This window comes from Heterocephalus glaber, unplaced genomic scaffold, assembly GCF_053883595.1.
Source record: "Heterocephalus glaber isolate CG9 unplaced genomic scaffold, H.glaber_assembly_v1.0 deba00001613, whole genome shotgun sequence".
In the NCBI taxonomy this organism is placed as follows: domain Eukaryota; kingdom Metazoa; phylum Chordata; class Mammalia; order Rodentia; family Bathyergidae; genus Heterocephalus; species Heterocephalus glaber.
The window spans coordinates 22,996,430-23,068,518 of NW_028258384.1; positions in this window are offsets into that span (position 1 = coordinate 22,996,430).

Genomic DNA, 72,089 nt, shown 5'->3' on the forward strand with positions numbered 1-72,089 from the left:
GTCTGATAATATACAGGGGATAACTTCAATTCTTTTACATTTACTTAGATATGTTCTATGAGCTAGCCTGTGATCTATTTTGGAGAATGATCCATGTGCAGCTGAAAAGAATGTGCATTCTGATTTTGTGGGGTGGAACACCCTATAAACATCTATTAAGTCCATTTGTTCAATAGCTTGGTTCAGTTCTAGAATTTTATTGTTAATTTTTTTTCTAGTTGATCTGTCTATTTGTGGTAGAGGGGTGTTGAGGTCCCCCACTGCAATTGTTTTAATGCTTATTTGGTTTTTCATGTCCATTAATATTTGTTTTGTAAAGTTGGGGGCATTCATATTTGGTGCATATATCTTTAGGATTGTCATCTCTTCCTCTTGGATTGTTCCTTTCACAAGTATGTAGTGATTGTCTTTGTTTCTCTTAATTAGTTTTGGTTTCAAATCTACGTTTTCTACAAAGAAGATTGCTACACCTGCTTTTTTCTGGGTTCCTGTCACATGGAGAACTGTTTTCTATCCTTTTACTTTCAGTCTATGAATTTCCTTTTGAGTTAGGTGTGTTTCTTGTATACAGCATATTGCTGGGTTTTGCTTCTTAATCCATTCTGCTAGTCTATTTCTTTTGATTGGTGAATTGAGGCCATTAACATTGATAGTTATAATTGACAGATATTGACTCATCCTTGTCATAATGTTTTACTGTTGTTGGCTCTTTTATTTCTTATTTCCCCCCCTTTCCCTTTAGTGTCTTACCTTGCGTGGTGCCTTCTCTCTGTTGGGCCTCATGTAGTTGTGACCTTCATTGTCTTTTTCTAGGATATTGCTTAAAATGTTTGGAGTGCTGGTCTGATGTTCATGAAGTTTCTCAGATGTTCTTTGTTGTGAAAATATCTAATTTCCCCATTGATTTTGAAAGATAATTTTGCCAGATACAACTATCTAGGTTGGAAGTTATTTTCTTTTAGGGCTTAAAATATTTCACTCCAGGCTCTTCTTGATTTGAAGGTTTGTGTTGAGAAATTTGTCATGATTCTGATGGGCTTTCCTTTGTAGGTGATTTGTTTCTTTTCTCTAACTGCCTGTAGAATTTTGTTCTTCTATTGGGTTTCTGGGATGTTGACTATTATATGTCTAGATGTATATTTGTTTTGGTCATGGCTAGTTGGAGTTCTATATGCCTCACTTATCTGTATGCACAATGCTCTACCTCTGTCTGGGAAGTTTTCTACTATTACTTCTGTGAACAGTTTTTTTATGTCAATTGTACTTTCTCCTTTCTTTTGTGGACTCTTATCAGTCTTATGTTATTCTTCTTTGCATTATCTAGCAGCTGTTGGATTGATTTCTTATGGTCCCTTACTATTTTTAAGAAATTTCAGGCCAGGGATTTAGCTCAGTGGTTCCAGCACCTGCCTTGCAAGCACAAGGTCCTGAGTTTGATCCCTGGTACCAAAAAAAGAAAAGAAAAAAGAAATCTCTGTTTTCATGGTCCTTAACTCCAGTCCTGTCTTCTATATCTGATATTCTGTCTTCAGATTCTCTTAGTCTGCTTTGCATGCTTTCAATGGAGTTTTTAATCTCCTGAATATCTGTTTGAATCTGTTTCATGATTTCCATTTCTTTCTTATGTTGGGCAGTGGTGTTTTCCATTTCTTTCTTATACTGGGCATTCATGGCTTCCAGCATGTTTCTGATCTCATCTATTTTCTTATATGTTTCTGCTCTAGATCCTCTAATCATGTCTTTCACTCTGCTCACCATCTCTGTATATATCTAGGAGATTATTTCTCTTTTGAATTTTTCTAGAGCCTCATGTATCTGGTTTGTTACTTCCTGTGCTATCAGTTCAGGGTGTACAAGTGGTTGCTAATCAGAGTTTTCCACCTCATTTCCCCCACAATTTCCTTTTTGTGGCATGGAAGCCTGCTTTTGTGCCTTGCTTAAGTGTCTTCTCATTTTTATTTTTGATACTGTCCTTGGTTTAATTCCTGGGTTGATATTTCAAAATTGCTTAATGTAGGTATCTTTGTTGCTTGTGTTTAAAACCCTTGTGGAATGATTGCTTTTCAGAGGTGTCTTCCAGATATATCTTGTGTTTTGGTTTTGAGACTCTAATGACTCTGAGACTATTTCATTTTCCTTATACCAGGAAGGAAAACTAATTAGATCAATCACAACATGTTAGCCCAAATGACACAATCAGCAATACCATAGCATCAAGCACAGCTTAGAAAATGACAATTTTTGGTAGTTATTAATCTATTATTGTTAACTATGTGAGTTAAATTAAAACCGAGGACCAACCCAACATAAGTTTATAGTGAATAAACTCTTCAATATAGCATGTTTCCCCTTCAGGGTGGGGAGTTAGAAGGATTTGGGGAGGGAGGGACAGATAGAAAGATCAGGAAAGATTAGCGATGAGGCCGGAAGACACAGGAAGATCATACAAACTCTAAGAAGTTGTTAAAGGCAAGAGGAAAAGGCAGAATGAAAGAATAAAGATGTGAATAGAATCATGTAACACCAACAGGGAGGCTAGATACCGTATTTACCTTCCTTTAAACCTAATGATAATCAAGAGAAGGAAAAAGAGAAGAAAAGAAGAATAAAGGAGAAATCCAAATTCAGTGCAGAAAGGAACAAATGAGAAGATGAAGAGCAATGTGGGACAGCGAGAGAACAAGTGAAAGAGATAGAAAGAGAAAGAAAAGATAAAAGAAAAAAGAAAGAAAAGTAAAAATTTGAAGAGTAGAAAAAAAGTAAAAATTGAGAATTAAAAATAAGTGAAAAAAATTTTTTTTCTTTTTTGCAAATAGCAAAAAAAAATTTATGGGCCTCCTTCAAGGTATGTCTCTGCTGTCACAGTAGGCATCATAGGAATCCGTTTGCATATATGAGTCAATGAGTCTCAGCAAGCCAGCAGCAGACCTGTGAGATTCAGGCAGATTTCTGGCTGCTAGTCCCAAGTTGAGCTCCCTGTCCTCCTGCAGGGTTGAATTCTGCAAAGTTCTACTGCAGGTTCCAGTTACCCTTTCCCTGAAGATAGTGCAGGTTTTGATGGGAGGTAATGGTTCCAACTTACCAAGTACAGTGGTCTGATGTGCCTTTTTTGTAAAGATTCTCTTTACTTTTCCTCTGAGCTTCAGTTTTCATTGAGGAGCCTGAGAAGCCCTCTTTCTGTTGCTAACTTCTGCTCTATCTTGTCGCGCTCAGGACAAGGGTCTTTATAATCCCCTGTGCCTCTGCAGTGTGGGACCAGGTAGCAGAAGAGCTAGAAGCTCAGAGGCGGGGGGTGGGGCGGGGAGAGTGAGAGACTGGGCTAAGCTGGCCTCACCGTGGCGTGGGTCTCTCCGGTTTACGCTGGCTGGTCCTGGCTGGGAGAGTGTCCGATGGGAGTGGGGCTCCAAGCCGCGCCTGGGACTTCACCGTGGTATGGGCGGGGCCCAGGACGGCTGGGGCGCTTCACGCTGCTCTTTATTTTGGTTTAGTACATGATGGGAGTTATGGGTCTAGTCTTCTGCATGTGGATATCCAATTTTCCCAGCACCATTTATTAAGAGGCTACACTGTATCTTTTTGATTCTTTTGTCAAAGATCAAATTAATATGCTAGGGGTTTTTTGTGCATCCTCTAATCTGTACAATTGATCCTCATGTGTGTTGCTGTGTCAGTACCATGGTTTTGTTTTATCACTGCAACTTTGTAATATGATTTCAAGTCTGAGATTTTGATGACTCCCACTTTGCTCTTCTTATCCTAGATTGCTTTTGTGATTCTGGATCTCCTCTGGTTCCAAATGAATTTTTGGATTATTTATTTCAGTTCTGTGAAGAATGCTGTTGGTATTTTGATTGTGGTTGCATTGAATATGTATATCAATTTTGGAATCATGGCCATTTTGAATATAAAATGGTACTTTGGTTCACAAATTTAATTCTTCCACTATTCTAGTCACAAAACAAATTGATTGTCAAGCAAATCAAATTTCTCCATAAACATTAAAGCTAACCATAGCCTTTGATTTGGTTTACTGCCAATTTGGTTTGTGACCAGAATTATGGACAGAAGTACAGGAATGGAGGTACCACTGCATTTGTTTTGCCTAAGAACAAGGAAAAGTTTTCCATTTTCTGATGCCTTCTTCAATCTCCTTTTTCTGAGTAGTACTGCAGTTTTCATTGTAAAAGCTTTTTACTTCCTCAGTTAGTTCCTGAGTATTTAATTTTTCATAGTGCTGTTGTGAATGATAGCTTTTCTTTATTTCTTTCTTAGTGGGTTCATTTTTGGTTTACAGGAATACTATCGATTTTTTGGGTTTTGATTTTGTACTCTGCTACATTGCTGCATTCTATGAATCTTTTGGTGGATTTTTTTGAACTCTTCTGTATAGAAGAGCAACAAATTTATCAAGATCTCTGAAGACTACATTCAGACTATTTGAAGGTTTTGTGATTCAGGTGGAACTTAGACTTTGTAGAAAAACTAAACTTTCAGCTAAAAGACTTCTTGTGAGTGTATGTGTAGTTATTTTCTCCTTGATTTGAGGCAAGTGGAAAAAACTTACAAAATTTTTATGAAGAGAAGAAAATGTTTCCATTTTTACTCCTGGACGTATGACTTTTCTGTTTTTCTCTATGCAAAGCAATTGAGCTGGCACTATTGGGTTAATGCACATAGTGAGGGAGGAACTATTAAAGATTTTTATAACTATGTTAAAATTAGAAGTGTTAATGTGGTTAAGTGATTTCTGATCATGTGGTCTTAATGGTTTATAGGTGTGATTTTGAAAAACCATGTACCAGTCACATCACTCTGATAACCTTCTTTGTTTTATAAATATTTTTATTTCTTTACTTTCATTCACTTGTTGGCTGAAGAAATAGTGTGACTAGTTTGAAATTAGCACCAAGAATACAAAATCACTTCTTTGATGTGGTCTGATTTGGATTTAGATAGCCACTGAGAGAGTTATGTAAGGTTTCAGAACAGAAATTTGTTTCTTTTTCAGTTTTTACTTTTTATTAGTATATGTTTGCAGTACATAATGATTACATTCTTCTTGGGAAGTTGAAACAAGTACATAACACATCTTAATTCTTTTTTCATCCCTCTTGTCTCCCTTCCCTTGCCTCTCCATTTCTCAGTCCCCTTCCCATTTGCAAAATATCTATATACTTATTTTCTATTATCTATCTTTCATTTTTATCTTTATTTATAGTTTAGGTTTCTCATATGAGAGAGACCATGCAATATTTAAGCTTGTGTGTCTGATTTATTTCACTTAACATTGTGGTCTCAAAGTACATTCATTTTTCTACAAATGTCTCAACTTTATTTTTTTTTTTCCTTTATGGCAAAGTAGTACTCCATTGTGTATAAATACTCTATTTTTTTTATTCATTCATCTGTTGATGTACATATAGGCCACTTCTGAAGTTTGCCTATTATAAATTGTGCTGCTATAAACATGGCCATGCATGTGTCAGTGTAATATGGTGTTTCAACTCTTTTTATCCTACTTTAAAACAGAAATTTATGCACATCAAGTTTAGCCTATTGATTTCTAAAATTTCTGTAGCAATTTGAATTTTTGAAACTTGTACTCTATCCTAAATGGTATAAGCAACATGTAGTTTAAAACAAAATAAAACAACTGTACATTTGTTTTGAAAACAATTTTAGTATGTTGTTGCAACTATTGAGATAATTAGAAATGACAAAATTAAATGTTATAGGCAATGGCTGAAAGTAACTGGTCTTTATGATAGACAATATGTGTATCAATTGACTTACAGATTAGTTTTTTTGCTCCTCCCAAATTTTTGGATCCCAATTTTAACTGGGTTGCTCTAGCAATTTTTTTTTTTTTTTACTTTTGGGAAACCAATAAATACAATTTACAGAATTCATATGAATTATAGAAAGTTAGTGGTTACTATTAAATCTGTTTATAATTTCAATACTTTCACATTTTCATTAGCAGTCTGAACGTTAATTACTAAATTTCTATATTTTTGTAAAGCTAGTGATTACAGTGTATACAGCCACACAATATCAATTATTATTATAAAAACTAATTAAAAGTTGAAAGCAAAGCTTTAACAAGTATGAATATCATAATTTTCAAATGTAAAACACATGTTAATTATTATTTTGCAAAACCCTACTCTTAGACTCATGTATATAATTCACAAGTACACAAACAATAGCATTATGGGATGAAGATGAGGGTAGGAATCTAAACTTTAAGGAGATAAATACACCTACAGTCAGTAGGCATACTAGGATTTTTTTTTTAAAACCTGCTTTTTGTAAACAATAGTATTTTTATAATGACAAAAGAAAAATAATTAGTGAAAATGTGATTTTTTTCCATCTTCTTTGGTAACTGTAACTACAGTAGGAGAGGGAAGTACAAAGCAGGAGTCAAAAAGACAGCTTGTGAAATGTACAAACTTTGCTATCAAATTACCAGTAGTTGTGAAGAATGAAGGAAAATAGGGAGTGAAGACAGAAAGAAAAGAAGATGGGAGAAAATGAGATGCCTTCAATTTAAGTCGTATTTTGGCATAAATCACACAAAAAAATTGTTCTAACAATGTTCCTTGTTTTATGATATTGGTTTAGTATAAACTGCGTCAAGTGGTGCTGCTTAGCAGTGACAGATCATTGTGAAATCTTTCACTGAGTAGGGCAGGAAATACTGAATTGTTTGGATTGTTAGCTCAAAGTGAAACCAATAAGTGGATGTTCAGTTTTATGTCTAAAGATACAAAATAAACCCAATACAGACAAATTATAGCATATAGAGGCCAATTAATTCATGCAGAAAGTCGATATGAACAAATAGAAACCAGCAAGAAAGGCTGAGTTGAAGACAATTTGTTGACTAATGGCCATTGGTCTGTAGGTGATCAGACTGTTAGTCAGTATTAAGTCCAGGGACGGCCCAAGAGGATAGCACTGATTTCTTATGTGGCTGGTGATACAGCACCAAAAGAGAAGTATGTGTCAATGTTTGTATATTTCTTATTTCTTTGAAGGATACTTTGATGTTTCTTCCTCTAGATACTCCCTTATTATTGTCAATAATAAGCTTCTTGAAAATAAAAAGTTTGCATAATAATTACCTATACTTCTTCAACTCCTAACCCATATCATTCTGATTTCTTCCCACATTGCTGCCCTGAAATGATGACCAAAAGCTTTTAAGTGCCAGATCTATGGATATTTTTCTTAATTGATGTTTGACACTTGACATTGTTGACAACTGTTTCCCTGTTGAAGTTATGTATTCCAGGGTTTTTGTTCAATTGTTTTTCTCACTTTATACCACTGATACTTATGTGTAAAGCACCAGGCAAAATGCTCATCAGTTCAAAAATGAAGGGCAGTGTCTTCTCCTCTTATCCCACTTGCTATTGAAACTTTATTTTCTTGCAAGATTCTGTTGACAGTCCTCTTTTCACTTTACATACTTTCTTTAAGCAGTGTTGTCTCCTACAATTTTAAGTACTATGCAAAATTCCTTGACTTCAAATTCATATAACTTCACATAAATTTCTTGAGCTATGAACCTATAACTCTAACTTCCTGGTAGAAATTTTGACCTGGATTTTCTAGTACCAACTTAAACTCAGCATGTCTGAATGTAAACTCTCTATGTCTTTGTGATAGTTGTAGTGTCAGCTTGCATAAGAAATGCCTGGGTGTGTCTAAATGATTGACTTACTGAAGAGGGAAGACCCACCCTGGATGTGGGAAAACATGCAGACATGTAGCCTGGATGGAAGGGAGAAGGGAAAAGAGAAGGAAGTCTGCCCTTTTGCTTTTTTGGACGAGCTCTAGTCTCTATCATCACCTCTGAATGTTCATTCAGGCTTCCAGTGCAGACTGTTCATTTAGTCTTCCAGATTCTTCTCAGATTCTTCAGCCTTCCAAGGCAGACCTTCCAATGTAGGTTTCAGATAGAAATTCACACCAGACAGTGTAGTGAGCTCTAGGCCTTATACTTTTGACTGGATCTTGTGGCTCTCCAGCATGCAGATGCCCCTTTTGCGTTCTTCCACCCTGACTCTTTGTGCAGCCATTGTAAGCCTACTTTGTAAATCCTTTATATATACATTAATGCTTTGGTTCATGATCACTTCTCTTCATGAGCAATTCAGTTTGCAAACAAAAGTTCAGCAAAATTTCGTTTCAATTTGTGAATTCTCCACTGGGTGATGAATGCAATCACAGCCATCTTCCCCACAAGAACATGAATGTGGCTATCTTTCCCAGAATCATGGAAAATTAAGTTCGTGAACTGAGTTACCAGTTTATATATATATGTGTATATATATATATATACATATATATATATATCTCACATATACACATATACATCACACACACAATATGTTCTTCTAGTGAACCCTAAGTGATTCATTCTCCATACAAAATTGTCTTCCTATTGTTTTATTTGTATATATATATATATATATCACCAATAGTAATTGACATTATAAGCTAAAGAGCATGTATCAACTACATATACTTAATGTAATCATTATGTATCACAAATGTGTACTAGTAAAAAAAAAAGCTGAACGTCTTCATAGATTTCTCTCCCTCTAAACCTAAGCAGTTATCTACATCAATTAATTATACTTTTAAAACATATTTTTAGTATAATCTGTAGTATATTCTTTTTTACTACTGATTCTATCTTAGTTCAGGTCCTTATAACTCTACTGTACTAGAACATGTCTAATATACTTATCAGTCTTTACCCCCCTGCACAATTCATCATACTATCACATTATATTTTTGACATAAATCTCACCATTCTCTTCCCATCTTAAAACTCTTCAGTTACCTGTCATTCTGATGCAAGTGTTCACATATAAAACTTTTGTGATCTGGCCTCTACTTATTTTTCTAGCCTCACTCCTTGCCAGTAGCTTTCTTTTTCTTGCTTCTCTATTTATGCCTTCTCGATATTCCAGTAGCATTAAAATACAAGTTTCAGCCAGTTTTTTAGATGTGTGTTTTAGAGCAAATCATTTAATTTCTCTAGGATTTAATTTTCCAATTTTTAGAAAAGATAAAAGTCAAAAAATTTTTTACATTCTCTTTCAACTTTTTAAATATTAATATTTCTTTTTGCAAATTTCATAGTATTAGATGTTCTCAATTCAGTACTTTGAAACTTATGTAGAGATATAGCTTAATATTTCATAATAATAAATCACAAACTCAGTTTCCCTAGCCTATACTAATGTTTAGTCCTTTTGTCAGTCTTCTTTATATCTTTCATAAAATTTCACCACGGAAAACCCACATCTAAATCCAATCTTACATACAAATCTGACAAAATAGAAATGTAAGAGATGTGTGGCATTTTAATGCTATTCTTGTTGAAGAATTATAAGTTCCTGTCTGTACCACATCTCTTATTTACTTATACTCAACTTGTGAAGCACTAAGATGACTAGATTTGGCTTTGCTGTGTGGAGCCTAGTTGGTCACTGTTTATTACCTGCACTTTTCATTTGGACTCTCTAGGTAAATATATGTGATAATAGAACCACCAGTTAGATTTTTCAGTAGTGTGGAAATCTAGCTAAAGTCAACTTGTCGAAGTCCTCAAGCCAGCAGCTACTTGTAGAGATATGGTTTCTGTATTGCTTTTTAAAAATACTAATGAACTTCATTCTATTTCCTGTGTTAAATGACTATTTCTCATTTTGTGCCTTGTTCCAATTTGGAAGGATGTTACCAATCCCACTGAACTTGTTTCTTCAACCTCCAGAGTTTATTTTTAGTTCTATAAGTCAAGTGAGTGTTTTGGATGCAGCAAATTGTATGGGATTTCAAATAGAGTGAATTTGGGTTGAAACTTCAGTCTCCTCAAAGGAAATAGAGCTAAAAATGCTATATAGGTTGTTTTGAATATTTAATTGGATCATAGTTGTTAGCCTCATGTCTGTCACATGGAACACAAACTTTAAAAGTTAGTGTTCCTGCATTCTTTGCCCTTGTTCATCTCCAGGGCAGGATCCTATAGACTTCTTTTATGTAGTGTAGAGTCCTAGGCTATATCAGGAATGAAATTCCATTAAGTAAAGCAAGAATGGAAGGGGTCTGTGTAAGTTTATATGAGTTTATGTAGGAAAATGTTTCTTTTGGAAATAATAAAAGAGAAGGGGCAGTCATATAATGCTTGGGTTGGAATTTGATGGGGGTGAAAATGAGGAATTTACTAAATAACAATGAACCTCGAGTAAGTCACTATAGCGAGGAAAGATGAGTAGTTCAGTGGCTTGCTGTTGAAAGTAGAGAAATGTACTTGATATTATGTGGTTTCATTACCCAACTTATTACTGTTCAAGGTATAGTCAAGTGGACAAAATTCTATCTATATAGAATAGTAATGAACTGTAAAGTTATAGTCTTTCATTTTCATTTAAAATTTTGTTTCCAATAATTTAGAAATAATTTATCAATTTTATAATCTTTATATATGTGTGTATACTTTTGAGGAAATCCCCATTCCTAAATGCATATAGCTTTAAAAATTAATACAATTTATAAATCAAATCAATAATTGGACACAGGCATTTGACATTTTTGGGTTCTTGAAAATCAATTTAACTTAAGATGAATTGTGGTTTGTATCTTCTTTCCCATCTTTGCTATTTTATTTAGTCACCTTAAATTAAGACAGAAGTGGTATACTAGTGCAAATGTTTCCCAGCAATACTGGACATACCACCAGTAAGTATCTTTGAATCATATATTAACTTTCTGATAGATTCAAATTTTTTATCCTATTATGAATTCAGCACCTAGACCACTTAGGGACATCCAGAGTGCCTTTTATTGTGGCTCTTGCATCATCAACCAAATTGTCAGCTAAGTTCTGGCTGCAGAATCTTTATTACTGGCAGTGATGAAAGAGGCAGAAAGAGCTCAGCTTGAAACTTAGATCTCTGGGTGAAATTTTAGATTAGCCATTGAAAATGTTCTTTTACCTAAAAAATGAAGCAAATGGAGCTATTACTCTGATTAACTGAAAGTAGAAAACCCTGCAACGTCATAGTTTATTTCATTTTCAGTCTGAAATTCAATTGTGGTTACTCTTTACCTATCCTGTCATTAAGTGTCAACATCCTCAATGAAAGGACCAATAGGTCAAACTAGATAGGATGGTTTAAAATAGAAAAAGTCAACACCTTCTCCAGTATTGATAAAATGTGTGATTCTTATGAAAGATAAACAATAACTGATGTGCAGTGAACGTAGGAATCAAAAGACCATTACATATCAAAGTCATTTATTGATAATTAAGATGAAGGAGCCAGGCGTGGAGATGCACGTCTGTGATTCCAGCACTTGGGAGGCTGAGGCAGAAGGATTGCCAGTAGTTCAAAGCTGGCCTGAACTAAAGAGACTTTATTTCAAAAAACAAAAAAGGTTAAGGAGCATGACTTGATTGGGATGTATCATGAAATTGTCAGGGTATCAGATTTGATGTAGACTAATATAATCAACAATAGAGAGATTGCTACTTCTCTCTTATAAGGTAGTGAAATTGAATTCATAAATTGGGCTACGAAATTATATTTGCTTAGATTTTTGCATGTGATTTGATATTTTAAAGTAATCAAAATGATTTTCAATTCCATTAAAAGTGCCTCACAGGAACTCCCTTGTTACTAAAAGATCCACTTTCAGCAGCTTGAGCATTAAATTCTTTAAAAGGTGGAATAAACGTATAGGATGCTGTGGAGATTCTTACCTTTGTTCGATTGTCTTTACTAACTGACATAGAGAGATTGGAAGAAGACATATAGATCTCTGTGAATATCACAGCTTTGTGCTATTGTATTATTAAATGTTTTACACAGTTTGGAAGAAATTGTGGAAAATGAAAGAAAATGAAGATGTCTTTACTGTCACTGGAATTTTAATTGCAGAAGTTAAGAATGTGGCACAGAAGATAAGAGTTGAAATATATAGCTGGAACAATTTAGAAAAGTAAAATTGGGTAAAAAGGTATGCAGTCTAAGTTGAGTATTGTATGCTGCTATTATGTTGTGAGACATACATAAACCCATTTTCCGATGCTTTGGACCAGAGAAAAGAGAAAGAAGAAGCCATATTCATTGGAAATACCTTAATATAAATATTTGAACCGTTATTCTTTCTTTGATTTTCCTTTATTATATCTCAAAACTTTTCCTTTTTAATGTGGAAATTTATATCTGTCTCTGCCTTTCAAGAACAATAGGAGGTAGAGTAATATGAAAGACTTGTGGAAAAGGTCATTGAGATGAGAAAAGCCAATCTGGGCATGGAACACCCACTGTGGTCAAAGAGAATAATAGAATTGAATTGAATGGCTTCCTAAGAGGATGAAGGGAGAAGAGGAAACCATGCAAAGATATTTCTCTCTTGTCTGATAATCTACCTCTGTGCATATGAAAGAAGATGTTATTTGTGTACATGTAAACATTACAATACATTTCCAAGATGGTCACTGATTGCATCCACAGTTGTTTCATTAGCATTTCATTTTAATCATCCTACTTTCTCACCAAGAGATGGCACATGTTTACCTGTGACAAAATCCTATTTAAACCCTAAAATAAATAAACAAAAAACTCTAGTAACCTTTAAAATTCAACAGAGGAAGGCCTGCAGGTTGAGTTTTTACATTTTATTTATTATTATTAGAACAAAAACGATCAGTTGGTTATATAAAGACAAGAATAAAAGTCAGAAAAATCATAGAAATACACTGCACATAGAAAGGATTCAATCATTGTTGCAGTAGAGCTGGCTTATAATGCCTTGTAAATTTGGTTAATTTTTCAGCAAATTTTCAAGCTGATTGATATGATTTTGGCAACTTCCAACCCATCATAAAGAGATAGAATTGGAAAACACCACAATTTAGGGCTTTTTTCCTCAAATATCCAAGTTTTAAACATTTACCTGTGTACCTCTAGATTTAATCAAATCAGTATAATTTTTCTTGTAGATATCTTCCTTAGTTTCTCACTGAATTAATAGCCTCACATAGAATGATGCTTTTCAAATCTCATTATTTATTCAAATCTTCATTATTATGACTCAGCCTTATACATGCTAGGCAAGCATTCTATCACTTAGTTAAACTCCCTGTCTCTTTCTTTTTTTCTTAGCACAAAGAAGTTTTTCCAAACAAAATCTTGCATATAAAAATATAGAAAACCAATAAATGCAGAGATACTCCTACTGAAACAGGTTGAAAAAAAGTATGCCATCCTCTGGTCTCTTTCAGCCTTGTGAGTTGCCAACTAGACTATCCTTTGCACCTCCAACATGTCCTGGACTGTGGAAGACATATTTAAAAAGAAAAACTGGTAATGAGGAAAGAAAAGAGGCTGAGGAAAATACACAAGGAAATATAACTCAAGTTTTGACTTCTAACAAATCATTCAAGATCTTGATTTCTTTCTTATAAAGTGAAGAGTTGGGAGAAAAGATCATTAAGATTCTCCCAGCTATAAAACTTCATGTTTCTGTGGTTAAAGATGCATGCGTGTTCATGAAACCATTTTTTAAAATCTCACTTTAAATTAAAGATAAATTCTACTTTCAGTGAGCTTTGTCATTTGCTTTTACCTAACTTTTAAAGAAATTATTTTTGCATTCAATTGAAGTTGGTATTGCCTCATCTGGGCAGTGAAACTCACAAAAGCAACTACCATGCTAAGTTTCTATCATTTTTGTCAACAAATATTCTTATTAATTTGGAAGCATGCCTAGCTATAAGGATCAAATTATCCCTTTTCACAACTATCTTTTTTCTCAGCAATGTTGACAGTACCAGTCTGTGTTGTTTACTGACTTCTCATTGTGTGTTACATAATTCTTAATTCTATTTCCATTCTCTGTCCTTGGTATACTTATTCTTCAGAGTCAGTATGAGTCTGATAGGGGAAAAATGCAGAAAAGTTCTCAGGTTAGTTTCCATAGTAAATGCATTTAGTGGTAGTCAGAACAGAATTGACAAGGTGAAATAATTGCTTCAGCAGAAACAATTTTGAAACAGCAACTGGTATGTTATGTTGTGAGCATGTAAATGTTTATGCATATAGTTGTATACTGATGGGCCCATAATTTACTAAAGGAACTAGTGTCAAAAGAAGAGTGGTAATATGCATAGCCATCTTTCAATTGTCTACATATATATTAATAAGTATGTAGACTAACTAAAATAAAAATATACTTATAAAAACATGAAATTTATTATAAATTACTTAAAACAGCTACAGATAAACATCTACTGTTCAGAACTGGAAAATGACTGGTAAGGCCTCAGCAGGAGCTATGTTCTGCATTTGTGTAACTCCTACAAATTCATGGAGGACTAAAATCATAACCCAAAAGCTGCTAGTATGCAGAAAAGGGCCCTCTGGGAAGTAAATATATAACATTAGGCCAGAATCTTCATGAGTGACATTAGTGTCCTTATGAACATCATCTCAAAGAGCTAGGTAGCTAGCTGCTTTCACCATATGAGGACAGAGTGAGAAGTGTTCATTAGAAGACAGTGATCCCTTATCTGACATAAAATCTGCTGATGACTTTACCTTAAACTTCTCTGTTTCCAGGACTGTGAGAAATATATTTCTTTTGTTTTAAGTTACCTATTTTATGGTATATTGTTACAGAAGCCCAAACATTCTGAGGCAGGAGGAATGGTGGGAGATTCAAAGAAGGTGTTTCAAGAGATTTTAAATGAAAAAACTATGTAAAATGTCTGACATTATTGTGGGAAAACAAACAAAAATGGTGATACTCTTACAGCCAGTAACAGGGAGAATTGTTTTTTATCCCTTGGATTGATTTGACAGCAGGAGGGAAATATTACCATGTCCCAAGAGAGAGATTAGATTTATTGTAAGAGAGGGCCACCTTTTGGGAGTCCTGGTCTTTGGAAGAAGGATGCAATTTAGTAAACTCTCTGGGCAGAAGTTATTATAATATTGTAAATTCCCTGACTTCTTTCTCCTCATATTCTCTAATTTCATGTTGTTGCTTCCTATTGGCCAAAACCAACCCAAATCTGGAGACTAAAGCGGTCTATTGATCTACACACAAATCTAGCTTTTTGTCTTAACAAGGAGAAAAAGGTAGAGAGAGGATTGGGTAAAGAAAATTGAGATTATTCACTACATGAAACATTGGTTACTACTTCATATGTGTTCTAAGATGTAAGAACCCTTTTCTCTTTATTAATTTAATCTATGTTTATTTAACATTAAATATGTAAAAGGCAGTGTTCAGTGTTAATTTTACAGTGGTCACCAACATAGACAGTTTCTGATCTTATGCAAAAAATCAGATAATATGAAACAAGTAAGTAGCTATTCCAAATAATGTGGCTAAGAAAACCCTGTTGGAGGAAGTGCTAATTTTACTGAGACTTCAATGATGAGAATATGTTAGTTATGCTTATAACTAAAGAAAGAGACATCTATGCAAGGGGAATTGTGGCTTTAAGGGCCATGAGGCAGGAATAAGTTTTCCATATTAGAAGAAAAAGAGAAAACAATATCAAATGAATCTCAAGAATAGGAGGGAAAAGCAAAATGAGGTGTTCTCATTAAATATTGCCACATATCTAACTATTCCAAACTTTAATATCATGGCTTAATGCAACAATTTATTATTCTGTAGGATTTTGTTGGTCAGGAATTTAGGCAGGTGTTGGCTCAATGATTTTTCTGCTCTATGTGACATCTGCTGACAGTGTTCATCAGGTGACTAAGCTTGGATGGATTGTTTAAGAAAGTTCTTGTGATACCTGGTATATAGGTGCTTCTCCATATGTCCTCTCTTTATTTCCATGACTACCTCAGATTTCCTCAGAATTTGGTGGCATGAGGGTAGTCATATTTAGGATATAGCAAATGTTTCCCATCAGGAAAGGAGCAGAAGCTGCTAGACAGCTTATGATCTGAACTTGAAAGTCCCATAATGTTACTTTTATTACATCTCTTCAGTCAAATTAATCCACAGGGCCAACTCGATTTTTTCTTACTTTATTTTTTATTAGTACATATTAGTCATACATATTGATCCCATTCATTATAGGAAATTTGTACCTGTACATAACATATCTTAATTATTTTGTCTCCATTCCCCTCCCCAACTTTCAACCCTTCCTCCCCTCCCGATTTACAAAGGGTTTGTTTTTATTTTTCCCTTTTCATTCTATATATTTTTTCTATTTCTCTTTCTACCCTCCCCCTCTCTTGTTCCCTTTCTCATTTGAACATTTTATTTCTATTTTCTGATATCTCACATCTATTTTGAGCTGTTAAGTGAATTAAATCAGACACATATGATTAAATATTACATTGTTTATTTTGTGTGAGAAACCAGAAGGGTGGATAAGGACCAACTCAATTTTAAACCGAAGGAAACAGAATCTAGATCTTGATTGATGGTTACAGGTCTTTGGAGACCAGCTACCATAAAGCCTTTTATGCAGAGTGTTTGGATCATAATCCAAGTATGGCAGGAACCCACTGAAAGTTTTAATCAAGAGAGTGATGTGATTTGATTTAGTCTTTAAAAAAATACTCTGGCTGCTGTAGATAATGAACTTTAGCATTGCAGGAGGGCAATTTGAAAGACTTGTTAAGAGGCTACTATAGCAGACAATTAGAAAAAATGATGGTGGCCTGTACCAAATAGACTGTTTGTAGATATAATGAAATATGGGCTGATTTAGAATATATATAAGAGGTATAGCTGAGAAGACATGATGGATTTAAAGTGTAGAGTGAGTGACAAAAGAACAAAGAAAGGCTCTGAGGATTGTGAATAATTCATCTGAAAATCAGAAGTTCATGGTGTTATCTGGATAAATGAGGATGTTTGAGGGAAAAGGTCAAGAAACAGAGTAAATTCAAAGTATTCTTTTGTCAAGTATAAAAATGAATAGTAGACATATTGAGTTAATTAAAACATCTCTTTTTATCACCAATTTTCACATAAGAATAGTATAAATATTATCAATAACTTATACTTAACACATTTATATGAGGGTACCATTGACTTTTATTGAAAAGATAAAACCATTTTCTTTTCAGTGAAAAAATTGACCCTCTAAATTTAGTCTTGAAAATGTCGCTCACCCAACTCCCTGCAGGAACAGGGTTTGGCTATTGGAGTCAACATCACAACTCAGCATGACTTTTCATTTTACCATCAATGTGTAAATATTATTACTTCCACAGGTCATTCTCAGAACTTCTTAAAACTCTACCTATATCAATGTGCTGAGATATTGATGGGATGATTTGATTGAAATTAAATTATTTAGACTTTTACTCTGTTTATTAAGAAAGCAGTAGGTTTAAATTGAATTAAAGTAGGTTTTAAAGGAGACAGTTATTCTCTTGACTGTTTCTAGAATTGTTGAATTGAAGTGTTAGAAGGGATAGGTCCAGAAATTCCAATTTGGAGAATTTATTTTAAAGCATTATAATCAGAGATATATACAAAGGCATGCACACAATAATGTTCCTGTTAGCTTAATTTATCATAAAAAATATTGGAAACATGCCATTTGGTAGAAAACTAATTATATAAATTATGGTGTATTCATGTGATTGAACCATGTATCACATTAAGATCATACTATAGAAGGCAATTGAACTACCTACAGAATAGGAAAATATTTTTGCCAACTGCTTCTCAAACAAAGGACTAATTAGAATATATAAAGATCTCAAAAATATTAACTCCCTAGCTGGGAGTGGTGGTACATACCTGTAATCCCAGCACTCAGGAGGCTGTGCAGTTTGAGGCCAGCCTCGGCTACATAGTGAGTTCAACCCCAGCCTGAATTACATAGTGAGACTCTGTCTTAAAAAAAAATAACCCTCCCACAATGAAAGACCCAATAAAAAATGGGCAACTGAAACTTCTCAGAAATAAAAATGATCAATAAATATATTAAAATATTCAACATCTCTGGCCATTAGAGAAGTGCAAGTGAAAATACCATTGAGATCCCATCTTAATTTAGAAAGAGTGCCTGTCATCAAGAAATCAAATAATAAATGCTGATGAAGCTGTGGGGGAAAAGGAATCCTTTTACATTGTTTGTGGTAATCTAAATTAGCACAACTACTTTGGGTATCAGAACCAAGTTTTGTCCACATTTACAAATACACACATAATATATACACTTAAGAAAAAAGCTGTAAAGATATGTACCAACTAGACTAAAATTTAACAGATTTATCTCTGGGTGTAGCTTTATGTGTAATCTCTATATATTTTGTGTTTGGGTTTTTCAGTATTATGCTTTTTGTGCTTATGATTTATATATCATTTGTCCACTAAAATTTACTGTGACTCAGGTTTAAATAGATAAACACACACGTCATCACACTATATCTATTAGCACAAAATTTTATCAACTTAGATATTTTAAACATGACCTTTAACTTTCTGTACATGAACTGCTTTATTAAAAACATTTTTGTCAGTGCTCATTTGGAGATGATGAAGAAATTGACGGCACGGACCATTCAGTTCTATTATTGCCAAAATCATGAAGTCTGTTGCACATCAAGCAGGTCACTATCCCTAGGTGAATATTTTTCAGTAATAAAAGTTTGCATTTCTTTGATAGAAGACTTAGATATAAAAATGGTAGAACTCCAGAATCTAAAAAATATCGTAACTCAGATTTTGATACATTGCTTGTTAATAAAACAAATAGCTGTGCCACTAAATGCTCACACATTCGATGTAATCTTTTCTCATTAATTAACCTTCTCTTTTCCTGAACATAAACCATTTCATTCCTAGTCTATGGGCTGAAATTTTAAAAAGAAAAAAGAAAACTTCAGGACTACGTATAATTCAGCTTTAAGGACCAGAGATTTCAAAAAAACAAACACCTATAAATTTTTAAGAAATTCTACAGTCTAGTTACAATTTCCCCCTAATATTATTCTGTGGGTTGGGCTAAGAAAATTGGGGATAAAATTGAATTGTGAGATATTTAGCATATAGTTGGGAAATTAGGTGCTCACTTCAGCAGCATATATACTGGTATAGTTGGAAAATTAGGACAAACACAAACCAGCCTAACATACCAACATATCAGGACAACCAGTGTAAAATGATATAGGACAAATAGTCCTTAAGAGAAAAATGAGAAAACACGTTTATTGAGCAAAAACTGTGTCACAGAATCTATATTGATGGACCACTAAGTAAAGAATGGAGTCATACATTATTTACAGAAATTTGATTCAATTAAGGATTAAAAAGAGATAAATCACTTCGTACAATGTTTGCTATCGTCTTATGTCAAAAAATTGGAATATTTTTCTGGCATTAAACCATCCTTACCATGAATATGTAAGCAAGCCTTTATTTTTTCAGCTATTCACCATTTTTGTTTTGATTTAGTTTTTATTTTTTCAAAGTTATGAAAGTACTGTACATAATTTCAATAGGCAAATAGTTCTGCAAGGCTTGTGAAGTGCACTTCCTTGATTCCCTTTAGTTTGTATCTCTGGCCACCTGGATACAACTGATCTCATTCTTATAATATCATTTTGGTACTTACCTCTATATTCCCAAATAATGTATATATTCTGGCCCTTAATTCTGTTACTAATTTTTGACATTATTTATTTCATGCTTATTGTGGAGGGCAGGAATAGATTTGTCTTCTACAATATCCACTACACTTTATATGCCGCATCCTCTCAAATGTCAATTTCTTGATATTCACATGATTAAAATACTAAACTGATATGAGTGAGATAGTAAATGATACTTACTTGTCCTGTTATCCATCTTACAGAGATCCTCTCAGTTATTAATTATTATGGTTTTGATTATTTAGCTTTATTTATTTTTCTCCCCCCCCATTAAGTTTATTGGTACATTTTAGGTATAAAATACATTTACATTCATCACTGGGATCTTATACCATTACATGAGTATCTTGCTTCTTTTTTTCCCCTTCCTCTGCCCTCCCTTCACCCCCTGCACCCTTTCTATTTGCAAAGATTTTGTTTCCATTTTTTTCCTTTTCTCATATTTTTTCTTTTCCCTTCTTTCCTTTCCCCTACCCCTCCCACTTCCCCTACACCTTTAGACCTTTACTTCCTATTACACAATATCAATTATACATTTTTTAAATTACAATATCAAGATCCAGGAGACATTACCACAGATTTTATAGAATTTAAAAGGATATAGAAAGCATATTTCAAAAATCTGCTTTGAAATAAATTTGACAACTTCTAAGAAGTACCTTGGAAGACAAATTAATGAAACTAACTCTGGAAGAAATATAAAATTTGAATAGCACTTATTAAAGAAAGCATATTCCTCGCTTGAAAACCTACCTATATGACAAAAACAGGCTCATATACATTTTAAATGATAAATTATATCAAATATTTAAAGCAGAAAACAAAAGGAACACTTCTCCCCTCATTTTAGGAAATCAACATTGTGGTAATCCTAAAACTGGATAAAGATAATAGAAGATAAATATATGAACATAGATAGAAATTTGTTTACCAAACCAATTAGAAGACAGATCCGGCAGTATGTAGAAAGTGGTTTTATTATAGGGATGGCAGTGTTGGTTCAGCATTGGAAGATCCAACCCCAAAAGTCATCATTTTAACAGAGGAAAGGAAAAAGCCATATGATCCTGTCACTAGTTGGAGAAAAAGTATTGGACTAAATTCTACAGCTGTTCATGGTAAAAGCTATCAGAAGACTAGAAGTAGAACAGAACCTTCTCAACAGATTAAAGGCATGTACTCCATACTTCTAGCAAAAACGCCTTATATGAATGGAGACGATACAATGCTTTCTCCTTAAGGTGGGGAACAAGGGCAGATATGCTTGCTCTTCATCTGTCCATTAAACTTTGAAATATAGGCCTAAACCAAAATAGTCTGGCAATGAAATGGCACAATTAGGATAGGATTGGCAAGGTAGAAGCAAAATCTTTATATGTAGATGAAATGATCATCTACAGAGAAAATACTAAGAAATCACTAGGAGCCCCTAGAACTCGTATTTGAATTTAGCAGAGTTAGAAAACACAAGGTATATATAAAAATTCAGGTCTATGTATCCTTGCTATAAATGAAGAATTGGATATTGAAATTGAAAAGTTATGTAGGAGTACAAAGGACCTAGAAAAGTTAAAAAAAGAAACAAAAAACCCCCCCAAAAACAGAGTTGGAAGACATTTAGTACCTAATTTTAAGACTTCTTCTAAAGCTACAGTAATCAAGGCAGTGTTGGTGTAAGGAAAAACATACAGATCATTTGAGTAAAACAGAGAATCTAGAAATAGAACCACACATATATGGTCCACTGAGTTTTGAAGGATTATTTAACATTAGCATTTTATAGAATAAACTCAATTCAAGAGCCGAGGAAGAGGTAGTATTTTCAGCAAATGGCACTAGAACACTTGGTAAGCGTATATAAAAAATTAACCTCAACCCTTATTTTCCATACATAAAAATAACTTGAAAGGATCTATGAACCTAAATATGAAAACCTAAAAGTATAAAATTTTAAGAAGAAATTATAAGGGAAAATGTTTATGAATTTAGGGTAGGCAAGAACTTCCTAGGATACAAAAACATAATTTATAAAAGAAAAAAAATTGATAAATGAGATTCCATCAAAACTTAGAACTTTAAATGACATCATTAAAATGAAAAGTAGTCCTTAAACAGACCATATTTATAATGCATATAACCTATGACCAGAATATATAAAGAACTCTTACAGCTCATTAATAGACAACCCAATTAAAAACACAAGAAGATGATAGATAGCTAGTACAGCACAAGGAAAGGTGTGCAACTCTAGAATAAGAAAAATACTAATCAGTTCAATAACAAGATTGAATTATACCCTCATTAGGGAGATGAAGTTAAAAGTTTTAAAAGCCTTATCATGACTTTTTCTTTTTTGTTGGATTCTCCCCCTTTGTGTTTAATTTGTCACACCCAATGGATTCATTCTGCTGGGCTTCCTGGAGTTGTGATCCTTATTGTCTTTTCCTAGGATATTGTCTAAAATTTTTGGAGTGCTAGTTTGGTATTCATGAAGTTCCTAAGGTGCTCTTTATCATGAAAATATCTTATTTCTCCATCAATTTTTAAAGATAGTTTTGCAGGGTACATCAGTCTGGGTTATAGGCTGCTTTCCTTTAGGGTTTCAAATACATCATTCCAAGCTCTTGTTGCCTTGAGGGTTTGCATTGAGAAGTTTCCTGTGATTCTGATGGGCTTTCCTTTGTATGTGATTTGTTTCTTTTCTCTCAGTGCTTGCAGAATTTTGTTCCTGTGTTGGTTTTCTGGAATCTTAACTATTATATGCCTATGTGTAGATTTTTTTTTATTAAGGCTAGCTGGAGTCCTATATGCCCCACTTACCTGTATGTCAAGATCTTTCCCCTTGCTTGGGAAGTTTTCTGCCATCACTTCTGTGAAGAGTTTTTTCCATGTCATGTGCACTCTCTCCTCTTCAGTGACTCTAATCAGTCTTATGTTATTCTTCTTTGCATCATCTAGCAGCTGCTGGATTGATTTCTCATGTTCCCTTACAATTGTAAAGCAATTTTTCTTTTCCTGGTCTCCAATTGTAATCTTATCTTCTATATCTGAAATTCTATCCTCACATTGGTTCATTCTGCTGTGTAGACTTTCGATGGAGTTTTTAATCTCCTGGAAATCTGTTTGCAACTGTTTTATGGATTCCATTTGTTTCCTATGTTGGGATTCCATCAAGTTCCTCAGCTCCTGTATTTTTTTAAGTGTGTCCTCTCTAGATTTATTAATCACATCTTGCACCACGAAAACAATCTGCTGTTATCTGAGTAATTATTTCTGATTTCATTTTTCCCAGATCCTCTTTTGTTGCCACTTCAGAGAGTCCAGGTAGTTGAGTATCAGATTGTTCCATCTCGTTTCCATTTGGGGTTGCTGTAGGTGATCTGGAAGTCTGTTTTGGGGGCTCATTTAAGTGTCTTCTCATTTCCACCGGGTTGAGGTGCTTCTGGCACCCATGCGGCTCACCTTCTCTGCCCTAGGAGCTAGGTATGGTGGCTGGGAAGCCTCCTCCTGGGTGCTGGGACTGGCCCATCTTCTCTGCCCTAGGAGCGTGGAATGGTGGTGGGGGAGCCTCCTCCTGGGCACTGGGACTGGCTCACCTTCTCTCTTGATTGCTTAGCTTTATGTGTATTTATCTATAATTTGGCTCCAAGATCTCCTCAGTTATGTAAATCTATTTCATGAATTCAAGCACAATTTTATCTTTTTAATGTTTGTCAGTACCAAGTTGTGTATGTGTGTGTGTGTGTGTGTGTGTGTTTTGGAGTCCTGGTTTTCTTTCTTTTCCATAGTTTTAGAGGTGAATATCTTCTAGCTTCCTGAGAAAATGTGACCAGGTGGCACAGTTTCAGAAAGTGCTTACTGAAATATTTTCATTTTACCTTTGACTTGACAGTTTCTTCTTCTTTTTTTCCATTAAGTTTATTGGTACATTTTAGGTATACCGTACAGTTACATTCATCATTGGGATTTTGTACCTTTACATGATGTATCTTTGTTCTTATTTTTTCCCCATTCCCCTGCCCTCCCTTCACCCTCTCCACCCTTCCCTATTTACAAAGACTTTGTTGCCATTTTTTCCTTTTCTTGTATTTTTTCTTTTCCCTTCTTTTCTTTCTCCTACCCCTCCCACTTCCCCTACTCCTTTAGACCTTTTCTTCCTATTTCACAGTATCAAGGATACATTTTAATCCTTATTTACACTTTTAGTTTTTCACACCAGAGAAACTATTTAGTATTTACACATATGTGTCCTATTTATTTCACTTAAGAGTATGGCCTGAATTTGCATCCACTTAGCTCTAAATGTCTCTAGTTTATCATTCTTTATGGCTGAGTAGTACTCCATTTTATAAAAAACAAACAAACACATCTTCTTTATTCAGTCTCCAGTTGATGGGAACTTGGGCTGTTTCCAAGGTTTAGCAATTACAAAACTGTGTCGCTATAAACATGGGTGAGCATATATCATTGTAGTATGATTCTTTTAATTCTTTTGGGAAGATACCCAGCAAAGGGATAGCTGGGTCAAATGGGACTTCCAATTCTAGTTGTTTGAGGTATCTCCATATTGATTTCCACAATGGTTGCACCAGTCAACTCTCTCACCAACAGTGAAGAAGGGTTCCTTTCTCCCTACAACCCCTCCAGCATTTGTTATTGTTTGATTTCTTTTTTTTTTTTTTTGGTACCACGGATCGTACTCGGGACCTTGCACTTGTGAGGCAGGCGGTGAAACCACTGAGCTAAATCCCCGGCCCCCATTTGATTTCTTGATAACAGCCATTCTTACTGAGGTGGTGAGGTGGAATCTCAGCGCTGTTTACATGTGCATCTCTCAAATGACCAGTGATGTTGAACATTTTTTCATATGGTTATTTGCTGCTTTTAATTCTTTGTCTGAGAAATGTCTGTTCATTTCAGTTGCACATTTTTGAATTGCGTATTTGAATTTGGGGGGTCTGATTTTTTTCAGATCTTTAAATATTCTATATAGTAGTCCTTTGAGGTACAGCTGCTAAAAATTTTTTCCCACATTGTAGGTTGTCTCAGCTCTGTTGGTGGTTTCTCTTGCAGTGCAGAAGCTTTTTAATAAGATGAGATCCCACTTGTTGATTCATTGTGCTAGTTCCCATGCTACTGAGGATTTGTTCGTAAAGGTTTTTCCTATGCCAATGTCTTCCACAGTTCAACTTAACTTGTCTTCCAGCGAGGTTATTGTTTCTGTTTTAGTATTTAGATCTTTAATCCACTTTGATTTCAGTTTAATGCATGGTGAAAGATAGGGGTCTAGTTTTAATCTTTGGCCAGCTGAAATCCAGTTTTTCCAACACCATTTATTAAATAGGCTATCTTTCCTCCAATGAAGATGGTTTTCTCCTTTGTCAAAGATGAGATACTTGAGTATATTTCAAGTTGTTTCTGTGTCTTCTAGTCTATTCCACTGATCCTCTGGTCTGTTTCTTTGCCAGTACCATTCTGTTTTTATCACAGTGTCTCTTTAGTATTGTTTCAAGTTGGGGATTGTTATACCCCCTGCCATATCTCTGTTGCCTAGAATTGCTTTTGCTATTCTAGGACCTTTGACTTGACAGTTTCTAAGCTCAAAACTCTGTATTTACAGATATTTTTCTGTCAGGATTTTGAAATCATTGTTTAGTTATCTTCTAATTTCTGATATTATTGAGAAATCCAATGCCATTCTGAGATCTGATCCTGTGTGAAAAATTTGTTTTTTCTCTCTGAACTTTTGGAAAATTCTTCTTTCCTTGCGTCCTCTCAAATTTAATGTTATTGTGTTTCTATGAGGGTTATTTTTTATCTACTATGCTGACATTCAATGGGCTCTTTAAATGGAAGCTCATGTATTTTAGGCCTGGGAGGAATGACTGGATTATTTCTTTGCCTATTTTCTTCCCTCTGATTTCTATAGTCTCTGTTTCATAACTCATTATTTGAATCTTGGATCTGTTGGATAGAGCTTTTATTTAGGTATCTTTTCTCCTATTCTTGCCTCTTTACTTACTCTACCTTTTGGAATAGTTCTTGAATTTTATGTTTTACTCCTTATAATTGAGAGTTTTTTGTAATATGATAGATGATTTTTAATTTTCAAAAGCTTTTTATCATTTTATCATTCTTTTTGTTAGTATGTGTTTTCAGTACATAAAGATTACACTTGTTTTGAGCCATTGGTATATACATATTGCATCTTGATCATTCTCATGCACCCCATTCTCTCCCTACTCTTCTCTAAACCCCATTCTCATCTCCCCCATCTTCTTCTCTATTACCTAAACTGTATCCTTTATTGTACTCTTCAAGATGTTCATATTTTGAGTGTCTTATATAAGAGAAATTATCTGATATTTAAACCTATTTCTGATTTATTTCACTTAGCATTATGGTCTAAGTATTTAATGATTTTCCTACAAATGATTCATATTTACTCTTCTTTATGACTGAGTAGCTCACCTTTGTGTATATATACCACATTTTCTTTATCTATTGATTGGTATATAGGCTGCTTCCATAATTTAACTGTTGTGAATTGGGCTGTTATAAATATGAGTATGCATATCTTTCTGTAATATGATAAATTCCACTATTTTGGTAAGGCCAGAAGAGGTACAGCTGGGTCAAAGGTAATTTTTATTTTTCAGCTTTTTAAGGAATCTCCATACTGATTTCCACTATGGTTGTGCTAGTTTATATTCCAAACAAAAAGAAAAATAATGAATAATTGTTCCTTTTTCTCCATAGCCATGCCAGCATTTCTTGTTTTATGAGTACTTGATGATATTCTTTTTTTTTTTTTTTGTACCAAGAATCAAACTCAGGGACTCACGCTTGCCAGGCAGACACTGTGCCACAGAGCTACATTCCAGGCAATGACAGACATTTTTAATGGATAAAATGAAACCTCAGTGTTATTTTGATTTGCATTTCTCTAATAGCCAAATGTACAGAATATTTTGGTACATTTTAGACATTCATAATGATCATATTCATCATAGGGAATTTGTGCCTGTACATTATAATTTGATTCTTCTATTTTTCCCATTCTCTTACCCTCCCTTCAACCCTTCTTCCCCTCCTTATTTACAAATGGTTTGTTTGCACTTTTTCCTTCATTTTTATTCTTTTCCCTTCCACCCTTTACCTCTCCCCCCCTCCTAGTTCCTCTTCCCATTTGAATACTTTCATTCTATTTCATAACACCTATTATACATTTTGGTCCACTTTTGGTTTCTTACACCAGAGATCCAATGGAATTTATTTCACTTAAGAGTATGTTCTCAGGCCAGGGATTTAGCTCAGTGGTTCTACTGCCTGCCTCCTAAGTGCAAGGTCCTGAGTTCAATCACAGGTACCAAAAAAAAAAAAAAGGCAAAAGAGTACGGTCTTAAGGTGCATTCATGTACATAGAAATGTCTCATTTATCCTTTCTTATGGCTGAGTAGTACTCCATTGTATAATGAAACCACAACTTCTTTATCCATTCATTAATTGATTAGCATTTGGGCTTTTATCAAGATTTAGTTATTACAAACTGTGATGCTATAAACATGGGTGAGCATATATCACAGTAGTATGATGCTTTTATTCTTTTGGGAAGACATCAAGAAGAGGAGTAGCTGGGTCCAATGGAACCTCTAGTTTTAGTTTTTTGAGGAATCTCAGCAGTGATTTCCATAGTGACTGCACCCGCCTATAATCCCATCAACATTGAAGAAGGTCTCCTTTTTCCCCACAGCCCTGCTAGCATTAGTTATTGCTTCATTTCTTTTTTTTTAGTTTGTTTTTTTGTTTTTTGTTTTTTGATATCAGAGAATGGACTCGGGTCCTTGCAATTGCAGGGCAGGCAGCAGAACCACTGAGCTAAATCCCTGGCCCTGCTTGATTTCTTGCTAGCAGCCATTCTTCTGGAGTGAGATGGAATCTCAGCATTGTTTTAATCTGCATGTTTTAAATGATCAGAGATGTTGAACATTTTTTCATATATTTATTTGTTGTTTCTACTTCTTCATCTGAGAAGTGTGTATTCATCTCAGAAGCCCATTTTTTGGATTGGGTCTTTAAATTTAGTAGGTTTGATGTTTTTGAGTTATTTATATATTTTAGATATTAGTTCTTTGTCTGAAGAACAGCTGGAAAAATTTTCCTGCTCTGTTGGTTATCTCGTCACTCTGTTGGTGATTTACTTTGCTCTGCAAAAGGATTTTAATAGGATGAGATCGCAGCTGTTGACTTTCTGTAACATTTCCCGTGTGATCAGGTTTTGTTTGTGAAGTCTTTGCCAACACCTGTCTCTTTAAGAGGTCTACCTATTCTCTCTTCCAGCAGATTTAATGCATCTGTGTTAATATTTAGATCTTTGATCCATTTTGATTTGTTTAGTGCACTGTGAAAGATATGGGTCTAATTTTAGTTTCTAGCATGTGGAAAGCCAGTAAAATTTATTGTTATTATTATGATTAATTACTTAAATTCTTTTATTGGTATATTTTAGGTATACAAAACATTTACATTTCTCATTGGGAACTTGTACCTTTACATGATGCATCTTGGTTTATACATTTTCCCCATTACTAGGCCACCCTTCACCCCCTCCACCCTTCCCTATTTACAAAGACTTTGTTTCCATTTTTTTCATTTCTCATAACTTTTCCTTTCCCTCCTTTCCTTTCCCCTGCCTCTCCCACTACCCCTACCCATTTGGATATTTTCTTCCTATTTTGAATTATCAATTATTCATTCTAACCATTGGTACATTTTAGGTATACAATATAATGACATTCATCATTGGAAGTTTGCACCTTTACATAATCTCTCTTCTTTCTTATTTTCCCCCTTCCCCTGCCCTTCCATCAACCCCTCCATCCCTCCCTATTTACAAAGACTTTGTTTCCTTTTTTTCATTTTATCATATTAATTCCATTCCCTTTTTTCCTTTCCCCTACCCCTCCCACTTCGCCTTCCCCTTTGCCCCTTTTCTTCCTATATCACATTATCTATTATACCTTTTGGTCCTTATTTACACTTTCAGTTTCTCACACTAGAGAAACTATTTGGTATTTACACATGTGTGTCCTATTTATTTCATTTAATGGTATCACCTCAATGTGCATCCATTTAGCTATAAATGTCTCTAATTTCTCATTTTTTATGGCTGAGTAGTACTCCATTTTATAAAAAAAAAAAACACATTTTCTTTATCCAGTCTACAGTTGTTGGGCATATGGGCTGTTTTCAAGTTTTAGCTATTACAAATTGTGCCGATATAAACATGCGTCCTCATATATCACTGTGATATGATTCTTTTAATTCATTGGGGAAGATACCCAGAAGGAAAATACCTGGGTCAAATGGGACTTCCAGTCCTAGTGACTTGAGGTATCTCAATAATGATTTCCATAGTGGTGGCACCAGTCTACACTCCAACGAGTAGTGGAGAAGTGTTCCTCTTTCTCCACAGGCCCACCAGTATTTGTTATTGGTTGATTTCATGATAGCAGCCATTCTTTCTGGAGTGAGGTGGAATCTCAGTGTTATTTTTATTTTTATTTTTTCTCATTGGGAATTGTACCTTTATATAATTCATCTTGGTTTTCATTTTTTTTCCCATTGCTAGCCCTCCCTTCACACCCTCCACCCTTCCCTATTTACAAAGACTTCCTTTCTATTTTTTCCATTTCTCATCATTTTTTCTTTCCCTTCTTTCCTTTCCCCTGCCCCTCCCACTACCCCTACCCCTTTGCACCTTTTCTTCCTATTTTACATTATCAATTATTCATTCTAATCATTGGTACATTTTAGATATACAATATAATGACATTCATCATTGGAAATTTTCACCTTTACATAGTCTCTCTTGGTTCTTATTTTTCACCCTTGCCCAGCCCTCCCTTCAACCCCTCCATCCCTCCCTATTTACAAAGATTTTGTTCCTATTTTTCCATTTTCTCATATTAAACCCATTCCCTTCTATCCTTTCCCCTAGCCCTCATACTCCCTTCCCCTTTGACTCTTTTCTTCCTATTTCACATAACCTATTATACATTTAGTCCTTATTTACACTTTCAGTTTCTCACACCAGAGAAACTATTCAGAAATTATTCATGTGTGTCCTATTTATTTCACTTAAGAGTATCACCTCAATGTGCATCCACTTAGGTATAAATGTCTCTAATTTCTCATTTTTTATGGCTGAGTAGTATTCCATTTTATAAAAAAAAAACCCCACATTTTCTTTATCCAGTCTCCAGTTGATGGGGATTTGGGCTGTTTCCAAGTTTTAGCTATTACAAACTGTGCTGCTAGGAACATGGGTGCACATATATCACTGTGGTATGATTCTTTTAATTCTTTGGGGAAGATCCCCAGCAGGGGAATAGCTCAGTCAAATGGGACTTCCAGTCCTAGTTCTTTGAGGTATCTCCCTACTGATTTCCACAGTGCTTGCACCAATCTACAATCCCACCAGCAATGGAGAAGTGTTCCTCTTTCCCCACAGCCCCACCAGCATTTGTTATTGGTTGATTTCATGATAGCAGCCATTCTTTCTGGAGTGAAGTGGAATCTCAGCGTTGTTTTCATTTGCATCTCTGGAATGACCAGTGATGTTGAACATTTTTTCATGTATTTATTTGCTATTTCTACTTCTTTGTCTGAGAAATGTTTCTTCATTTCAGATGCCCATTTTTGGATTGGGTCTTTAAATTTGGGAGGTCTGATCTTTTTAAGCGCTTTATAGATTCGAGATAGTAGACCTTTTTCTGAGGAAGAGCAGGTGAAGATTTTTTCCCACATTGTGGGTTGTCTCTTCACACTGCTGGTGGTTTCTCTTGCTGTGCAGAAGCCTTTTAATAAGAAGAGATCCCACTTGTTGATTGTTTGTGCTAGTTCACAGGCAACTGAGGTTTTGTTCATAAAATCTTTTCCTACACCGATGTCTTCAAGGGTTCTACCTAACCTCTGTTCCACCTGGTTCAGAATTTCTATTTTAATATTTAGATCTTTAATCCATTTTGATTTTAGTTTAGTGCATGTTGAGAGATACAGGTCTACTTTTAATCTTTGGCAATTTGAAGCCCAATCTTTCCAGCACCATTTGTTAAAGAGGCTATCTTTCCTCCAGTGAGGGTGTTTGTCTCCTTTGTCAAAGATGAGATGGCTGAGTGTGTCTGAAATTTTTTCTGCATCTTCTAATCTGTTCCACTGGTCCTCAGGTCTGTTTCCTTGCCAGCATCATGCTGTTTTTATCACAGTAGCTTCATAGTATGGTTGCAGGTTGTGGATTGTTTTACCGCCTGCCATGTCTTTGTTACCTAGAATTGCTTTTGCTATTCTGGGTCTCTTCTTGTTCCAAATGAAGTTTTGGATTGTTTTCTCAAGGTCTGTGAAGTATGCTGCTGGGATCTCAATTGGAATTGCATTAAATCTATATAGCAGTTTTGGAAGTATGGCTATTTTCACTATATTAATCCTTCCTACCCAGGAGCAGGGGATGTCTGTTCATTTTCTGATATCATCTTCAATCTCTCTTTTCAGAGTGCCATAGTTTTCAGAGAACAGGTCTTTGATTTCTTTTGTTAGGTTGATTCCTAGGTATTTCAGTTTTTTGGTTGCTATTTTGAAAGGAATTATTTGCCCTCTTTCTCTCTCAGTGAGTCTGTCATTCGTGTAGAGGAAAGCTATTAATTTTTGTGTGTTGACCTTGTAATGAGCTACTGGACTAATTTTGGTTATTAAGTCTGGAAAACTTTTCATGGAGTTCTTGGGGTCTTCTATATAGAGCATCATGTCATCTGCAAATAATCACAATTTGACTTCTTCATTTCCTATCTTTATTCCTTTTATTTCTTTCTCTTGTCTAATTGCTGTGGCTAGTGTTTCCAGAACTATATTGAACAAGAGTGGTGATAGTGGATATCCTTGTCTTGTTCCTGATTTTAGTGTGTAGGATTTCAGTTTTTGACCATTTAGTATGATATTGGCTGTTGGTTTTTCATAGATGGCTTCTATCAGTTTGAGGTAGAGACCATCTATTCCAATTTTTTGTAGGGTTTTTATCACAAATGCATGTTAAATTTTGTCAAATGCTTTTTCTGCATCTATGGAGATAATCATAGGGTTTTTGTCCTTGGCTCTATTGATATAGTGTATTGCATTGATTGATTTGCATATATTGAACAATCCCTGCATCCGTGGGATGAATCCCACTTGATCAGGGTTTATGATCTTCTTGATGATCTTCTGCATTACAACACGAATTATTGAAAGGTATTTAGTGAATCCTGTAATTTATATTAATTTTTCTTTCCTGATTCCATTATATTTTTGTTTAACTATTCTCCTAGTTAGATATATTCTTTCCTGTGGGCTCTTTGGTGATGTTGGCTTCACTAACCCTGCTGAGGATTCCTTAAATACTTTTTAGAATTTTTTATTCGTTATGAATGTTCCTTAGATTCTCTTTGTTATGAAAGGTCTTTATTTCTCTATAAATTTTAAAGGATAATTATGCAGTTATAGTAATCTGGTTATACAAGTTAGTTTTCTATTAGGATTTGGAGAACTTCAGTCCAAGCTTTCTTCACCTTTAAAGTTTGTGTTGATAAACTTGCTGTTATTCATATAGGGTTGATTTTATGAGTTATTGTTTTTCTCTAACAGCTTTTAGTATTCAGTCTTTGTGTTGAATTTCTGGGATTTTTACTATGATATTTTTATGGAGGGGATCTTTTCTGGTCATAGTTATTTGAATACTATATGCTTCACTTGCCTAGATATTTATTTCTTTCCCTAGAAGTTGAAAATTTTCTCCTATGGTTTCATTGAATAATTTTTAGTACCTCTGTGGTTGATTTATAAACTTTCTTTAACTTTTATAATTCTTAAATTGGATTTTTGAATTATCAATAGCTGCTGGATCCCGCTTTCAAATTCTCTTGTTTTTAGGGTATCATTGAATACATGATTTACTACAGCAACCTTGTCTTCCAGTTGTGACAATTTCTCCTCAGATTTGTCATTTTTGCTGCCCATATTTTTAATGAATTTTTTCATATCCAGAATTTCTGCCTGGTTCTATTTCATAATCTTCAATTCTTTAGTAAAGTTACCATTGTTAACTTGCATTGACTTATTTAATTCAATAAAACTTTGGTTTGTGTTTCATGAAAATCATTGACTATTTTATTTTATTAAATCCTTTATCTGTTTATGTACATCATACCTGAGCTCATTGAACACCTTATATCTCAACTATTTGTTTATCTCTTTAAATTTTTTAACCATTTGTTTCTTGAGTTCTTTACCTGAAACTTCCTTCACTAAAGTGCTTATGAGATAAGATTTTAGGGAGTTAAGACTTTTAAGGCATCTTTTCACCTTATTTTTTCATGTTTTGAACATTTTTGTGTGGAAGGCTGATGATCACTTTGGTAGAAAACTGTTCCTTCTGTGGAGATTTCTTTTGCAGGAGACAAGCTTGAAATCACAATGAGCAGGCATTAAAATATTATTGAATTGGCTTATAATTTGACTATTGGATAAAATTACAAGTCAATTCGAGGCCTAAGTGACTTGCTAGAAGAGCTTTCAACTGGAGTATGGAGACAGATTTCCTTATGCCAATGGTCACAATTGAGATCTCAGTGACTGATGATACTTTGATTTCTCTAATAGAAAGACGAGACTACCACTGAGGATTTATGACTCTGTGCAGCCATTCTCCCAGATCAAACATTAGCTAAAGATAACAGGTGACTTGTTAGCTACGACATGTCCTTCACAAGAATACATAATTTTTCCCTTTTACAAGCCTGGTTTATTAGTGCCTTAGTTCTGCTGTTTCTTAAATTTGCCTTTATGCCCTTTGCTATGTTATTTTTTTGCCCATTAACTTGATTGGTACACTTTAGGTATAAAATACAGTTACATTCCTCATTGAGATCTTGTACCATTATATGAGTCTCTTGGTTCTTATTTTGTTTCCCCTTCCCTTGCCCTCCCTTCACCCCCTCCACCTTTCCCTATTTGCAAAGACTTTGTTTCCATTTTTTTCCTCTTCTCATATTTTTTCCTTTCCCTTTTTTCCCTTCCCCTACCCCTCCCAATTCTCCTGCTCTTTTAGACCTTTTCTTCCTATTACACAATATCAATTATACATTTCTTAAATTACAATATTAAGATCTAGGAGACATTACCACAGATTTTACAGAATTTAAAAGGATATAGAAAGCATATTACAAAAATCTTTTTTGAAATAAATTTGACAACTTCTAAGAAGTAACTTGGAAGATAAATTAATGATACTAACTCTGGAGGAAATATAAAATTTGAATAGCATCTATTAAAGAAAGTATATTCCTAGCTTGAAAACCTACCTATATGACAACAGCAGGCTCATAAACATTATAACTGATAAATTATATCAAACAATTAAAGCAGAAAAAAAGAAGGAACACTTCTCCCCTCATTTTAGGAACTCAACATTGTGCTAATCCTAAAACTGGATAAAGATAAGAGGAGAAAAAAGTATGAACATAGATAGAAATTTGTTTAACAAAACAAACTCTTAAAAGTCAGATCTGGCAGGATGTAGAAAGTGGTTTTGTTATAGGGATGGCAGCCTTGGTGCAGCATTGGAAGATCCACCCCCAAAAGTCATCATTTTAACAGAGGAAAGGAAAAAGCCATATGATCCTGTCACTAGTTGGAGAAAAAGTATTGGGCTAAATTCTACAGCTGTTCATGGTAAAAGCTATCAGGAGACTAGAAGTAGAACAGAACCTTCTCAACAGATTAAAGACATGTACCCCATACTTCCAGTGAGAATGCCTTATATGAATGGAGAAGATACAATGCTTTCTCCTTAAGGTGGGGAACAAGGGCAGATATGTTTACTCTTTATCTGTCCATTAAACTTTGAAACCTACTCCCCACCAAAATAGTCTGGCAATAAAATGACACAACTAGGATAAGATTGGCACAGCAGAAGCAAAATCTTTATATGTAGATGAAATGATTATCTACAGAGAAAATACTAAGAAATCTCTAGGAGCCCCTAGAACTTGTACTTGAATTTAGCAGGATTAGAAAACACAAGGTATATATAAAAATTCAGGTCTGTGTATACTTGCTATAAATGAAGAATTGGATATTGAAATTTAAAGTTATGAAGGAGTACAAAGGACCTTGAAAAGTTAAAAACAAAAACAAAAACAGTTTTGGAAGATGTTTAGTACCTAATTTTAAGACTTCTTCTAAAGCTACAGTAATCAAGGCAGTGTTGGTGTAAGGAAAGACATATAGACCATTGGAATAAAATAGAGAATCTAAAAATAGAAGCACACATATATTGTCCACTGAGTTTTGAAAGATTATTTAACATTAGCATTTTATAGACTATAAACTCAATTCAAGAGCCGAGGAAGGGATAGTGTTTTCAGCAAACGGCACTAGAATTCTTGGTATCCATATAAAAAAAATTAACCTCAACACTTTTATTCCATACATGAAAATAACTTGAAGGGATCTATGAATCTAAATAAGAAAGCCTAAAAGTACAAAACTTTAAGAAGAAATTATAAGGGAAAATCTTTATGAATTCAGGGTAGGCAAGAACTACCTAGGATACAAAAAACATGATGTATAAAAAAAATTGATAAATGAGATTCTATCAAAATTTAGAACTTTAAATGACAGCATTAAAATGAAAAGTAGTCCTTAAACAGACCATATTTACAATGCATATAACCTATGACCAGAATATATAAAGAATTCTTAGAGCTCTTTAATAGACAACCAAATTAAAATGTAGACATAAGAAGATGATAAATAGCCAGTATAGCACAAGAAATGGTGTGTAACTCTAGAATCAGAAAAATACTAATCAGTACAATAATAAGATTGAATTATACACTCATTAGGGAGATGAAGTTCAAAGTTTTAAAAACCTTGTCATGACTTTTTCTTTTTGTTGGATTCTCCCCATTTGCATTTAATTTGTCATGCCCAATGGATTAATTCTGCTGGGCTTCCTGGGTTATGATCCTCATTGTCTTTTCCTAGGATATTGTCTAAAATTTTTTGGAGTGCCAGTTTGGTATTCATGAAGTTCCTGAGGTGCTCTTTATCATCAAAGTATCTTATTTCTCCATCAATTTTGAAAGATAGTTTTGCAAGGTACATCAATCTGGGTTGGAGGCTGTTTTCCTTTAGGGCTTGAAATACATCCCTCCAAGCTCTTCTTGCCTTGAGGGTTTGCGTTGAGAAGTCTGCTGTGATTCTGATGGGCTTTCCTTTGTATGTGATTTGTTTCTTTTCTCTCACTGCTTGTAGAATTTTGTTCTTCTGTTGGATTTCTGGAATCCTAACTATTATATGCCTATGTGTAGATTATTTTTTGATTAAGGCTAGCTGGAGTCCTATGTGCCTCACTTATCTGTATGTCAAGTTCTTTTCTCCTCCTTGGGAAGTTTTCTGCCATCACTTCTGTAAAGAGGTTTTTTTTTTATGTCATCTGCACTCTCTCCTCCTTCTTTATTGACTCCAATCAGTCTTATGTTATTCTTCTTTGCATCATCTAGCAGATGCTGGATTGATTTCTCATGTTCCCTTACAATTTTAAAGCCATTTTTCTTTTCCTGGTAACTAATTGCAATCTTATCTTCTATATGTGAAATTCTATCCTCACATTGGTTCATTCTGCTGTGCAGACTTTCAATGGAGTTTTTAATCTCTTGGAAATCTATTTGTATCTGTTTTATGGATTCCATTTGTTTCCTATGTTGGGAATCCATCATGTTCCTCAGATCTTCTTTTTTTTTATCTGTGTCCTCTCTAGATTTATTAATCATGTCTTGCACCATGAGCAAAATTTTTGCTGTTATCTGACTAAATATTTCTGATTTCATTTTTCCCAGATCCTCTTTTGTTGTCAGTTCATAGTCCAGATGGTTGAGTATCAGATTGTTCCATCTCGTTTCCCTTTGGCATTACTGTAGGTGATCTGGAAGTCTGTTTTTGTGGCTTGTTTATGTGTCTTCTCATTTCCATTGGGGGGGTTGCTTCTGGCCCCCATGCGGCTCACCTTCTCTGCCCTAGGAGCTTGGGATGGCGGTGGGGGAGCTTCCTTCTGTGTGCTGGGACTGGCTGAGCTTCTCTTCCTTACTATGTTATTTAATCAATGCATGCTGACATGTCTGAGTATCATGGTCTTAGTTAGGAAGAGCTAAGATTAAATTCCAACCCCCCAATAATAAACAATCATTTGTTCTTTATTCTTTGTCTTTGTATAGTATTTTTTTCATCCTCTGCTGTACCCTTAATCAAGAGGTCTGGCATCCCTTGATACCCTTGATACTCTTTAGTTAGTATATTTCTCCCTATGATGTGATCTTGGCTTTGGTTATGTTTTGATGTTCATAAATCTATTCAACCTACTAAATATATTATGATCAGTCTCAATCACTGTGTTGCTAGGAAAGAACTTTGTCAGTTATATCATCATCTTCAGAACTAACTATATGTGAATCATATGTTTTAAAACTTAATTTTTTACTGTTTTCAGTAACCCAGGAAGATAATAAAATAGCACTGATGATGAGTAGGCTGAAATGCAGAAGATGAGTGTGGAAAAAAAGTAAGAAGAAAGGGAAGAACATAGTTCAGAAAGAAGGAGGGATGAAAAAAGAGAACAGCAAATGAAAGAAAAGTGATGGAATTTTTGTGATATTTTTATCTGAGATGGGGAGAAGCAGTTAGGGGGTTTGAGAAGATATTTGTGAGAGTGAGATGAAGGAAGATGAGGAATGGAAGTTTAATTGGTGACAGCTGTAAGAAAGTCAATACCAATTGATATTCTGATAAAACCTTGCATTTGAATCCTCCATGCACAAATTTTTGTGAGGGTTAACTTAGCATAACCAAGACAGGTATTATATAAACTAAAGCAATAACTAGTTCTTATTCTCCATTTCACATATATAAATAGTTCACATATATTTTCTGACCTAAGAAAAAAAGAAAACCATTAGAGAAAACAAACAGGATAAAATTAATAAAAATACATTGTGCTATAGTTTTTATCATACCAAAACAGAGGAAATAGAGGGGAGATTTTAGAATGTATGAGAGGGAAAGTAAGAGAAGCAGTGTATGGGGGTATAAATGGATTGTGGTGAAAGGTATGAGGAATTTCTGTCCAATTTATAACTAAACTAGAAATCTAGTTAGGGCAATGAAACAACTCTTGGCATGGGAGAACCTAATGTAAACATGTAAGAAACTATAGAGATTGAAATATTCCTCTTAGTCCAGACTCTTACTAGCACAATACTTACCATCTAGCTCTTACTAAAAACAATATCAGATGAAATAGAAAAGAAAAGAAGAATAAATTTTACATTGTTTATATAGAATTTGTGTAATATGAAAGAAGGAGGGCAGGGGGATTTGAGAGAGTGTGGAAGAGGAAGTTAAGTAAAAAGAAAGAGATGAGAGTATTTAAATGAAATGTTGCAGAGGGTATAGGATGATTGGGCCCAATTTAGGATGAAACCAAATAGCTCATTTAGTTAACTTTATGAAACAACCTCTGGCATCGGAAAAACTACTGTACCTTGCTAAAAGCAATAGTTCAGATTCTTCACATAGAAGCCACCCCCCACTATCTCATTCAAAAAGCATTACTAGATGAAAGGAAATAAGTAAATAAACACCACCACACATTTAAAAGAACAAAAGTAAAGATTTTTTTTCAGTCTTGCTTATACTCTAGTCAGTTGATGAGTGTGCTTTTTCCATTTAGTTCAAAAATAGAGAGACCTTTCCTTGTAGTACTTTCAGGGTGTTGTGATTAGCCAGGAATTTTGCCTCTGTCTTATAACCAGAAACTTTCAATTGTATCTAAGTGGGGGAAGTCACAATAGAACTGGTCAAGCACCCAGTCTTCTCTTCTCTGGATGGGATTTCTTGATCTTCATCCTCTTCCCTTTTTGATAATCTCTGTAGCTGTTAATGTCTATTCTTTCCATGCCATTATGAGTCAGGGTACCATGAAAAAACTTCTGCTTTCACTGTTCTTTTCCCAGATTTTTGCCTATGCCAAAGTCTCTGTTCACAGAATATTTACCCAGTCTGTGAATTCAGCAGTGTTTAGGGCTCAGTGAAAGAGGGTTCTTCTGCTTGGAATTTAGTAGAGTTTGGGGAAAGATAAGAGGGAGCTCACATGGGCACAGACCTCAGAAGCTTTTGTTAGGCATTGGGAGGGATCCTGCAGAGGCACCATGCTATATGGAGTTTTGGAAGGTAGGCAGCAGGAGACATTACACATAGGTACAAAGCTCATTAGAATTTGTGGGGAGGTGATGACAGAGTACCTACTGTGGCACTGTTCCAGTGTCTTTTCTCCATTCTTGGACCTCATCCTTCACAGCCATTGCTTGCCCCTGTGACTCAACTGTCCCATGAATCTCTTAATGTCTGGTTCCAGATCCCTAAGCAGGAACATGCCCTTTTACTCTCCCTGGGGATTACCAGTCCTAACTCAATCACTGATCCAGAGTAATTTTCTGGTTTGTGCTTTCCTTAATGCCCTAATCTGAGGACTCTGTTGATGAGCTCTGACTCAGGATGGGAAGAGAATTAGGACATGTGGGCACTGGGCAATGGATGCTAGGCTGGGAACTGATCACAGCTCAGTAGCTGCTGCTATGCTTGGCTTCTTCCCTCAGGTGTTTAGATTTTTTTCCCCCAGGTGACTTGTTCTCTGGACCTGGGTTACATGTAGCTGGGACTGAGAAATTACCTGGATTCTTTTTCCCAATACTGGAATTCATCTGGTAAGCTTCTTCTTTAAATTGCCTTCTTGTGGTTGGATTTTTGGTTATTCCTCATTTTTGAGTACCTGAAGACCTTGGTGAGCATCTCCTGAGTGCTGGTACCTCTTCATCATTCTGGTAATGTTCTCATGGATTAAGAACCTCTATCATCTCTTTGAGGATACTAGACATTTTGTCCTTTTTTAAATTGATGGCCTCTGTTTTCTTCCAAGTTGTTTGATTTTATATATATTTATATTTTGTTTTGTTTTGTTTTTGTAGCAGGGATCAAACTCAGGACCTTGTGCTTGCCATGCAGGTGGTGGTACCACTGAGCTAAATGCCTGGCCCTTGATTATATATTTTTGATAGGTATCTTATATATTGGAGGCTTATTTCAAAAATGCCTAATTATCCTGACTGTCATTTCATTGTTAATTTTCTAAAGAACATATTAAAAGCTAATGTGCATGATGTGTTTTGTTGACTATGGATTCGTAGTTGAGTAATCCAGGCAAATTATTTCCTTAAGGGAACTCTTACATTTTCTAACCTCTTTACTTTAGGATATAAGTCTGGCTGCAAGCATTTTGAAATTTTAGTGGGGAAATAATTATGAGGTTCTTAATATTCAACATGTGAACTTTTATATAATCTTCTATGTAATACAGTAGCCCTATCTTTAGTTATACCTAGTGTCTCAAATTCCAAAGACTCTATTTGCATTCTCTACCAAATTGACTGCCATTATTTTTCCATGAATATGGAAAGGACAATGTGTCAGCTACATGGAGTAGAGAAGGGGCTTGTATTCTAATTCTTCAGCTAAATTAAAATAAAATTTTAAAACATAACAAGTTCCTTTCTTTTAGGCTCTCATTTATCTTCCAGAGGTTCTTGGCACTATTCTTCATGGAGTATTTGGGAAACACAAGAATGTAAATCTTGTTGCTTTCTGGGTTCCTTAACTATAAGATTTGGATGTGTCAAATCAGTATCCACTCAAGACCTTTTTTGCAAAGTTACAAAATTCATGTACTTTTTCAAAATTATAAACCATCATCTGCTTTTTCTAACTTCAAAACAAGACTGAGATAGAATAAATTCACAAAGTAAGTTGCATGAATTTCTGCTGCTTTTTTCTCTGTGAAAACATGTAGTTTATTTTCATTATGTTAGATTAAGTCTCATTTTAAACATCATTTACACATAGAGTAAATTTACGTCATTTACTCATACTGGTAATTATCCTATACTGCATTATATTGGGGGGTAATGGTTCAACATTTTTTTCCTCAATAGAAATCACAATTTGTATTTACTTTGTTATATAATATTAAGGCAATTTGTTTTTTTCTCCAAGATAGATGGTTAATTCCTTGAGGGAAGAAGGACCAAAGTCTCTCAGGCTTGCCAGCACTTAAGATAGTGCCAGAAAAAGACCAGGTACTAAATAAATATGTACTGGCAGTGTACACCACAGCAGCATGCCACAGGCAGGTACTAGCCAGGGCCCTGCCCCAACCCCAGCATCATGGGACCACAGGCCCAGCCAAAGGCCCACCTCGAAAAGAGCTGCACAGGTACAAAAGCAACAGCCAGAGGGCCACCCCAAAACCATTTGTAAGTGTTCAAAGATCCCAGCAAGAAGTTGGTGTGCACCAGAGTGGTGCACCAGGGACAAGTCCCAGCTGGAGGCTTTCACGGACCCCAGCTGCTTGAGCCCACAGGTCCCAGTCAAAGGCCTACCTGGAAAAAAGCTGCACAGGCACACAAGCAACAGACAGAGGCCCACCTAGATTCCATCCATAACTATGCACAGACCATAGCCAGAAGCCCACTCAGACACCAGTGGCTGGGGTGCACAGCCCCTAGCCAAAGGCCCTCCCAGACAACACCCATGTACGATGGTAGGCCCTAGCCAGAGGCAAGCCTAGATAACATACCAAGTTTGCACAGGCCCAAGCCTGAACCCTGCCTGGACAACAGGACAGTCCAGCGGTCCAGAAAGTCACCACTCTGAATGCAAAAATTAGTGCAGCGGTGAGCAGCAGAGAAGAGGCTGCTCTGTGGCTTGCTGAGAATTGAAGACCACTGGGTGAGCAAAAGTTGCAACAAAGGCAGCAGGTTTCATCTGTTGAAATGAGAAGACATGTAAACCAGTCTGAAAACCAGACTTCCAGATCACTGAAGGCAACCCCAAAGGGTAACCAGATATAACAACCTGATACTCAAACAAATGAACACCCTAATGGCAATGAAAGAAGATCTGGAAAAAAATGAAATCAGAAATAATTTCTCAGATAACAACAGAGGTTGTGTCCATAGTGCAAGACATGACTAATAAATCTAGAGCAGTCACAGATAAAAAAATAGAGGCACTCAGGAACATGATGGAATCCCAACATAGGAAACTAAGGGAGTTTGTAAAAGAGATGCAAACAGATTTCCAGGAAATTAAAAACTCCACTGAAAGTTTACACAGCAGAATGATACAGTGCAAACGACATAAAAAAAAAAAATGTTCACAGAAGTAATGGCAGAAAACTTCCCAAGCAGGAGAAATGAACTTGACATACAGATAAGTGAGGCATATAGGACTCAAACTAGCCATGATTAAAAAAAAAAAAATCTACACCTAGGCATATAAGAGTGAAGTTTTGGGAAACCCAAAAGAAGAACAAAATTCTACAAGCAGTTAGAGAAAAGAAAAAAATCACATACAAAGGAAAGCCCTTTAGAATCACAGCACACTTCTCAAGGCAAACCCTAAAGGCAAAAAGAGCTTGGAATGACATATATCAAGCCATAAAGGAAAACAGCCTCCAACCCAGATTGACCTACCCTGCAAAACTATCTTTCAAAATTGATGGAGAAATGGGATACTTTCATGACAAAAAGCACCTTAGCAACTTCATGAATACCAAACCAGCATGCCAAAAATTTTAAACAATATTCTAGGAGAAGACAATGAGAATCACAATCTACATGAATGAATCCATAAGGCGCGACAAGAAATTAAATGCAAATAGAGAGAATTTTAAAAAAAGAAGTTGTGTCAAGGATAAGTCAATCAAGTTTCACTATATCAGGTATAACCATCAATGTCAATGGCCTCAATTCACCAGTCAAAACAAATAGACTGGCAGAATGGGTCAAGAAGCAAGATCCAACAATATGCTGCATATAAGAAACACACTTAATTCTAAAAGAAACTCATAGCCTGAAAGTTAAAGGGTGGAAAACAATGCTCCATGAATCAGGAACCTGAAAAAAAAAAGGAGTAGCTATCCTTTTTCCAGATCAAATGGATTTCAAACCATAGGTGATTAAGAGAGACAAAGAAGGACACTATATACTTGTAAAGGGAAAAATCCAAGAGGAAGAGATGACAAACATAAATATATGAGCACCAAATGCTAGTGTGCCCAACTATACAAAGCTAATAGTAATGGACATGAAAAGTCACACAGGCACTAATACAATAGTAGTGGGGGACCTCAGTACTCCATTGTAACAAATAGATCAACTAGACAGAAAATGAACAAAATAATAGAACACACTCAAACTTTTCAACAAATGAACTTAACAGATGTTCACAGCATGTTCCACCCCACGAAATCAGAACACACATTCTTTTTGGTTACACAGGGTCATTCTCCAAAATAGACAACATACTTGCTCATAGAACATGTTTAAGTAAGTTCAAAGGAATTGAAGTTATCCCCTGTATATTATCAGCCCATAGTGGGATGAAATTGGAGATCAATAGTGGAAGAAACTGTAAGAATTTCATAAACACACAGAAATTGAACAATGCATTTTTGAAATTAAAGAAAAAATTAAAGAAGAAATCAGTTTCAACAAATAAATGACAATGTCAGTACAACATATCGGAATCTATGGGACACAATGAAAGCAGTCTTATGACGGAGATTCATAGCTGTGAATACTCATATTCGGAAAACAGAGCGAGATCAATTAACCTAATGGTGAACCTCAAGCTTCTAGAAAAAGAAGATCAAGAGAAACCCAAACTCATACAAAGAAGGAAATTATAAAGATCAGAGCAGGAGTCAATGCAATGGAGACTAAGATAACAATACAAAAAATCAATGAAGCCAAGAGTTGGTTCTTTGAAAGAATAAAAAATAATTAACAAATCCTTAGACAACCTTATCAAGAAAAGGAAAGAAAAGACCTAAATCCATGGAAATAGGAATGAAGAGGGTGAAATTAAAACAGACCCAGTAGAAATCCAGAGAATCATCAATACCTACTTTGAGAACTATATGTCAATAAGATGGAAAGCACAAAAGAAATGGATAAATTCCTGCACATGTATGAATTACCAAAGTTGAATGAAGAAGACCTAAAAATTCTAAACAACCCAATATAAGTCAACAAAATTGAAAACATAATTAAAAACTAACCAACTAAGAAAAGCACAGGTCCTGATGGCTTCACAGCTGAATTCTACAGGACATTTAAAGAAGAACTAGTGCCACTGATGTTCAAACTCTTCAATGAAATTGAAAGGGAAGAAATACTCCCAAATTCATTCCTGGAAGCAAGCATCACCTTGACACCCAAAATAGAGAAAGAACCAATGAAAAATGAGAACTACAGGTCAATCTCACTAATGAACATAGATGCAAAAATCCTCAATAAGATACTGGTAAACAAAAGGCAGAAGATCATCAAGAAGATCTTATACCCTGACTAACTGGGATTCATCCCAGGGGTGGTTCAACATATGCAAATAAATAAATGTAATACTCTATATTAATAGAGCCAAGGACAAAAATCATATGATCATCTCAATAGATGCAGAAAAAGTGTTTGACAAATTACAACATACATTCATGATAAAAACCCTCAAAAATTTGGAATAGACAGCCTCTAACTCAACCTGATAAAAACCATCTATGAAAAACCAATAGCCAGTATCATACTAAGTGGTCAAACACTGAAATCCTTCACACTAAAATCAGGAACAAGACAAAGATATCTACTATCATGACTCCTGTTCAATATAGCTTTGGAAACATTAGCTATAGCAATTAGACAAGAGAAAGAAATAAAAGGAATACAGATAGGAAACAACGAAGTTCAATTGTCATTATTTGCAGATGACATGGTACTTTATATAGAAGACCCCAAGAACTCCACCAAAAGTCTTCTAGCTTTAATATTCAAATTCAGTAGTGTAGCTGGATACAAGGTCAACACACAAAAATCAGTAGCCTTCCTGTACAAAAACAACAGACTCACTGAGAGAGGAACTGGAGAAACAGCTGTTTTCACAATAGAATTTTAAACAATGAAATACCTAGAAATAAAACTAATGAAAACAATCAAAGACCTCTACTCTGAAAACTATTGCCCTCTGAAAATAGAGATCTGAGCAGATATCAGAAAATGGAAAGACATCCCTTGCTCCTGGGTAGGAAGAACCAACTTAGTGAAAATGACCATACTTTTAAAACTGGTATATAAATTCAATGAAATCCCAATTGAAATTCCAATAGCAATCTTCACAGACCTGGAGAAAATAATCCAAAAATTCATTTGGAAGAAGAGGAGACCTAGAATAGCGAAAGTAATTCTAGCCAACAAAGAAAAGGTAGGTAGGGGGTATCTCAATCCCCAACTTGAAACTATACCACAAAGCTTCTGTGATAAAAGCAGCATGGTACTGGCAAAGAAACAGACCCAAGGACAAGTGGAACAGACTACAAGATGCAAAAACAACTCCAGACACACTCAACCTTTTCATCTTTGACAAAGGAGCCAAATACCCTCACTGGAGGAAAGATAGCCTCTCTACTAAATGCTGATGGAAAAACTGGGTTTCAACTTGCCAAAGATAAAACTAGGCCTGTATCTCTTACCATGCACCAAACTAAAATTGACATGGATTAAAGATATATTAAAACAGAAACACTGAACCAGCTGGAAGAGAGGTTAGGTAGAACTCTTGAAGACATTGGTGTATGAAAAGATTTCATGAACTGAACCTTAGTTGCACATGAACTATCACAACGAATCAACAAGTGGGATCTCTTCTTATTAAAAAGCTTCTGCACAGCAAGCGAAACCACCAACAGTATGAAGAGACAAACAACAATGTGGAAAAAAAAATTTTACCAGCTGTTCCTCAAACAAAGTTCTGCTATCTAGAATATATAAAGAACTTTAAAAAAAAATCAGACCTCCCAAATTTAAAGACCCAATCCAAAAATGGGCATCTGAAATAAACAAACATCTCTCAAAGAAGTAGAAATAACAAATAAACATATGAAAAAATTTTCAGTATCACTGGTCATTTGATAGATGCAAGTGAAGCAATGCTGAGTCTGCACCTCACCCCAGAAAGAATGGCTGTTATCATGAAATCAACCAATAACAAATGCTGGTGGGGCTCTGGGGAAAAATGAACACTTCTCCACTGTTGGTGGGAGTGTATACTGGTGCAACCACTGTGGAAATCAGTATGGAGATACATCAAAGAACTAGGATTGGAACTTCCATTTGATCCAGCTGTTCACCTGCTTTGTATCTTCCCAAAAGAATTAAAAGAATCATATCACAGCGATATATGTGCGCCCATGTTCATAGCAGCACAGTTTGTAATAGCTGAAACTTAGAAACACTCCAATTACCCACCAACTGGGGACTGGACAAAGAAAATGTGTGTGTTTTTTATATAAAATGCAGTACTTCTCAACCATAAAGAACAAGAAATTAGAGACATTCATAGCTTAATGAATGCTCATTGAGGAGATACTAAGTGAAATAGGACACACATTTGTAAATACCAAATAGTTTCTCTGGTGTGAGAAACTGTAAGTGTAAATAAGGATAAAAAATTATAGATAATATGAAAAAGGAAGAAAAGGAGCAAAGAGGAAGGGGAAGTGGGAGGGGTAGGGGAAAGGACAGAAGGGAATGGAATTAATATGAGAAAATGAAAAAATGGAAACAAAGTCTTTCTAAATGGAGATGGGTGGAGAGGTTGAAGGGAGGGCAAGGGGATGGGGACAAAATAAGAATCAATATATATCATGTAAAGGTACAAATTTCCAAATGATGAATGTCATAATGTTGTATATCTAATATGTACCAATAAAATTTATTTTAAAAATATGTATTGAATTAAGCCAAATTTAGAACTATTACTCTAAAGTGAGATTGAAATGCTGCCCTGGTTTTAGCGATAGATCAAGACAGCAATTCGTAAAACAAAACAAACAGTAATATGGCTCAATTTAACAGAAGATAATTACTTTTTACTCAATTTCAATTATGATCTAGAATTTCCTTCTTGCACTGATACCATAAGAATTACTATTTTATGTTTTTGTGCTATCAGTTAAGAAATCAGTGAAGGAAAATAATCAAAAAGTGTCCTATCTAGCTTTTGTGACAACAGTTCACAAAGCCTCAGATTTTTCTGCCCTTTTGAAGTCATACATTAGTAGGACTTTTAAAACAATTGAATCTGGCCTATGAAAGGAAAACATTTTTGGATCTCAAAAATGTTTGAATTGCTACAGTATTAGAAAAGAAACCAATTTATTGAGTGACACAGCTGTTCACTGTATGATCATTATGATCTTTGTCATTTGGGTGCTAGTTGGCATTTAAATCTAATTAGCTCTTACACACCATCAAGCAATCTACATTTAGGAAATAGAGGAAAAACTAAAATATGTAGAGTCCCAAGCTGCCAAAAACATAATAGAATGAATTCAAGTTTAATTCACTGCAGACCAATTATTAACAACCATTCAAATTTGTTAGCTTGCATTTTTAGTTCTATGTGCGTGGTTTTTTTTTTATCGGCGATGAAAGGGAAACAGAAATAAACTTTTTTTCAGAAGTGGTTTTCTATTTTAAATGATTGACACTTTGTTTTCATTATTCAGTGACTTTGGAGAGCTAGAATATCATCAGAATGAAATTTGCAATCCATTGCCTCAGTGATGTCTATTTGTTGGTATACATATAACATTTTATAATACATTAATAAAAATATCAGTTCTTAGTTTTCTTATCACCAAATTCTGTGTTTTCCAATGAAAGCCATGTTTCTGCTATACTACCATGCATAAAACATGTATGGACAGATGAGTGTTTATGATAGCACCAGTGGTCAAAACCAAGGTTTAAGGCTGTTATTTGACTATTGTAAGAAGCAACAAGCCAGATAGTCATATATCAATGTGGAAAAATCATAATGACTCTATTGAGATTGTCATCTTACATTTTCATTCCATTTCTCATGTCAACTTTTTGTTATAGAATAATTTTAGATTTACAGAGAAATTACAAAGGTAGCACAGTATGGAGATGTTATTGATTGAATGCTTTTCTTCTCCCCAAATCATATGTTGAAGCCCTAATCACCATGTGGCTGTATTTGAAGTTAGAGTCCCAAATAAGAAATTAATGTCAAATGAAATCATAATAGTGGGGCCCTGATCTGGTAGATTATCATCCTTATGGAAGAGACACCAGAGAGTGTTCCCTCTCACTTTCTTTCTCTCCTCTCTACCCATGTGCTATGGAAAGGACATGTAACAGTGTAGGGAGTAGATGGCTTTCCACAAGCCAGAAACAAAACAGTCATAAACTGACCATCCTGGCACCTTAAATTCAGACTTCCTGTCACCAGAACTGGAAATAAATTTTTTCTGTGTAACTAACCTACTTAATGGCATTTTATAAATGTAGCACAGGCTAATTTAAGAGATACGAGTTCCCATATACCCTTAACATTGATTTCACTAATAACATGCTACATAACCATGGTAAGTTTATAAAAATTGAGAAATTAATATCTATACAATAGTGTAAACTAAACTATAAAATTTTTTCATATTACTCTTTTTTTTTTTTTTTTTTTGGTACCGGGGATCGAACTCGGGTCCTTGCGCTTGCACTCATTTTTAATACTACTATCATTTTGGTACTCCAGTATCCTACCTACCATACTACATTGCGTTTAGTTGCCATGTCTCCTAAATATCCTTGGACATGTGTCAGACTCTCAATTTTTCCTTGTCTTTCATGACCTTGGTAATTTTGCCTGCTGTTTTCTCATGATTGGTCTGAGATTATGGGTTTGAGGTATTTGTATTTTAAAAATGACATTAACTTCTCACTGCATCTTATCAGGGGTCAATACTATCTTTAAACTTATTACTGGTGATGTTAACCTTGATTGTGTCTGGATTTAGTGAATTCTCCAAGTAACCTGTTAGGTTTCTATACTGAAAGGTTATTGTTTTTTCTTTACATGCTAATTTCATTAGAAATAAGTCACTAAATCCAACCACAATCAAGGAGAGAGGATCTAAATTTCAGCTGATATAGGCAGGATTATCAAAGAATTTGTGGACATGTGTTAGAAAATAACTATAGTAATCAGTATTTTGGGAGAAAATTTTTAAGCTATATACATATCCCTTTTTTCTTAAAATATCACCCACTAATTTTAGAATTAATCCATTTCTATTTTCTGTAAGTAGTATTAATGGAGTATTCAAGTTCTAGTTCTCTCACTGCCTCTCCATTCATTAATTGTAATTATTCTTAAGGAAGACTTACCTCTTTGTTCCCATTATATATTTATATCAGCAAGTTTTCATGTATACTTGTTTTATACTTTGGGTTCTAATCCAATATTATCATTTATTTTGACACTCAAATTTTTCTACCTTTGGAAGTTAGAGTAACTCCTAGGCATTTTTTCTCATTAGGACTTTTTTCTTTCATGAACCACAAGAGACTACAAGTTCATTTTCTGTTTTCCTTGCCCTAGCCCCAGGATCAGCCATTTCTCTAAATATGATTTCTTTATTGGAAGATAATATTTACAATCCAAGATATGATTGGTAGGTATCTTCCTGGGGTTTCAATGCATTTAAGTACTCTTAGAAGATAAACCTAAGAAATATTTGTAAATATGTTATTCAGTGCATACATACAACTTTGTATTTATTCATTTATTTGTCATTGTATAAACATATTTATTCAAGTAAATATGAACTCACAGTGATATCTCCTAGTCTAATCTATCACCACATGGTTCATTCTAGTATTCATCTTTTGCTTGTTTTTAACTTCTTTCTCTGACCATGTGAAACATGGCTTACATGATCTACAGTAATATTTAAGAATTGCTAATTCCTTTCATTGTGAGAAACAAACATAACATCTAGAGTCTAATTATTTCAAAATTTTTTGTTTTGGTTTTGTCTTTGTGTAACACTGTCTAGCCAAAACACTTTATCAAAGTTACTTAGGTGAGCTACTTTCTTCCCCTCCACCTTCAGAAAGGAGCTTGATCTCTACTCTAAAAGATCTTCTTTCATTAGTTCTTGTGTGTTGTTCTGGAATTTTGATTTTTAACTAGGATCCCAGCAACTCATACACATAATCTCTGGTCTACAGTTTGTGATTTACTGTTATGGGGTGTGCAAGGTATGAATTCAGCACATCTCTATCTTTCAGTCTGTGGAGATTAAATGAGTTAAAGAAGATAAAACCAAACCAAACAAAAACCCTCATTAAGCCAAGCTAGAGAGGAGCACGATGAGTACTATTGGCAAATTTAACCTTTCTTCTCCAATTTACTTACCTTTCTAATGCTTCTACACAGATTTTTACTTACTTATATGAATTTTAAGGAAGAGAGATATCAAATAAAATGTGGTTTCTTGTTCCTCCATAAGTCTTGCTCTTATAACAGAAACTGTGAGGCCTATTTCAGGAAATTAAGACCAGAAACTATCAGGGTCAATTGAAGTTAACCTCCTTTACAACCTTGTGTTAACTATTACGGTGAGTATTCTGGTACTTCATTGTTTTGGTACTTCATTTCTCCAGCACAATAAGACATGAGAGCTTCTGTTTCAACAGGCAATAGTTAAAAGTTTTTAAAAAAAATTTTTGTTTATCAGCACTTATGTGTAGTAAGTGATGTTTACATTCCTTGTAGGAAGCTGTTATATGTACATAACACATCTTTTTCCCCCATTAAGTTTATTGGTACATTTTAGGTAGAAAATACAGTTACATTCATCATTGGGATCTTGTACCTTTACATGAGTATCTTGGTTCTTATTTTTTCCCCATTTCCCTGTCCTCCCTTCACCCCCTCCACCCTTCCCTATTTGCAAAGACTTTGTCTCCATTCTTTCCTTTTCTCATATTTTTTCTTTTCCCTTCTTTCTTTTCCCCTACCCCTCCCACTTCCCCTGCTCTTTTAGACCTTTTCTTCCTATTACACAATATCAATTATACATTTTTAAAAATTACAATATCAAGATCTAGGAGACATCACAGATTTTACAGAATTTAAAAGGATATAGAAAGCATATTACAAAATTTTTTTGAAATAAATTTGACAGCTACTGAGAGGTACCTTGGAAGACAAATTAATGAAACTGACTCTGGAGGAAATATAAATTTGAATAGCACCTATTAAAGAAAGCATATTCCTAGCTCAAAAACCTACCTATATGACAACAACAGGCTCATATACATTTTTAACTGATAAATTATATCGAACATTTAGAGCAGAAAAAAGAAGGAACACAGTTATCCTCTCACTTTAGGAAATCAGCATTGTGCTAATACTAAAATTGGATAAAGATAATAGGAGAAAAAACTATGAACATAGATAAAAATCTGTTTAACAAAACAAACTATTAGAAGTCAGATCCGGCAGGATGTAGAAAGTGGTTTTATTATAGGGATGGCAGTGTTGGTTCAGCATTGGAAGATCCACCCCCAAAAGTCATCATTTTAACAGAGGAAAGGAAAAAGTCATATGATCCTGTCACTAGTTGGAGAAAAAGTATTGGACTAAATTCTACAGCTGTTCATGGTAAAAGCTATCAGGAGACTAGAAGTAGAACAGAACCTTCTCAACAGATAAGACATGTACTCCATACTTCCAGCAAAAATGCCTTATATGAATGGAGAAGATACAAAGCTTTCTCTCTAAGGTGGGGAACAAGGGCAGATATTCCTACTCTTCATCTGTCCATTAAACTTTAAAACATAGGCCCAAACCAAAATAGTCTGGCAATAAAATGACACAATTAGGATAGGATTGGCAAGGTAGAAGCAAAATCTTTATATGTAGATGAAATGATCATCTACAGAGAAAATACTAAGAAATCGCTAGGAACCCCTAAAACTTGTACTTGAATTTAGCAGGATTAGAAAACACAAGGTATATATAAAATTTCAGATCTGTGTATACTTGCTATAAATGAAGAATTGGATATTGAAATTTAAAAGTTATGTACATCACACATCTTAATTCCTTTTTCATCCCTTTTCCTTTCCCTCCCACCTCCCTCCACCCATACCTTCATTCTCTACCTTTTTTTGTACAAATTTTATTTCTCACTTTTAAGTTTCAGAAAACTCTAATGGTATTTCAGCTGTAAACTTAGAATTAGAACTATTTGATTATTTATATTTTAGACCTGATAAATGGAAAACACACAACTGAAAAGAGAATTCAGTACTCATATCACTAAAGTAATGATCCAACTTAATTATATCAATTGCTTAAGATGAAAACTTTCTATTTGTGGGTTCTCTCTTTTATTGGCCATTTTCAGGGAACATTTACTTCCATGGACTTTGAGAAATAATATAAATCTAGGTTTATGGTAACATAAAGAAAGTTAAAATATGACCCAAATATGTTGAAGGTTCTAACTTGCAGTTTTCTTTTTATTTTTCAAGCTTCAGGTCTAAGGTGATGTTTCTTTACTTGAAGTACGATAACTAGAGAAAATTCTGATTTATCAGCCAGCAGATAGTTGTAGAAAGCTGCCAGCATTTCAATGAGATGAATATCATTCTAATCCTAGTAACACAGTGATATTAAATTAAATGAAAAGTTTGCAGAAAAAAAAGATCCAACCCACTAAAAGAGCTTTGTTCTTCAACAGGTAATCATCAGCAGGGCAGAGCTCTCTGATCAGCATCTGGCATGCAGAATTTATAATTCAGAATAACTGAAAACAAATCCATTCAAAGGTTAGCTTATTAGATTTTGATGCATTTTTTAAAAAAGAAAAAAAGTCTGTGTGCCTTAAGAATCATGTAATGCATTTATTATTATTCCATTGCCTGATATAATTTCCCCTTATTACCTTTTCTAAGATAGAAGTTAGGTTACTGTAATATAACAGTCACTCCCAATAAACTTTTCATTATTGTGTGGTTTGCTCTGACTTTTCTCCCTCCTTTCTCTATACCTTCTAACATCAGCCTCTATGTAGACAGCCACTCATGGACAATTATTTGTCCTTCTACTCAGAAACCAAATGGGCCACACTCCAGAATGACTTCACAGCAATTTACGAAAATTGAGGAGATATGAGAATTCAGAATGCATTCATTTTTACAGTTGGCACAGCTATGCTTTGAATCTGGTCAATAGATATATTTATTTTAGAAGGCTGTGAACCAGTAGGAAATGAGATTTTGCAAATATCAAACTATTATGATGCTGCATTCCTCTGAATTTTAGTACTTGACAGTTGGCTAATTAGCAAAGAATCTGTGTTTTATATGAATCACTTGGCATAACTCAACACCTTTCTTTCTGAGGAAACTATAAATACAGTATTATATAGTTATAAACTATATTATCTACAACTAATAGAAACAGACACTGCTGCTTGGCAACATTTCAGTTTTAAATGTTTAAATGCTGTTAGAATAAGAACTCTGTTCGGTTGCATATAAATTGAATTAAAGGACACTATTAGTTTAGCCTCGACAATGTTCCCAGTGCAGTACAGAAATCAAGCATTTAAGGCATATTGAAAGAGACACATTCTCCTCAAGGGATCTATTAACAACATCTATCACATTCAAGGAAAGACTTTTCATTTGAGTTTCTAGATATATTCCCAAGGTATCTTGCACCTCTTCCAACTGTTGTCACGGTTTGACAGTGGATGTATCAGCAAGGCAACAATGCCCAATTGCCTGCATTCTGTCAGTTCAATATGGTATGGCTTTGGTCATCCATGTTCTGATTATGATAAAGTCCTTTGTAGAAGAAACATAAAATAATTGAAGTATTTCTGCAATAAATTTTCAAACAATGAGAGGCCTATTTGCTCATTACTCAGTTATCTTTACAATTGACACCCAACTTAATTCTTAATATTAAATCTCACATGATTAAACTGTAAAACTTGGAGGAATTTGTATTTTGAAGGCCTAGTGATGTGGCATATATACTTAGGCCATTAAACCATGGGAATTTTTATTCCAAAGAAAGTTTATGTATTCATATATTTTCTTTTTTTTTTTTTTTTTTTTTTTTGGTACTGGGGATCGAACTCAGGTCCTTGCGCTTGCAAGGCAGGTGATGGAACCACTGGACTAAATCCCTGGCCCTGTATTCATATATTTTCTGTACCAGAGGAGATTCGAGGAAGAGACAGGTGTTCCCATGCCTGCTTATAGAAAAGTGTATCGTATAGCCAACTCAGCAATGAGACCACAGCAATGGAGAAGACAATATTCATACCCAGATCTAACTCTTCTGACACCTTATAGTGCAGAAAGAAATGAAAGTAGAAAAGCGATGTTGGAACTATGAAAGAGAATATGGGAGGAAGTGCTCCATCTATCATCTGTAATGATAAAGAACTAAAGACAAACCTCGTTGGAATGTTTCAGATATTGAAGCTTTCAGAAAGCAATGGAGCCAAAGTGTGTCCTAATGAAGCAGCACACTAAATAATAAAAACAAAAAGTACTGCAATTATATGTGGCTACTTTATGCTAAAATTTATGCTTGTTCCTTTATGTGTGTGTGAGTTCCCTTAACCTTCACTGTAAAAACAAGAAATATAGGTTTAGAGAAGTTATATCTTGCTTAATTCTGATGCCTGTTATTTATCATCATTGAACTTCTGACTCAGTATAAAATCAGGTATACTTCCTTAGCTACATATCAGAAAATTACTGAACACTAGGAGATTTCTCTAGAACATCCTTGATAGCTGCTTAGAATAATGCCTATTGATCTTTTCTAGATGGATTTTGGAAAGTAATGGTCCATTATTAGAAAATCAATCTATATATGGAGTTTTTCTTAATATTTCTTTTATTTGCACATTTATCCCAAAACCTGGTAGTTGACTAAAAAATTCTTTTTCTTGTTGCCATGTTAAGTGGGCATTGTTTTGTGTCAACTTCATAATCCGCATAACCAAAATGTCAGGATTTGTGCCCTTCCTGCTCCTCAACACTGCTTACAGAATTTGATTCCATGTCCCTCCTGTTAAAAACCCCGTTATATTAGGATTGCATAGTCATTTTTGTTTACCTCTTTTTCAATAGCATTAACTTAAAAAATGTGAATCTAGATGATCAAGCTCTTGCCCAGCAGATAAGTATACAACAGTGTGTTGATTGGTTTGTTACCCTACTTGAATGACCATGTTAGCCAAATTAGCACCTCACACATCTCAGCAATTTTGAAAACATCTCTCTAAATTTGAATTCTGCAATCTCTTTTCCATTCCTTGTTTATTCTTGGTAAATATTCAAGTTATCCACCACTGCCCTATGTGTCATCTTTCACAGAGAAATTAAACTAAGTAGATGAGAGTTGTGCATATCATCAAATCAGAAAAAATCTCTAATTAGTGCCTTCATCAACCTTTGTATTTTCTTTTCTTTTATTTGTTTGTAATCTTCTTCACTTCTAGAAGAAGAGAGAATTATAATACTTACATGATACTTAGAACATAGTTTCTATAAGACCATGTGACAGATAAAATCCAGAAATCTATATCCACAAGGGAAAGAATGAAGACAAGAAATATGGAATTGACAAGTTATTCCAGGAGGTAGCAGATTTCAAAAAATTTCAGCACAAATAAGTTTCTGAAGGATAGATCATTACCATGATGTGCAAAAACTATTTTTGGTTAAAAACTAGGTATGAGTAATAGGCTAGCAGGGTTATACCCATTTTATTTCAAAAAATTGGAACTAGATATTTTCAAGAATTCAAATGCTTCTGTGGAGTAGAGAAAACAAAACTTTTTTACATATATAAAGCATAGAGAGTTACAATGGCTCTTACTCCAGCCAACTTACAAGAACCTGGAACAGGAAAATGCAGATTATTCAGTGATGAATAATATAGAAAAGAGCTGGTATGTTATTTACCCAAATGTTATAGGGAATATATAGGAAAGAACAACAAAACTTAGAAACAAATCCGCATTCACTGGAATATTTTGTAATAAAACAAATAATGAATCACATTTATAAAGGAAGATCAAAGATCAGAAATATATAATCAGAATATAAAGAAGGAACAATAGAAGGAAAGATGTGAGAGCAGGAATCACAAAAAGCCAAGACTATATAGAAAAGAAATTTATGAAAACACCAGAACTAATAGAATCATAAAAGAGATAATATAGAAAATTGAATGTGACACTGTAAAATAACAAGAGATACATGTATTGGTCTCTACCATTAGCTTCTGACATACAGTCTGAAGAATCCTTTTAGATAAGGGTACTATAACAATATTTTGTTCCAATATTTCTTTTTTGACTCTCAGTGTCTGATACTAATATACTCAACTTTGCAATTTCCTGACAAATAGGAATATCTAACACAGAGCTTATAAATCTTTTGAAATTTCCTGTGTGATAGCAGCATCTTATGTTTTAATTAGATAACTCTTGGTGAGTTCTTGAGTGTCTTCAGCTTAAGAGGTGCTGTTTGCCAGGAGAACCAATTATGTGATTAGAAGCTTGGGATGTTCAGCCCTAGTCCTCCTCCTCTGACCTCCAAAGATCAGAAAGGACCTGAAGTTATATCAATCACCAAAGGTCAATGATGTAATCAATCATGCCTATATAATGAAACCTCATTAAAACCCCAAAGACAGCTGAATATGTGAGGTTACTGGAGAGAGAATGGGATGAAATTTTCATTCCCTTTCCCACATATCTTACTATAAGCATCTCTTCTATTTTTCTATTCTTCTGTATTTTTTGTAATATACTTTGTAATAAATAGGTTAATGTAATAAAGTGTTTTCTGAATTTTTTGAGGTACTATAGCAAGTTAATTGAAGGTGAAAAGTTTTAGGAATTTATAGTTTACACAGGTCTGTTAGAAGGGTCAGTAAGAATCTGCAATTTAAAATTTTTATCTGCAATGAGACATAGTTTTATGGAACTGAACACACAACCTGTGGGATTTGATGGTATCTCATGGTAGGTAGTGCCAAATTGAGGTACATTATAAGACTCTTGACTTCTTACTGAGAATTGTTTGTTGGTCATGGCAATTTTCCACACATTTTGGACAAAGAAGTGTTCTGTATTAGGTGGGAGAGTACAGACAAAAACTAATTATTTTCTTCCTTCAGATGGAAGTAGAAACATTGAAGATAGAAATTAAAATAAATAATGATGATAATAATAAAAGGAATAAAAACCTTTAAATGGGTATGTGAGAAATTAATAGATTTACAAGTCAGGAAAAGGAGAGTGAATGTATATGTAACTGTCTTAACTGAGGAAAAAATTAACAATAGGATAGAACAAAAAATGAAGTAGAATATTAAAAAATACTAAAAAGTCAAATGAACATACATAAACAATTTTATGAAAGACATTGTAAGAGAAATTGAACCAGAAGAGTCAATAGCGACAAATGTCCTAGTAAAATTATAAGTTTTTAGAAAAAGGCAAGTATGTCCACTATCACCACTCCTGTTCAATGTGGTTCTGTAAACATTAGCCACAGCAATTAGACAAGAGAAAGAAATAAAAGGAATAATGACAGAAATGAAAAAGTTCAATTGTCATTACTTGCAGATGACATGATACTCTATATAGAAGACCCCGAGAACTCCATCAAAAATCTTCTAGACTTAATAACCAAATTCAGTAGAGTAGCTGGATACAAGGTCAAAAAATAAAATAAATAGCCTTCCTGTACACAAACAACAGACTCACTGAGAGAGGAAATCGAGAAACAACTCTTTTCACAATAGAATCCAAAAAAATGAAATACCTAGGAATCAACCTAATGAAAGAACTCAAAGACCTCTACTCTGAAAACTATAGCAATCTGAAAAAGGAGATCAAAAAGGGTATTAGAAAATGGAAAGACATCCCTTACTGCTGGGTGGGAAGAACCAATTTATTGAAAATGGCCATACTTCCAAAACTGCTGTATAGATTCAATGCAATCCCAATTGAAATTTCAACAGCAAGCTTCACAGACCTGGAGAAAACATCCAAAAATTTATTTGGAACAAGAAGAGACCCAGAATAGTGAAAGTAATTCTAGCCAACAAAGACAAGGTAGGAGGTATCTCTATCCACAATGTCAAACTATACTACAAAACTACTGTGATGAAAACAGCATGGTACTGACAAAGAAAGAGACACGAGGACAAGTGGAACAGACTATAAGATGCAAAAACAACTCGAGACACACTCAGCCACCTCATCTTTGACAAAGGAGCTAAATACCCTCACTGGAGGAAAGATGGCCTCTTTAATAAATGGTGATGGTAAAACTGGGTTTCAACTTGCCAAAGATTAAAACTAGACCTATATCTCTCACCATGCACTAAAATAAAATTGAAATGGATTAAAGATATAAATATTAAAACAAAAACACTAAAGAGACTGGAAAAGAGGTTATAACCCTTGAAGACATTGGTATTGGAAAAGATTTCATGAACAAAACCTCAGTTGCCGTGAACTAGCACAAAACATCAACAACTGGAATATCTTCTTATTAAAAAGCTTCTGCATAGCAAGAGAAACCACCAAGAGTGTGAAGAGACAACCCACAATGTGGCAAAAAATTTTTACCAGCTGTTCCTCAAAGTTCTTTTATGCAGAATATATAATGAACTTAAAAAAACAGAGCTCCTATATTTAAAGACCCAATCCAAAAATGAGTATCTGAAATGTACAGATATTTCTCAGACAAAGAAGTAGAAATAGCAAATAAACATATGAAAAAATGTTCAACATCACTGGTCATTCAAGAGATGCAAATGAAAACAATGATGAGATTCCACCTCCCTACAGAAAGAATGGCTGCTATCAAATCAACTAATAACAAATGTTGGTGGAGCTGTGGGGAAAAAGAAACCCTTCTCCACTGTTGGTGGAAGTGTAGACTGGTGTAACCAGTGTGGAAATCAGTATGAAGATACATCAAAAAACTAGGGTTGGAAGTCCCATTTGACCCAGCTATTTCCCTTGTGGGTATCTTCTCAAAAGAATTAAAAGAATCATACCACAATAATATCTGTGCACCCATGTTCATAGTGGCACAGTTTGTAAGAGCTAGAACTTGGAAATATTTCAATTGCCCATCAACTGGAGACTGGATAAAGAAAATGTGTGTGTTTTTTTTTTTAATAAAATGAACTGCTACTCAGACTTAAAGAGTGAGAAACTAGAGACATTTATAGCTAAATGTATGCACATTGAGGCCATACTCTTAAGTGAAATAAATAGGACACACATGTGTAAATACTGAATAGTTTCTCTGGTGTGAAAAACTGAAAGTATAAATAAGGATCAAAATGTATAATAGATAATGTGAAATCGGAAGAAAAATTCCAAAGGGAAAGGGAAATTTGGAGGGGCTGGGGAAAAGAAAGAAGAGAAAGGAATAAGTATGAGAAAAGGAAAGAATGGAAACAAAGTCTTTCTGAATAGGGAGGTTTGGAGAGGTTGAAGCAAGGGCAGGGAAATGGGGAAAAAATAAGGACCATGATATGCTATCTAAAGGTACAAATTCCCAATAATGAATGTCAACATATTGTATACCTAAAATGTACCAATAAAATTAATGAATTTAAAAAGTAATTATTTTAGCAGTCAAACAAAAAAGAAAATCAAGCCACATATAAGGAGAGAAAAAAAAAACTAATCTAGCTTTAGCTTTCCTCACTCAAAAAATTACCTGAAAAGCAAATGAAAAACATCTACAAGTTATTCAAGGAAAGAAAATTCTATCCAGTCAAACTGTCCTTCAAGTATAAATGCTCCAGAGTAATGGTTTTGAATTGGCAAGATTTAAGAGATTATTCTTTCTGTTAACCATTTTGTGGAAGCTACAAGCAGACCAATTTGAGCCCCAAAAGTGATAACAAAGAAAATTAAACCAAAAGATTGGCAATGAACTTTGAATATATATAACTATATAATTGATGAAACAAAAGTATAGAGTGACACAACAGAAAGTAAATGCCACATTACATAAAAGGTAGAGATCATATAATTAATACCACTTTAGGGGAATATAGGAAAGGATGTGGAGATAGAGTAAATGCACTAATTACCTCATTTGTAACATGGGAATAAAAAGGAGCTATTTAAATATGATGAAACATAGTAAGAGTTGAGGCAAGTAATAGTTGTATGTTTTATTGTAAAAAAGAAAAAACAAGAGGGAGTATATTATTGGATTAATTAATTTTATTTTAAAATGAAAACAAATGTCTTACTTGTCTACAAAGGTAAATAGACTTAAGTGATAAATTTAAGATTAGGTCACAAAACTAAAACAAACTGTTTGCTGTATATGCTATATATACAAGAGATATATGTGGAGCAAAATGATTCATAAAGATGTGAAGTAATAATATGTACCAGAGAAATGTAAATAAAAGGAAGATAAGAATCAGGCAGGTTTTTAATATAAAATAATGTGGAAGCAAGGCCAAAAATAATAGAAAGGACAAAGAGACTTTTAAGTAATAAATGATGTAATTTGCATGGAAGAATAAAATGAATTGTGTAGCACCAAGTCACACAATAAAAGGATTCAGAGATTAGATATCATTAGAAATAAAAGGAGAAATAGATAAAAATAGTAGATTGATAATTCCCTTTCAATCTATTTCAAATCAAATGTATAAAAACTGTAAAAATATAGAATAAGTTGATAATGTAATTTATAGACACATTGTATATATAGTCAATGCCATATTCTAAAAATAATGAAAAATTTTTTCAGTAGACTCACTTCAGTATTCACTAACATTGTTCTAATAAAAAATAGTTTCTAATTATAATAAATTAGGTTTAGAAATTTATCAATCTTTTTAAAATCAGAAAACAATTTTTTCTGTAAATAAAAAATCTCCATAATTTTTTGAGAATCAAAGGGAAAATACAAAATTAAAGTATATTTGTCTTTAAGGCAAGTGTGGTGAAAACTGTAGCCAGGTGTGGTGGTATGCACTTGAAATCCCAGCACACTATGTGGCTGAGGCAAGAGGATCACAAGTTTGAGCCCAGCCTGGGCAACTTAGTGATGTAATGATACAATCTCAAAATAAAAGTAAAAAAGGACTGAGTATGTAGCTCAGTGCAAAATCCCTAGGTTCAATCCCCCATTAAAAATATAAAACTTAATACAAAATATAAAAATATAAAACAATACAAAAGTACTTAAGAGATACAACAAAAACGGTGCTCAAGGGAAAATTCAGTCTTATTTATGTGACTATGACAAGGCAGAATGAAAGCAAATGAGTTAATAATCTGACTTAAGATTAAGAAATACAGGAGCAACATAGGTAAAGCAAGTGTGAATAATGAATTAAAAAATAAACTGAGTTAAATTTAAAAACATATTAGAATAAATAAATAAATCTCCAGTTAACTTAAGAAAAAAGAAATGGGAATCACTAATAAAAGTTTAAAAATGATAGAAGAAATAACCACAGAATCAGAATTATTTGAAAGGGTAAAAATCTACTTTCTTTACAGCTACAAAATAAAATTGAAAGTCTCAATGAAATACTAATAGCCTAGGAAAATGAATTACTTTAGAAAAGACAGAAAATCCAAACATATACATTTAGAGAATGAATGAATGATAAAGTGCAAACAAGAAGAACATAACATATTCTTCCACTTAACTATAATTGTGTATTTGAAAGTATGATCTCCACTTTTTAAAATTTCAAGCAGATATGATTTTTTTAAACTGCCACCTCTTCCATGTTTGGCAGATGAATCGGTTACTATGCTTTTTAAAATTTGTTGATCAAATGAAGGTTCTCATGTTATTATGTAGTTTTTTGGTCCTTTTAAAATATTGTAGTATTAAGTACTCAAATGTCCTTTTTAGCTGCTTTAATTTTCTGACCATCATTATATATGTTCGGACTTTATTCAAATCCTAATAATAATTTCCTCTGAAACCCAACATAAATTATGTAAGAATAACTTATTAGTTTCTCTTTCTTACCACAATCAGTACAATAACAAGAAGGATACTTCCTGTTGTGTGAAAACTAAAGAATTGTAATTACATGAGAATTTCATAAATATTGAAATTATATTTTTATTTTTCCTTTATTAGAAGAGGTAAAAATATTTTAATAAAGTTCCCAAGGAATATGTATGAAAAATAATATTAAAATAGTGAGAAATTGTATAATAAATCTGCTACCAGTATATTAAACAAAGACAACTTATTTGATATAATCAGAAACAGTATAATTCTCCTGCCTCAGTAACATTTATTCATCATAAAAATCTTCCTTTATTATAGATAAAACTTGGGAAAACTTATGACTTCTGAAATAAAGTGCTCCATTCACTTTTAATAACAAAATCAGAAATTATAGCTTTTCCCCTAGGTGTATTCACATATGGAATGAGTGAAAAGAAGGAAGAATTTTTAACATTGTATTTGTATTAAAATATCAGTGTGAACTCATGATTTCTTTTAAAATTTTTCTTATAGTGTTCATTAGAAGACCGCAGGAACAAAACCATCCCAGTAGTAATGACTACTCTTAATACCCATATCTTGGCTTCTAAATACTATTCTCCATAAAAGGAAATTGAATGCCTTAGAAAAACAACCAATTTCAGATCTGGAGCAAACGAAATATAAATAAACCTATAGAATAGCAGTATTGCATAAGACACCAAGTATTCAAAGAACTATGGGTGCATATATAAAAAGTCACAAATCAAAAAGAAGCTCCCACTAGCCACATCTGGAGTATTTTAGCAATAAAAAATAAAAATGGTGATGTATTGTATATAAAAATAATAAATGACTCATCATTACTCAAAAAAGTTGGGAATTAAAGCTTTTCTTACAGATGAAAGACAACTAATAAATGTGGAAGGAATGAGAGAACTAGAAACTTACCATTTGACAACTACTAGTATAGTAATGCATTCAGACAAAGATCATTAACATGAGAATTTATTGGGAAATAGATATTCATGGTTTCAATGTATCACTCTGTCAATTAACTATTAGCTTCCAGAGTAGGAAATGTACCATTAAAATGGATAATATAATGACTTAAAGTAAGATTTTAAACACTTTGAGGAAGATTAAACATTTTGTATAGGAACATTATGCAGGTAATTCTCTGTATTCCCAGTCATGAGATTACTGAGTAAAATGGTAGGGAAATTTTTCATTTAAATAAATAATTTTATAAAAGAAAGCACTATTGTTTAGAGATCATATTTATGGTTTTACCTGATAGAAAAAAGCAAGGGAATAATAAAATTTAAGGCAGTGATTCTTCTAGTGGAAATGTAGTTGTTGCAGTGTGGAGTGCACAAGGCAGTTTTAAAGACATTGATGATATTTATAAACTTGGTATATACATAGATCTATTCATTTTATTGGTAAACTATACACATACATTATATATACTCTTGCATATGTGATACATTTCAAAATAATAATAAATACTTGTGAGTAAATATCATTGGACAAATTCTCTAAAGTAAAAGCAGGTACTAACTTTCAAAATTCAAAAAGAAACATTTTTTAAAAGCATACATGGTAATTTATAAAAAATTGATGTTTTTAATATCTGTATTTTATATTTTCAGAATTACATCATTTTATCTTAATAAACTGACTAATGACATGTATAAATGTGTATTTTATATTACATTTGATAATTATGGTGAAAATATTAAAAATGGTTTTTAATAATTTAATTCAAATCTAGACATGTTGACCCTATTATTAGCAATAATGTATCTGTAAAGAAAAATTAGGGTTACCATGCCTTTTTGAGTATCATTATGAATTCCTTGATTATATTTTGGTTAATATGTTACAATATATTACCATCAATATTGTGTTTGATAATCAAACTTTCCCTGAAGAATGTAGATTGTATCTGTCTTGTTTATAAAGAAGCAAATAATCAACAAAACAAACCTCAATAAACTCTTTATAACCAAATAAAAGTTACACAAGTTATTATCTTCAATAATACAATAAATCAAGATATTGATAATAATTTAAATAATTACATATTCACTAAGAGGACTGATTATTATGTTATAACTATTTAAAATAAAAATTTGGGCTTTTTCTTTTGGTACTGGGGATTGAGCTTAGGGCCTTGCACTTGTGAGGCAGGCAGTGGAATCACTGAGCTAAGTCCCCGGCCCATAAAATAAGAATTGGTGGCAAAAGAATATCAAATAAAAATCTACATAGCACTTATAAATTATAGTAATGAAACAATAACCATCAAAACTTACATGCTATTTCCCTAACTTCACTTAGAGCAAAACTCATATCACTGAAATCTTTTGTTGTTAAAAAGAAAAATACATGAACTGATTTCTAATCAAGAGGATAGAAATAATACAGTAAAATACTCCAGAGGTAAGCAAGGAACAAAGAAATACAAAACTGATGGCAGAAACTGGTCCATTAGATAAAATGAAAATCATAGAATTCAAAATGTAATGTAATTCAAAAACTAGTTCTCAGGGACAAAACTAAAATATCAAATTTTAAAAATGTGCTAAATCCTGAAAACTTTTAAGAGTACAAGTACAGAAAGCTAGAAGTAATAAAAATGCCATATTAAAGGATACAGACTATAAAGTTGCATTTTAATGTCAACAACGCAATTTAATATTGAATGCATTGTGTTATGATTTTTCACATTTTCAGTTTTTCACTAAGTCTTCTTTTGGCCACTTTCAGAATATAAGTGAGCCCATTAAAGGCATTTGTCATTTCTTTTAAGGTGTTTTCAATTTCTAGCATTCCTTTTTGATACTTAAAATTTCTTTTTCTTCCAGCTATGTTGTTGAATTTTTTTTCCAGAGCCCTTAGCATGCTAATCTTAATTCTGAAAATCTCAACATCTCATTCATATGTGGTTGTGTTTTTGATGATTATTCCATCTCTTCAAATTGTGTGTTCTTTTAGTGTGCCTTATAATTTTTTTCAATAAATTTTAGACACTGTGTACTGGGAAAAAGAAACTGAGGTAGTAGATATTTAATATAAGATTTTCTATTTATCTGGCTAAGGGTTTTGGTGTAGATTTCATTGTCTAGCATATCTTTTTATCTCTTTTTGAATTTTAAAATCTTTATTCATAATTTTGTGATCCATAGTAATTATATTCCTTTTAGGGAATCGGTAAATACATGTATTGCATTTTGGTCAATTTTGTTCACCTTTGTCCCCTAACCTTGTCTCCAAGCTTCTCCAGAACCCTTTCCCATCTCCACAAAATCTTCCTCCCTGTTTTGTACTCTCTTATTTTGTAATATATATATATATATATATATATATATATAGAGAGAGAGAGAGAGAGAGAGAGAGAGAGAGAGAGAGAGAGAGAGAAAGAGAGAGAGAGACCATGCAATATTTAATCACCTGTATCTGATTAATTTCTCTCAGATTTTGGTCTCTAGATCCATCCATTTTCATACAAATGACTCAAATTTATCTTTCTTTATGTTTGAGTAGTACTCCATTGTGTATGTGTGCCACATTTTCTTTATCCATTCATCTGTTGATGGGTATATAGGCTGCTTTTATAATTTAGCAATTGTGAATTCTGCTGCTATAAACACGTATACAGGTAACATTGTAATAGGATGACTTTAACTCTTTGGGGAAGATACCCAGATGAGATATAGCTGGGTCAAATGAAATTTTTATTTTTAGTTTCATGAGGAATCTCTATACAGATTTCACACTGGTTGTAGTACTATTTTACATTCCCACTGACAATATAAAAGAGTTTGTTTTTCCCTCAAACTTCAAAAGCATTTATCATTTAATGAGTGCTTGATAACAGGCATACTTATTGGACTCAGGTGAAATTTCAGTACTTTTCTTTTCTTTTCTTTTTTTGGTACCAGGGATCAAACTCAGGACCTTGCACTTGAAAGGCAACCAGTGGCACAACTGAGCTAAATCCCCAGTCCCTCAGTCATATTTCAATTTGCATTATTCTTATGAACAAATGTGTTGAACATTTTTACATGTACTTATTGGCCATTTATACTTCTTTTGATTAATGTCTATTTAAATAACTCATTTTAAAAACAGATCTTTTTTGATGGGTCTAATATTTTTTAATTCATTAATTTTACTGGTACATTTTAGGTGTACAATATGCTGACATTTATCATTGGAAATTTCTCTCTTTACATAATATATCTTGGTTCTTATTTTTTTCCCCATTCCCCTGCCCTGCCTTCAACCTCTTCAGACCTCCCTATTTACAAAGTCTTTTTTCCCTTTCTCATATTTATTCTTTTCCCTTCTTTCCTTTCCCCTACCACTCTCACATCCCCTTTCCCTTTGTATGATTTCTTCCTATTTCACATTACGTTTTATACATTTTGATCCTTATTTACATTTTCAGTTTCTCAGACCAGAGAAACTATTTGGTGTTTACACGTGTGTCCTATTTATTTAACTTAAGAGTATGGCCTGAATGTACATATATTTAGCTATAAATCTCTATTTTCTCACTCTTTATGGATGAGTAGTGGTCCAATTTATTTATTTTTTTTTTAATTTTCTTTATCCAATCTCCAGTTGATGGGCAATTGGACTGTTTCTAAGTTTTGGCAATTACAAACTGTATTGCTATGAACATGGGTGCACATTTCTCACTGGTAATTCTTTTGGGAAGATACCCACCAGGGGAATAGCTGTGTCAAATGGGACATCTAATCCTAGTTTTATGATGTCTCGCCATACTGATTTCCACAGTGGTTGCACCAGTATACACATCCACCGATGATGGAGAAGGGTTCCATGTTCTACACAGCCCCACCATCATTGGTTATTGGTTGATTTCTTGATAGCAGCCATTCTTTCTGGGGTGAGGTGGAATCTCAGAATTGTTTTCATTTGCATGTCTTGAATGACCGCTGATGTTGAACACATTTTCATATCTTTATTTGCTATTTCTACTTCTTTCTCTGAGAATTGTCTGTTCATTTCAGATGCCCATTTTTGGATTGAGTATTTAAATTTAGGAGGTGTAATTTTTTAAAGTTCTTTATATATTCTAGATACTAGAACTTTGTCTGAGGAACAGCTGGTAAAATTTTTTCCCCACACTGTGGGTTGTCTCTTCACACTGTTGGTGGTTTCTCTCGCTGTGCAGAAGCTTTTTAATAAGATGAGATGTGACTTGTTGATTCTTTGTGACACTTCATCTGCAACTGAGGTTTTGTTGATGAAATCTGTTCCTATGCCAATGTCTTCAAGAGTTCTACCTAACCTCTCTTCCAGGTGGTTCAGTGTTTCTGCTTTATTTTATTTTTTTTGGTACTGGGATTCAAACTCGGGTCCTTACACTTGCAAGGTAGGTGGTGGAACCACTAAGCTAAATCCCCGGTCCTCAGTGTTTCTGTTTTAATATTTAGTTCTTTAATCTATTTCAATTTTAGTTTAGTGTATGGTGAGAGATATAGGTCTAGTTTCAAACTTTGGCAAGTTGAAACGTAATTTTTACAGCACCATTTATTAAAGACACTATCCTCCATTGAGGGTATTTGACTGCTTTGTCAAAGATGTGTTGGTTGAGTGTGTCTGGAATTGTTTTTGCATCTTCTAATCTGTTCCATTGCTCCTCAGGTCTGTTTCTTTGCCAGTACCATGCTGTTTTTATCATAGTTGCTTTGTAGTATAGTTTCAAGTTGGGTATTATGATATCACCTACCTTGTCTTTGTTGCCTAGAATTGCTTTTATTTTTCTAGGTCTCTTATTGTTCAAATTGTTTTTTTTTTATTATTTCCTCAAGGTCTGTGAAGTATGCTGTTGGAATTTCAATTGAGATTGCATTGAATCTATACATCAATTTTGGAAGTATGGCTATCTTCACTCTATTGGTTCTTTCTACCCAGGACCAAGGGATATCTTTCCATTTTCTGATATCTTCTCTGATCTCTTTTTTCAGAGTGCTATAGTTTTCAGAGTAGAGTTCTTTGATTTATTTTTTAGGTTGATACCTAGGTATTTCATTGTTTGGATGCTATTGTGAAAGGAGTTGTTTCACCAGTCCCTCTCTCAATGAGTCTGTTGTTTTTGTACAGGAAAACTACTGATTTTTGTGTGTTGACCTTTTCTCCAACTACTTTACTGAATTTGATTATTAAATCTAGAAGACCCTTGGTGGAGTTCTTGGGGTCTTCTATATAGAATATCATGTCATCTGCAAATAATGACAATTGAATTTCTTTGTTTCCTATCTGTATTCCTTTTATTTCTTTCTCTTATCTAATTGCTGTGGATAATATTTCCAAAAGTGTATTGAACAGGAGTTGTGATAGTGGACATTCTTGTCTTGTTCCTGATTTTAGTGTGAAGGATTTCAGTTTTTGATCATTTAGTATAATATTGGGTGTTGGTTTTTCATAGATGGCTTTTATCAGGTTGAGGTAGAGACTGTCTATTCCAGTTTTCTGTAGGGTTTTTATCATGAATGGGTGTTGGATTTTGTTGAATGCTTTTTCTGCATCTACTGAGATGATCACATGATTTTTGTCCTTGGCTCTATTAATATAGAGTATTGCACTTATTGATTTGTGTATGTTAAGCCATCCCTGCATTCCTGGGATGAATCTCAGTTAGTCAGGGTGTAAGACCTTCCTGATGATCTTCTACATTCTGTTTACCAGTATCTTATTGAGCATTTTTCAATCTATTGAGATTGGCTTATAGTCCCCTTTTTTGGTTGGTTCTTTCTTCACTTTTGGGATCAAGGTGATGCTTGCTTTGAGGAATGAATTTGGGAGTATTTCTTCCCTTTCCATTGCATTGAAGAGTTTAAACAGTAGTGTCAGTAGTTCCACTTTAAATGTCTTGTAGAATTCTGCAGTGAAGACATCAGGACCTGGGTTTTTCTTCGTTGGTGAGTTTTTAATTATGTTTTCAATTTCATTGATTGATATTGGGTTGTTTAGAATTTTTATGTCTTCTTCGTTCAACTTTGGTAATTCATATGTATTTAGGAATATGTCAGTTTCTTCTGTGTTTTCCATCTTATTTGTGTATTGGTTCTCAAATTAGGTATTGATGATCCTCTGGATTTCTTCTGGGTCTGTTTTAATTTCATCCTTTTCATTTCTAATTGCATAGATTTGGGTCTTCTCTTTCTTTTTTTTTTTTGTAAATTTGGCTAAGGGTTTTTCAATTTTGTTTATTGTTTCTCAGTACACTATGGTGTGATAATATACAGTGGATAACTTCAATTCCTTTGCACTTACTTAAATATTGTCTATGAGCAAGTATGTGGTTTATTTTGAAGAATGGTCTGTGTGCAGCTGAAAAGAATGTGTATTCTGACTTTGTGGGATGGAACACTCTGTGAACATCTGTTAAGTCCATTTGTTCAAGAGTGTGGTTGAACTCCAGCATTTGTTGTTTATTTTTTATAGTTGATCTATTTGTGACAATGGGGTTTTGAGATCTCCCACTACTACTAATTCATTCTTCTGCACATTCATAATAAGTGTTCCTAGGATAATTTTTAAGGAGGATATATTTTCTCCTGTGTATGCTTTGGTCCCTTTGTCAAAATCCAGATGATTAAATTTGCAAGGGGTTGTTTCTGCATTCTGATTTGTAATCCACTGGTCAAAATTTATTTTTTATTGTAATATCATATTGTTTGTAATATTTTAGCTTTGTGATATGTCGCGGTCCGGCCGCAACCTGTCGAAAAAGACCTGAGTGGGGACGTGAGGATTGAGAAAGAAGAAACAGAGAGAAGGGAGGGCTCACAAAGACCGAGCTGCTTTATTGACTTTATTGCTCTCTTTTATAGCACTCAAGAATAGAAAACATCTTACATAAGGCACATCTGGAAATTTCCCAGGCCTTGAGACAGTCCCGTGTTTTCTTGTCCCTAGCTCCGTGTCCTTGTGCTGTTCTTATCACTTTCTCCTATGCCTAACTTCTTCAGAGCTGGGCAGCAAGCTCTACAATATTTCACTTAACCCTTTCATAGGAAATCCAAGTTGTCCATCTTAATACTTATAGAGCTGTTGGCTCTCCACAGTGATAAAACTTGAAATCTCGGATTTTACTGTCTCCTGGTTTGCTATTTTTCTCAGGATTACTTTGGCTATACTTCATCTCTTCTGGTTCCATATGAATTTTAAGATTTTTTTAGGTTCTGTGAAGAATACTGTTGGCATTTTGAGTAGAATTGCCTTAAAGTGTTTCTGCCTATCCAGGAACAAAGGATATCTTTCCATGTTCAAATATCCTCTTTAATCTCTTTATTCAAATTACTGTAGTTTTCATAGTAGAGGTGTTTCACTTCCTTTGTTTTGTTAATCGATAGGCTTTTTTTTTTCTACATTTCCTAATTTCTTTCTCAGGGGGTTTATTCCTGGTGTACAGAAACACAATCGATTTTTGTGTATTGATTTGTGTCAGGCCTCTGCATATCGTTTTTACTTCTAAGAGTCTTCTGGTGGAGTTTTTTTTTTTTATTCCAAGTAAAGAATAATGTTATATGCAAATAAGGATAGTTTGATTTTTTTCCTTTCTATTCATACCTCTTTCTGTTGCCTGATTGTTCTAGCTAAAATTTTCAGTTCAGTTCTGTAATGAACAGGGGTGCTTAAAGTGGACACTCTTGTCTTGATCCTGATTGTGGAGAGAATGCTTTCAATTTTTCCTCACTTAATATGATGTTGGCAGTAGATTTGTTATAGATGGTTTTTATCAGTTTTACATGAGTTAATTCTGTAAATATTTTTGTCAGGATTTTTACCACAAATGAATATTGGATTCTGTGAAAGATTTCTTCTCCATGTATTGAGAGGATCATGTGATTTCTATCCTTACTTCTGTTTATGTGGATGGATTGCATTTATTGATTTATGTATGTTGATCCATACTGCTTCCCTGAGATGAAACAAATTTGGTCACGATGTGTGATCTCTTTAATGACTTGTTGAAATCTATTTTCCAGTATTTTGTTGAGGAATTTTGCATCTATGTTCGTTACAGAAATTGACCTGTAGTTTTTTTTTTTCCATTGAGTCTTCTCTAGTTTTGCTTTCAGGGTAATGCTAATTTAAAGGAATGTGTTTGGCAGTGTCTTTTCCCTTTCAGTTTACTGGCAGAGTTTGAATGTTATTGGCATTAGTTCTGACCTGAATTTCTGGGTACATGCAATGATGAATTCTTCAGGAGCCTAGGCCTTTTTTGGTAGGGTTTTGCCTCGACTTCATTAGTCCTTATTGATCTATTCAGTGTTTTCCTATATTCTTGGCTCAATTTTTGTATTTCATGTATGTCTACAAATTTATCCATTTCTTCTATTTTTTTCTATTTATTATATTTATTCGATTTCAGTTGTATATGCTGTGATTTTGCCTTTTGCATTTCTAATTTTATTGATATGTATTTTTCCATTTTTCCTTTTCTTTTTTGATAAGTTAAGCTATGGGTATATCATTCCTTTTATCCTTTCAAAGAACCGAATCTTTGATTCATATTTGCTTTGCATTTTTAGTGTTAATCTGGTTAATTTTAAGTCTAATCTTTAAAAATTTTTTAGCTCTATATGTTTTGGATTTGGATTGCTCTTGTTTTTCTAAGAATTTTTTTTTTTTTTCGGTGCCAGGGATCAAACTCGGGTCCTTGTGCTTGCTCAGCAGGCAGCAAAACCACTGAGCTAAATCCCCAGCCCAGTTTTTTTAAGAATTTTGACACATCATTTTGTTACTTATTTGAGAACACACAATTTTTCTAACATATGCCTTTATAGCAGTAAATACCCTCTTATAACTCCTTTCATTGGGTCTCATAAATTTTGGTATGTTGTCCTGATACTGTCATTGAATTCTCAGAACTTTTAAATTTCTTCCCTAGTTTTTTCTGGGATGCATGGATTATTTAAGTGTATTTATTTTAATATCCATATGTTTGCATAGTTTCAGTTGTTTCTTTTACTATTGATCTCCAGTTTTATTCTGCTGTAATACAATAGGATGCAATCTTTAAATAGATTATTTAAATTCTTTTGCATTCATTTAAGCATGCTTTATGACCTAAGATCTTGTCTATTTTGGAGAAAGTTCCATGTGTCACTGAGAAAAAAGTGTATTGTGTTGTGGTTGGATGAAATATTCTGGAGATACCTGTTAAATCCATTGGCTCAATGTTGTGTTTCAACTCTGATTTTTTTTTAGTTTTTTGTTGTTGTTGCCCTTCATATGTCTT